This window comes from Lactuca virosa, chromosome 4 (assembly GCF_052849685.1).
Source record: "Lactuca virosa cultivar CGN04683 chromosome 4, Lactuca_virosa_CGN04683_v6, whole genome shotgun sequence".
Lineage (NCBI taxonomy): Eukaryota > Viridiplantae > Streptophyta > Magnoliopsida > Asterales > Asteraceae > Lactuca > Lactuca virosa.
This window is the reverse complement of record NC_136429.1, coordinates 426,574,026-426,646,114: the sequence shown is the minus strand read 5'-3', so window position 1 is coordinate 426,646,114 and position 72,089 is coordinate 426,574,026. Positions and strand designations below refer to the sequence as shown.

At 38.0% G+C, this 72,089-nt stretch overlaps 1 protein-coding gene and 1 pseudogene across 1 annotated transcript; both read right to left on the bottom strand.

Moving 5' to 3' along the window:
- Positions 1-20,463: 20,463 nt before the first annotated feature.
- Positions 20,464-25,791, bottom strand: LOC145106598 (DNA replication licensing factor MCM5-like; annotated as a pseudogene).
- Positions 25,792-34,260: 8,469 nt separating this feature from the next.
- LOC145169139 (protein DETOXIFICATION 12-like) lies at positions 34,261-71,502 on the bottom strand. The gene is made up of 7 exons (XM_079087707.1): positions 71,147-71,502; positions 35,431-35,840; positions 35,264-35,350; positions 35,108-35,164; positions 34,791-35,029; positions 34,511-34,715; positions 34,261-34,417 (listed from the first exon to the last, which is right to left on the bottom strand). The coding sequence occupies exons 1-7, from the start codon at positions 71,378-71,380 to the stop codon at positions 34,261-34,263; spliced, it is 1,389 nt and encodes a 462-aa protein (XP_078943833.1). The 5' UTR covers positions 71,381-71,502.
- Between the last annotated feature and the right edge of the window lie 587 nt (positions 71,503-72,089).

The following is a 72,089-nucleotide window of genomic DNA, read 5'->3' as shown; positions in this document are numbered from 1 at the left end:
GTAAAGCTCATCGGACCGCAGTAAAGAATATTCGTAAGTACCTTCGGAGGACCAAGGAATGATTTCTAGTCCTCGGTGGGAGTGATGACATAAGGGTACGAGGGTATAGTGAAGATAGTTTTCAGACCGACAGGGACAACTACCATTCGCATTCGGGCTGGGTCTTTACCCTAAACGGAGGAGCAGTGACTTGGAAAAATTCCAAGCAGGAGACTGTAGCTGATTCAACGTGCGAATCAGAGTACATTGCAGCGAGCGAAGCGTCAAAGGAGGCAATATGGTTGAATAACTTCATTGGAGACCTTGGGGTTATGCCAGCCATACAAGAGCCTATGGAAATTTTCTATGATAACGAAGGTGCGGTTGCCTTGACCAAGGAACCGAGGGATCATGGCAGATCCAGCCATATCGACAGGAAATACCATTTCATTAGACATCGGGTAGAAGAAGGACTCCTCGTACTAAAGAGGGTATCGTCAAAGGAAAACCCAGCAAATCCCCTTACGAAGGGACTGAGTAGGGTGAAGCACTTGCAGCATGCTAGGAGCATTGGGCTGAAGGACGATATTAGTTTTGATTAAATAGTTTGGAAACGTGTAATAGATAAATTGTAACTAACATTTGATGATTAAATAAAAGAGTATTATTTATGAGTAAAGTTACTGTCTTATGTTAATTATTTGTCTATTGTTTCATTTTGCATGTTTTGACTTCCTGAATAATAAGATTATTCGAACAGTCCACAGTCGTTCATATGTTGGAAGTAGGTATGAAAGAAGACTGTCATGAATTGGTGTGTAGATTTTCTAAAGTGTGTTAGACATAGAAAAGGTTTGCTACAACATTCATGAGTGCTTATAAATTAAGATTTGAGCATTGGAATAAATCTGCACCTGCTGGTATCACTTCATGGAATTTATCTCGAGTGATCGTAAGACGATAATATCATATGGTCTTAAAACCTAGATATATGGTTTATTGTTTGCAAATTGGTTGTGCATTGATAATGCGTAAACGCATCAGTAACTTGATGTTATAAAACGCATTGTTGTGTATAATTTGATTAGTGAATGATAAATGCATATAAGTCGAAGATAATCTGTTCCTTTTATCCTAAGAGGGTAAAAGCGATATCAGGGTCCCTCGATGATTTGATTTGACTTATGTGCCAGGCCCGGTCAGGATAAAGTTGATGTGTTCAACTTAGTTCTATGTCGAACAAATCAGAGATCGAGAAACAAACTGCTGGACAAAAAGTATGACTATGTTCCATGTAATTGTCCGCATGATATCTAGAACGGAGGATTATACGGTCCCTTATCTAAAGGACAGGTTACTGCTATGATCAGAATTCAACAGCGTCTTTGAGAGCTACGATTGCTAATCGGGTAGTACTCATATTTATAGTTACTAGACTTATCCAAGGTGGAGATTGTTGATTAGTGTCTAAGTCCGTAACTATATTTGGTAAGTACTTGACCTGGTTGTGCATCGTCCTTTTCGGTTGCCTTCACCAAAGCAACTAGATAGGATGATTTATGAAGAAAGAGAGAGAGAGAGTGAGAGAGAGAGAGAGAGAGATAGAGAGAGAGAGAGGTTATTATGGTTTATTAATATATTATATGAATAATATATTAAAGGAGAAATCATATAGTTAAATTAATATTAGACAATAATTAATTAAGAATTAATTTTGTGGCTAAAAGACATTAATTAAATAAAGGGGACTTAAACTGTCAAATGTGTGATAGTTGAATTTTGGGCTGAGAATCCTTAAGGACTAGGCATGGATGAAATTAGGGATGTGTCCATCCTAATTTCGGCCATAAGGGCCCTATTCCAGAAGCTTCCTTGGATTTCTTAAGGCCTAAGCTGTCCATTAGTGTTTGACTGAAACCCTAGCAGCACAAGTATAAATAGAACCCCTAGGGCATCAGTTTTCGGCACTTGAAACCCTAGAAGAGTTCATAACCGAAAATTATGCTTCTCCCCTGTCTCCAATATCATCCTCTTGCTTGTGTGGTGTTTGTAATCCATTAGAGGAGTGACATTTGTGACTCTAAGCTCCAAGACAAGAAGATTCAAGCCATTGTTGAAGAGGTAATCATCTAGATCTGTTTTTGTATGATATTTTAGAAATATGTATCCTAGATCTAGGGTTCATAAGTCTTGGATGAATTGCATATTCAATAGAGAAACCTAGATCCAAGCTTTAGGGTTTGCATGAGCACACATGATGTTATTTTGTGTAAAACCCATCAGATCCCTGTAGCAGCTGTGGGCACTCGGCCTTCCGATGGCCGGTCTGGTTGTAGTGGAAACAGACTGCAAACCCCTTGGGGAAATCCCTCGCGATATGCCCCTCTTTGCCACACTTGTATCAAACACCCGCTCGACACACCCGCTCATGACTCTTGCCGCACTTCCCACAAGTGCGGCCCTTCTGGTCTCCAGCTCTCGAATCAGCGGGCTTTGCCCGCTTGGCTGCCGGCTGAGACTGTGCCGGTCGCCGATCCCTCCCCTGAGACTCCGCCTCTTCCCTGTCCTAAGTCTCCAATTCAATCTCCCTCTTTCGGGCATTTGCTTGAAGCTCAGCAAATTACCGATAAGTCGAGTTCGCCATGAACTCTCGAATATCCCTCCTCAGAATGGTCAAATACCGGGTCATATGTGTCTGCTCGGTAGACACGTGCTCAGAGCAGAACATCGCCCTCTCATGGAACATCCTCGTAATCACTGTCACCGACTCTGTCCTCTACTTGAGGGACAGAAACTCCTGGGCCAACCGTTCCCTCTCCACCGGGGGAACACACTCATCTCGGAACATCGCAGTAAACCTCTCCCATGATACTGCAGTGAGCTCTGCAGGAGTGTAACTGGCTGTCACAAACTTTCACCAGTCCTTCGCCCCCAAGCAAAGCTTGTCCAGCGCGAACCGTACCCTCAAATGTTCTGGACAGGAACAAGTGTAGAAACACTCCTCGATATCAGAGATCCATCTTATTGCGGCAATCGGATCCTAAGTCCCATCAAACTCTGGTGGCTTCGTGTTGCTAAACTCGTGGTAAAGCAACTAGTCACCCCCCTGTGGTCTGGCAGCATCGACAGCTGTGGTGGCTGTAGCAGCAGCCCCCTCGGTCACAGCAGCATACCGCTCATCAAACGTCTCAATCAAGGTGGTCTTAATAGACCCAAACATCTCCGGGATGGCCTCTCGGATAGTTGCGGCCACCTCCTCGTGAATCATCATGCGAATCTCATCATCGATAACTCTACTGCTCTTAGGGTTGTGGCGCGTACCCACCATGATGTCTCTGAAACACAACACAAAAATAATCAGAGACTCGCTCGAGTATACTCACACTCGATCACTCACCCCTACTTGTTCCCTGGCATCCTAAGGATTCTTACTTGGACTGCTCACCGATCTGGTGCTTCCAGTAGTACGGGCCCAATACTACCTTCCACACTGCATATGTATTCACCCCAAGTCCTCCTCCTAGGATCCCATATCGCAAGTACTATATATCTCACCGAACACAGACTACTCTCTTAGTAGCCCTCTCATAAGCTCCTCTCTGCTACATACTCGCACTCAAAGAAAATCATGGTAGAAGAAACTCTTAGGCTAAGGCATCACAAATCAGGCCACTCTAGTCCTAAAATATAAAATACCTAGCCTACTCTCTAGCATGCATAACATATCTCATAATATATCATAAATATCTCATAACACAGAAAGTAAGGGTATTTTGGGAAAATCACCGTTCGGGCGCTGTCTGATTGTATACACTGCTCTTTATCGTTTTTCTCTTAGAAACCCTTACTCGTTTTAGAAAATCGTTTCTCTTGAAAAAAAATTTGAAATCCTCAGTTTGAGTCCAGACATACCCGAAGGTGCATCCAAATCCCTCAAACCAAGGCTTTGATACCAACTTGTAACGATGTAAATTTTCAAACCAAATTTTTTTTTCATTTTTCCAAACACAATAAAACACATGTCACATTTTCTCCAAAAACCTCAAGTATCAAATATCAGTACATATTTCAAAAATCTTTAACACGAATCCAGGATCCAAATAAATATAACTCCAGCTCAGATGTGTGTGTACAATCAAGCCGGTGCCTTCCCGCGATCCTCGGAAGTACCTGAAACACAAAACACATAACACGGTGAGCACGAAGCTTAGTGAGTTCCCCAAAATACCACATACAACACATTAGCCACTCGAGGCTATAACTCTGTAAGACCCTCCGATATATGTGTCTCAGTGGGGCCCTCCAGTCCCATAGCTCGTTGGACCCTCTGGCCCGGTCTCAGTGAGGACCCTCCGGTCTCACAGCTCGTTGGGCCCTCCTGTCCGGTCTGGGTAACACAGAAAATAGCATATATATCACACAGATAAATGCATTGTTAGGTCTAAAATATTGGTTTATACTTTACTTCTCTAGGAAAATATATTTTTCAGTCTAGGACCGTAAACAGCTTGGTGTTTACGGTTGTATGTATGTTTACGGTTGTGTTTACGGACATAAACAGGTTTACGGTCGTAAACCCATTTATGGCTGTGAACCCACTTACAGCCCATGTTCCCCAAGTATATATATATATATATATATATATATATATATATATATATAGGTGTTAGGTGGGTCAGGAGTGGTTGATAAACAGAAGAGGAGTTTACGGTCAAGAGAGAGAGAAAGGAGCATAAGTGTGTGTTAGTGTGTGGGTCTTGTGTAAGGAACTTCATTCTAATCAAATCATACAAGATTCATATTATTATTCTTCTTATTCTCTTCTATTTTTGATCTGGCATCATCCGTTTGATTGGGATTCCGCACCATCAAACGGATCTGATTGATACACAAGCAGATTTGGGACTTATAAGTGGTATCAGAGTTTGGATTGTATCAATCAATTTTTTGCAGATCTGGAGCATATTTGATCTTTTTTTTGAAAGATTTTTGCGTTTTTGGATAGATCTTCGAAAATTAAGGGGGTTTGTTCTTTGCATTTTTGATAAAAACAAGTTTTTTTGATCGAGTTTTGGAGCAAAAAAGGGTGAAAAACGTCGTTTTTTGAAGGGTTTACGGCCATAAACCCATTTACGGCCGAAATCGCGTTTACGGCTAGGGTTTCTCGGCAGCGGCGGCGTTTACGGCTAGGATTTCTCGGAGTTTACAGCCCAAAGTTCACGGCCCATGAGAGTTTGCGGCCATCGGACAATTCACGGCCCAGCACGTGTTCGGCCCACTTATTGGTCTTATTACAAAAAGTGGGAGGGATTTTTTGGCCTACCAAGATTCGAACCCAGGTCTTCTATCTCCTCATCCCAACATCTTACCAATTGGTCTAGACTGTATCTTGTTAATTGTCTTCCCCATTTAGCTCATATAGGTAGTGTTTGTTTTTTGTCTGCAGATCTGCGTGGCCTCTTCTGTCTGCGCCGCGCAGACCACGCGCAGACATTAGCCTTTGCAGACTGTTTGTTTTTTTTGAAGATTGCAGACCTAAAAATGTTTGCGCGCCCTCTTCTTCGCGCAGATGTGGATCAGAGTCTTCTAACATCTTCAGACATCTTCTAGCCTAAAAAAACATATATATCTTTATTTTTTTAAGTTTTTTTAATTTATATTTTTTCCAACTTTATTAATGATAAACAATTTGAAAAAAAAATTTACAAAACTTTTAAAAAAACGTTCGACGATACAAACATGATATTTTTGACAAATTTATAAATAAAGATTTATTACAATAATAGTCGTTGAAGTTGTTTATATAAATATGAAAAAAAAAATCATAATATATTCTTATATTTTTTGCCAAATTTTGTAAAACATTATTTAATACAGTATCATCAATTTCTCGAGAAAATATTTATGGTACATTTTTAATAGATTTAATTGAAAAAATCGAAGTTTATTTCCATTCATTTATGTATCAAATTCTTTGATCACTAATTATAATGTTTAGTTATAACTTTACAACCAAAGTTGTTGGTTTTTATCAAATATATACGTTAATTCATACCATTTTTATTTTTATTTTTTATACAATAATACATAAAAGTTGATCTAGATTCGTTAATTATTTATAACAAAGTCATAAAAATATTAAAAAATCACTTTGAAGTTTAAAAAAATCAGTTTATTTAGATTTCAGTTTATTTTAGTAGCCCGCAGATGTTAAAAAAACAAACAGTCTTCTTTTTTCAGACTGTAGACGTTTGGTCCGCCTCTTCTACTGCAGAGGTCTACAGATGTGGTTCGCAGACTGCAGACATTTTGTTTCAGAAAAAACAAACAGCACCATAGTCTTCGCAGTAGCAGCAAATAAATCAAAAGGTTTTTGGAGGTGCCAGGAATCGAACCAAAGTCACTTGATTCATCAACTAGGCGCCTTACCATCTCATCTAACAAGGAACTTGTTACATGCTTTCGTGATTTATCTCAAATATCATATCTTCGATCTTATTTTCGCATTTTTTACACTTTTAACACAAAAATATATTTCCTTTTATTTTTAAATTTCTTTTTCTTCCAAAAATTTTAGCTTTTAAATTTTGAATTTCTAAATTTACCTTTTCACCTTAAACTTTGACTTTCTCATTTTCAAATTTAGTTTTTGGGTTTGAGTTTTAAGTTTGATTTTCTAAATTTGACTTTTAAGGTTGACTTTTGAGTCAAAGGGCATATTTTTAAAACAATGAGTTCCTCAAACATTCGGTCAATGAAGTTTCATGCTCTCAAACTTGCATTAAAACTGTTAAAAAGTTACATGAACACATCGATTTATTAAAAAGAGAAAATGAGGAACTTAAATATGTGGGGTACCAACTTAGGAAAGGCCTGAAACCATTAAAAGAACAATTAGAGGCCAAGACTAATGACTTTAAGAAATTACAGTCAGAGTACAGTGATAAATGCGTTCATTATAGATATCTTAAGAAAGATATTGATGATGTGACTGTCGAACTTGATGCATTAAAAGCAAAATATAAAGATGTTGAATTCAACTTTAAGAATTTTGATGTGTCAAGTGAGGTAGTTACATCGATGATTGAAAAACAATTAACATTCAAGGATAATCAAACTAAGGGGTTAGGGTATCACAGTGTACCACCTCCCGTCAATGACAACTATAACCCACCTCTTGAGACAAATGAGGAAGAAATTCCTACTCAGTTTGGCCAAATCCCTGCTCTGGCTTCAGTTAAGACTGAACAATCAGGGCCAACTGAGGGTGTTGAGGTGAAGGATACTGATGCATCTACTTCATGTGCAGGTAAAGTAGCAGAAGATGAGAACAAGGAGAACACTATTGAAAAAACCAATGTCTCCTTGAACTCAGAATTTGTTGCTTCTAACTTAGTTACTTCTGATCAACCTGCTATTGGTAAATACAGGCCACCAAAACAAGCAAATCATAGTGCCTGCTACAAATGTGCTGGTGAGAACAACCAGAAACGTGGCAAGGGCACGCCACCAGGGGCAGGAAGAAACAACTCGTACGTGGAGAAGCAAACTTGCTTTCACTGTGGAACACCTGGACACATTGCCAGAAATTGTCCTAATTGCGCGTACGTTCCTTACTACGCACAAGGCTGGCAGAACGCGCCAAGAGGGAGATTTTCCAAAAGAAACTCTTCGAGGCCACGTTCAAACAATGGTGACTGGAATGCCACGAAGGGCAAGAGTTCAACTCCCAAGGCCAAGAAATAAACTCCCAAGGGCAAGAAGGGAATGTCGGCCCAGAAGTCAAGTTCAAGAGATGCTCCAGTGAAATCAAGATCAGTCAGATCAAAGTCATCTCAAAGATCGGCTTCCAGTTCAAAAGCAAGTACTGAGGCACCCATCGGATCGAACAAGAAATGGGTTAAACCCGAATATAGATGGGTACCAAAGATGAAGACTCCCAAATCACCTAATGACTCTAATATTTCTTCATCTTCTGTTTGTGATAAAAAGGATATGTCATGGGAGAGAGTACCATGCAAGGATGAAAAAGGTCAACCCAGTTTCAAAATAGACTGGGTTCCAAAGACCAACTGATCCCGCTCTGTGTCGGAGCAGCTATGGAGGCATATCATCAGACTTTTTTTTGTTGGTAGCGGCTGTTCCAGACACATGATAGGGGACATCTCTCAACTGCGCAACACTCATAAATTTAAGTGAGAGTATGTGTCCTTTGCGAGAAAGGAAGAAAGGTAGGGATCAGACATAGGGTTAGTTCTTAATGACATGAAGAATTTTCTATCTGTTCTGAGATTATGCGTGCTGTTCTCAGACCTTCTGGATGCAAATTGAATCGGTGACTTATGGTTTGAGTTTTCTTCTCTATACTCCTGAGTTTATCTTACAATGATTTGTTTTGAAGAAAACTTTTTATTTTCCTTATATGTCTTTCTTTAGTAGGTATTTTTGGGAAGTGATAACAAGAAAGTGATAACGGGCAGTCTAAAACATGTGTAAGGGACTGAATCTGAATTGTCTAGACTCTGTGTTTAATGTGCTGGTAGGCACGAAGGATTTGATAGTGTGGATTCAGATAGGATTGTTTGGACTGACCATTCTACGCTCGGGTAGATTGAGCAGTGAGATAAACATGCGAACCTACGGGATACACTAAATTAATACGCATCTAGAACTGTGGCTTAACTTTTCCTTGATGTACTCTGGTTCTGATAGGGCGACTGGGGGGTTCTGATAAAGTAGGTCTATAGAAATTATTTTCTTGCTTTCTATCTGTCAGTCATATGTTGCTTCCTTTGCGTGATTGGAACATATCCGACCAGGATTGCAACATATGCAACTCTAATTTTACGCACCTCCTTATCTATGAAATTCTTTCTATCTGTTAGCCATATGTTGTCCCCTCTGCGTGATCGAAAGATCCGACCTGGGACACAGTATATGCAACATTCTACCTTTCAATCCCTCTATCTCTGTTAGTCATATGTTGTCCCCTCTGTGTGATTGAAAGAGATCCGACCTGGGACACAACATATGCATCTATCTCTAAATCTGTCTTCCTCCTCAATAATTGTTTACTCACCTAAACTAAGGAGTTCTTTGGAAGTTCTTGATAACCAGGGTATATCGGGTAGTGGGGAACACGTTCTAGTGCAACTAAAATTGAACCAATTAGAGGTTTTCTGTAGATCTCGCTGTTTAATTTAATTGGACAACAATACCCGTGGTCATCGTCAGCTAAATGTTATATTTAGAAAAATTTCTCGATATCATTCGTGTTTAAGTGGACCACAATACCAGCAATTGACCAGATCTATTCATGAAGGTGAAGGTACTGATAAACAAAGTTAAGACTGTCTCACAACTTAGATCCCAAATATTTGTGTTTTTATTAAATTTGTTCATAGTTTTCCTCTATGCACAAATTTAGGGGGAGAATTAAAAAAAATTCAAAATCAAACAAAAATTAGAAAAATTAAAAATCCAAAAATAGTGTTATTTCTGTTTTATTTCTTGTTCAGAAAAATCTAAAATCCAAAAATATTTTTGTTTATGTTTTATTGTTTTTCAGAAAATATGAAAAATTCAAAAATATTGTGTGCTAACTTTGTTTTTAATTTTGTGTTTATATCAAACTTTGTTTTGTCTCGAAAAGTGAATTCAGATGTAGATGAGACTCATGGAGACTGAATTGAAAATTTCTGAGCAGAAGCTTCGTCCGTAATCATCGAAGAATTATCATTCGAAGGAGCAAGAAATGAAGATTATTCTTTCAACATTCAATTTTTCAACCACCCCAGAAGCCAGGTGAAGCTGCACTTGAAGATTATGTGACAGATTGCATTGAAGCCTCCTCTATCAGTCTGTTGCTATCTATGAACCTGCTGAAGTGATCCAGAAGATTCATTCTCTCTTATATTCTCTCTAAAGATTCTCAAGCTGAATGCGCTATCTTTCAAGAATCAGTACAAGAAGCCTCCTCACTCAATGTGCGTTTAATGTCAAATTCTGAAGAAAAGCCCAACTGCTCGAGATGAAGTCATTTATTGAAGATTCATCAAGTTCATCTTGAAGTTGTGAAGAATTCGAAGATTAAAGCTGAAGCCAAACTCCAAATGAAGATTGACAAGAAAAGTCAGCTACTTTTTAGGGGGAACTTGTTGGGTTAATTAGAAAAGAAAGCTATAAACCAAGGGGGAGATTGTTGGGTCTAAAATATTGGTTTATACTTTACTTTTCTAGGAAAATATATTTTTCAGTCTAGGAACGTAAACAAATTAGTGTTTACAGTTGTATGTATGTTTACGGTTGTGTTTACGGCCGTAAACCCATTTACGGTCGTGAACCCATTTACGGCCCATGTTCCCCAAGTATATATATATATATATATATATATATATATATATATATATATATATATATATATATATATATATATGTGTTAGGTGGGTGAGGAGTGGTTAATGAACAGAAGAGGAGTTTACGGCCAAGAGAGAGAGAAAGGAGCATAAGTGTGTATTAGTGTGTGAATCTTGTGTAAGGAACTTCATTCTAATCAAATCATACAAGATTCATATTATTATTATTATTATTATCTTCTATTTTTGATATGGCATCATCCGTTTGATTGGGATTCCGCACCATCAAACGGATCTGATTGATAAACAAGCAGATTTGGGACTTACATGCATAACTCAAGTAAGCACATACGACCCTCTGGTCACACATAAATACCACTCTAGGTAAAGTATAGTGAGAATACTCACCTCGTAAACTAGCAAGTAACAGTCACGTACTCGGAAATCCCGAACTAGCCTCTGCCTAACACATTAGATAAGCGTTTCTAATCAATACCCCACTCTTATTCAAATACTCCAAAAAGTTTCTCGTACCCTCTCTCTAACTCTTGGAATGGATAAAAGACCATTTCACCCCTCCACGGTCTCCATTACTTTTGTTGGTCAAACCCTAAAGTCAACAGAAGTCAACTCGAGTCAACAGACCCAGTTTGACCTGACTCGCCGAGTACACTCATGTGACTCGTCGAGTCCAGTCGCTATCCAGAGGTTCTTGCGATGGTCCAGCCCATCGAGTTAACCCCTAACTCGACAAGTAACAGCATTGGCAGCTCATCGGGACAAACCCTAACCGACTCGTTGAGCACGCTCCTGCATTCGGCGAGTCCATTCAGACTCTTTCCTAAATCAGACGATTTTAAGGCAGAATACCTCTCTAAACTCTAGATCTACACTCCCAGGGCTCATTTATCACTCAAATGTTCTTTATGTTTGTTTCTTGTAAAAGTGTGTATTTTCCCAAGTGTGACTATCATTAACAAAATATAGTTTATACATTACCGTTTATGTGAGAAGATCACAATGTGAATGCAATGGGAAAATAATAAAGTACTGTAGTGTTGTATTATAGTGACGACTGCTGTACTAACTACCTTAAGCCAATTGTTAATTAAGGTATAATGTGATATGATTGTAACCATACTTGATCAACTAGTAAAACACGACGCTCGAAGAAGTCGAAATGGTATGACATTCGTCACCCGTAGACCTGTATGTCCCGCTGTAGCTAGCAGCAAGGTGTAGGACGGTCAGTCCCGTACAGATCTATACACAAATTCACGCTCTCCCTCCAGGAGACTCTGGTTACAAAACGAGCCATAGAAGTGATGCCATGCCCCGAAGTGGTGACTCACATTTATGTTATAGTATTCTTGTATATGTATTGTATGTACTAGTGTAGTGTATGTTCTCTCTGTCTAGTATGTAGTATGTTCTCTTTGTTTCTCATCATAGTATGTTCTCTTGTATAGTGTATAGTATGTATTATTTCTCGTTATAGTATTCTCTATCTGTTTCTCTTATAGTAAGTATTGTTTCTCGTTATAGTATTCTCTATCTGTTTCTCTTTATAGTATGTATTGACTCATGTATGAACTGAATCTTTGTATGTTTCATTGAACTAGAACTAGTGAATAGTGACTTCCTAAACTATACCTATTATAGTTTACTAGTAGAGTTTTTTGTATAACTGAGTGTGTTGAACTGAGGAAAAAGCTTTTATGCCTATACATATATACATAATATATAACTAAGGATCAAACGACACTCGGACACACAACAGGGTACTCTAAGTTCACAACCAAACAAGGAACATGAAATAAAGTGAGTTATCAGTCCTAAGTCCTTCCAACCTTACTTATATAACTATATATGCATTAGACATGGTTTTGACAATATATAAGTTTAATAAAGAGTTTAACATGTAAAAGAGTTTGATAAACATTTTGAAGTAGTTTGTTTGATAAAACAGTTAAAAGTATAGTAAATCCATTTGTTTGATAGTTATTAATCACATGTGATTGATATAATAACTATAATGTTTCAACTTGTATTCCCCCCCCCCCCCCCCATAAAAGCATTTAAAATCATTTAAAAGGTAGATTAAGGGGTATGAACTCACCTGTAGTGAGTGATGCGAATGAAAGATCGGTATAGGATGCTAAGTGTCAAGTGAAGACTTGAGCACACACGGATCCTATTTAACATATAATGACACATATAAGCATCTAATTAGTGTTTAAAACATCTAATCTTGAAATGGAACAACCTTAGGGACTAGGAAACACTTGTTATGAAGTGTTAAACCACATGGGGTTGCATATAAGGGGTAAGGGGTGTAGGGCCTCACATAGGAGTTTACGGCCCAAATGGCATTACCCACATGAGTTTACGGCCCATGGGTTTACGGCCCAATGAGTTTACGGCCGTAAACTCATGGTAATTTGTACCATTTTGTGTTTTAAGGTCTTACAATTATGAAGGAAGTGATCTAGTCTCATGTCTAAGCCTTAGGAAGGAGTTATGGCACCATTGCACCACTAATTAGGGTTTACGACCAAAGGAGATTTCCTTGGCTGTAAACACCTCATGTTCTTGGGAAATTGCTTGATTTCAAGGAGTAATTTAGTGGTTCTAACAAGATAGTAAGTATATAAGAGGATACTCACAATGTAGAAGCTAGAGGGAGTAGTTTTTGGACAAAAGAACAAGAGTGTTCTTGATGTTCTTGAGTGATCTTGAAGATCTAGACTCAAAAGATGAAATTCATGGATGAATTCAAAGGGTTATCAAGGATAAGTGGTGTATTAACACATAGATGGAAGGATTTACTTACATTTTTGAAGATTGGAAGCAAAATCTTATGATCCTTGAGAGAGAATCTGATTTCTAGCCTTGGAAATGTGAAAAGTGATTGAAAATGACTAAGTGTCATATATATACCCTAGAGTTTACGGCCATAAACTCTAGTTATGGCCGTAAACTCCAAGAATTAGAGTTTTATGGCTTGAATGATACGTTACAACTTCAATTGGCACTTCCTTTCACTCATTCCTTTGGTGTACTTAGGCTCAGAATGCTCAAACAGACTCTAAACAGTGCTAAAAGTTAGCAGAAACAAGTCTGACTTTGATTGAAGTGAATGGTTTGTACAAGATAGAAATTTCGGGTTGTCACATCATCCCCCCGTTAGAGAGAATTTTGTCTCGAAATTAGAGATTAAGCACATAAGTAGTTACAAATAATTAAGCGAAAAGATGAGGATATTTCAATTTCATTTGATCCTCGCGCTCCCAAGTGAATTCAGGTCCTCGCTTGGCGTTCCAGCGAACCTTCACTATCGGGATATGGCTTTGCTTCGTTCGCTTGACCTCTCGGTCCATGATCTCTACAGGTTCTTCCACGAAGTTGAGGCTTTCGTTGATCTCGATCTCGTCGAGTGGGATTACAAGAGTCTCGTCGGACAGACACTTTTTCAAGTTTGAGACGTGGAAAGTAGAATGTACGTTACTAAGTTCGCGGGGTAGGTTGCGTTTGTAAGCTACATGGCCGATTCTAGCGAGAATCTCGAAAGGCCCTACGTATCTTGGATTTAGCTTCCCACGCTTTCCGAAGCATATCAAGCCCTTCCAGGGTGAGACTTTCAATAAAACACGGTCGCCAACCTGGAATTCCAAAGGTTTCCTTCTCTTGTCTGCGTAGCTTTTCTGTCGGTCTCTAGAGGCTTTCAATCGTTCACGGATTTGAACGATCTTCTCTGTCGTTTCCCGAATGATCTCCGGACCTGTGAGAGTGCTGTCAGGAACTCGTCCTTTAGCTAACTGGGTGTCACCCACCTCAGCCCAACACAGAGGGGATCTGCACTTTCGTCCATAGAGGGCTTCAAATGGAGAAGCCTTTATGCTCGTGTGATAACTATTATTATAGGAGAACTCGATAAGGGGTAGATGACTATCCCATGTCTTTCCAAAGTCTATCACACAGGCTCGCAACATATCTTTCAGTGTTTGGATAGTTCTCTCACTTTGTCCGTCAGTCTGTGGATGGTAGGTTGTACTCATGTCCAGCCTGGTTCCTAGGGAACTTTGTAGCGACTGCCAGAACCTCAAAGTGAATCTACTATCTCTATCAGAGATAATGGATATGGGAACACCGTGCAGTCGTACTATCTCTCTAATGTATGTTCTAGTGAGCTTCTCCATCTTGTCAGTTTCTTTGATAGGCAGGAAGTGTGCGGACTTGGTTAACCTATCTACAATCACCCAAATGTTATCGAGACCACCCGTAGTCTTGGGCAACTTGGTTATGAAGTCCATCGTGATCCGCTCCCACTTCCATTCCGGTATCTCCCGTTGTTGAAGTAAACCTGATGGTTTCTGGTATTCCACCTTAACCTTTGCGCAAGTAAGGCATTTACTCAAGAAGGTAGCAATCTCTGCTTTCATGTTAGGCCACCAGTATAACTTTTTAAGATCCAGATACAACTTATCTGAACCTGGGTGGACGGAATATCGAGTGTTGTGTGCTTCGGTCATGACCAAGTCTCTGAAGCCACCGTGCTTCGGTGTCCAAATCCGGTCCATGAGATATAAGGCTCGGCCACCCTTGATTTCCAAGTTCTTATCCATCCCTCTCAGGGATTCACTCGCTACATTTTCAGGTTTCAAAGCTTCTAGCTGAGCCTCCTTAACTTGTGTGGACAAGTGTGAATGGATGGACATAGTCAATGATTTGACTCTACGACCAGAGTATTCTTTCTGACTTAGGGCGTCAGCTACTACGTTGGCCTTGCCGGGATGATAATGAATTTCGTATTCGTAATCACTGAGTAGCTCGACCCACCGTCGTTGTCTCATGTTGAGCTCCTTCTGGTCGAATATGTGTTGAAGGCTTTTGTGGTCTGTAAAGATAGTGCTTTTCGTACCATACAGGTAGTGTCTCCAGATCTTCAGAGCAAACACAATTGCTCCTAACTCAAGATCATGTGTGGTGTAGTTGACCTCGTGCGTCTTCAGCTGTCTTGAGGCGTAGGCGATGACCTTACCTTGCTGCATCAGAACACAACCGAGCCCTTGATTGGATGCATCGCAGTACACCACAAAGTCTTCTATTCCTTTTGGGAGGGATAGTATCGGTGCGGTGCATAAGGGTCGTTTCAGCGTTTGGAACGCTTTCTCTTGCTTCTCTTCCTAGTCAAAGGCCACGCCCTTCTGGGTCAAAGTCGTAAGAGGTTTCGCAATTCGTGAGAAGTTCTGTATGAATCTGTGATAGTAGCCAGCGAGGCCTAGAAATTGGCGAATTTCTGTAGGCGTCTTCGGTGCTGACCAGTTCTTAATGGCTTTAATTTTGGAAGGGTCCACGTGGATTCCTTCTTCGCTAACCACGAGTCCTAAGAATTCGACTCTTCGGATCCAAAATTCGCATTTAGAGAACTTTGCGTAGAGCTTCTCTGATCGTAATGTTTCCAAGATCTGACGTAGATGCTTACTATGCTCTTCCTTACTACGAGAGTAGATAAGTATGTCATCGATGAAGACAATGACGAACTGATCCAAGTAAGGACGGCATACCCTATTCATTAAGTCCATGAATATTGCGGGCGCATTAGTCAATCCGAATGGCATCACAACAAACTCGTAGTGTCCGTAACGAGTTCGGAAGGCTGTCTTCGGAACATCCTCCTCAAGCACTCGTAACTGGTGATACCTGGATCTCAGATCTATCTTTGAAAAGTAATTCGCCCCTTGCAGTTGGTCGAACAAATCGTCTATGTGAGCCAGAGGGTAACGAGTCTTAACGGTTAGCTTGTTTAGTTCTCTGTAGTCGATGCACATATGAAACGATCCGTCCTTCTTCTTGACGAACAAGACCGGAGCTCCCTAGGGTGAGAAGCTTAGTCTTATAAAGCCCTTGCTGAGCAGTTCGTTAAGTTGACTGGATAGTTCCTGCATCTCAGCTGGTGCTAGACGATAGGGCGATTTGGCTACTGGGGTAGCCCCTGGAACTAAGTCGATTCTGAGCTCGACTTGACGTTGCAGAGGTAATCCTGGGAGTTCTTCTGGAAAGAGGTCGGGAAATCGCGTACTACTGGAATGTTCTTTCGGTCTTTCGCTTCTTGGCTCATATCGACAACGTGAGCAAGGAATGCGCGATATTCCTTACGCGAGTACTTATGAGCTTGAATGTTTGAGATGATACGAAGGCTCGTGTCGGGTTTGTCGCCATAGACTACTAGAGTTTCGCCAGATGGCAGATTAAGACGAAAAGCCTTTTCATAACACATGATGTCAGCACGTTGCAGACTCAACCAATCCATGTAGATAATGACGTCGAAACTTTTAATTGAGACCGGCATGAGGTCGATTGAAAATGAATGGCTATCTAGAGTTAGAGTACATCCTATATATATACGGCTAGTGCTCTCAGTCTTTCCGTTAGCCATTTCTACAGTGAACGGTTCTTTAAGTGTTCGTGATTTTTGCTTAAGTAAATGACCAAATTTTTGGTTCACGAAACTCCTCTCCGCTCCACTATCAAACAGAATGCATGCATAAGAGTTATCGAGGAGAAACGTACCAGTAACCACTGTGGGGTCGGCAACTGCTTCCTCGTGGCCTATAGCCAAAACTCTTCCTACTCCACCGGCATTCCCTGCCTTCGGGGAGTTCCTTTTGTAGTGGCCCACCTCGCCACAACCGTAGCAAGCCTGGCCCACACCAGCGCCGAGGACTTGGTTGATTGGCTTTGCCGGAGATTTGCAGAAACGGGCAGTGTGCCCCTTCCTGTTGCAGTTAGAACACTGTATTTCCTGGCCGTCTCCAGTATGGTGGAAGCTGCATTTGTTGCACTTCGGCAAACTCCCCGCGTACTGCTTTACCGGAGCAACAGCGGCAGGTACTATCGCAGCATGAACCGCCACGACCTGCTGCTTTTCGGCAGCCTTCTGTGCAACGTTCTTCTTCTTCTTGTCATCCCAGAACTTCCGCTTGTTATCAGCAGCTTTGGAGGGTTCCGAGATGGCTAGGGTTGTTGTTGTTAATGGGGTACGGACCCCATGGTCAATGAGCCGTTGTGCCAATCGCTTGGCACTATCGAAGGTAGCGGGGTATGAAGCGAGTACATTCCCCTGAAATGGAGGCACCAGCCCCCATATATACCTCTCCACCTTCTTTGCTTCAGAAGGGACCATTCCCGGACATAACGCTACCAGATCGCTAAACCTGGCAGTGTAGGATACTATGTCGGAGCCATTCATGGTTAGGCTCCAGAGTTCCTGTTCAAGTTTCTGAACTTCGCCCCTCGGGCAGTATTCTTCGATCATGACCTCCTTAAGAGCTTCCCAACCGATAGCATTTGCCACTATAAGAGATAGTGACTTGACATGGCTATTCCACCACGTCAAAGCTCGGTCTGCGAAGGTGCAGGCGGCAAACTTAACCTTGCTCCCTTCCGGACAGGAGCATATCTCAAAGATCGACTCCGTCTTCTCGAACCATTGCGAGAGGGCAATGATTCCGCCAGTTCCATTGAAGGCCCTGGGTTTGCAGCTGGTGAAGTCCTTGTACGAGCACTCCCTAGCACGTACTGGAGCTTCGACAATAGTGGGAGGCACATAAGTCCCACTCCCACTAGTATCGGTAGTGGTGAATTGTGATAGAACTGTCGTAACAGCCGCATTCACATCAGCTTGGATAGCTGCTGGGTTGTATGGAGGAGGAGGTGTCGGAGTTTGATTCGGAGTTATTGGAGTAGTACGTCTCGTTGATCGACGCGGAGGCATCTTGTAGCTATAAGATCACAAAGATAAGGATATTCGTAAGAATTCAATAGAGAGATTGATGAGAGTGACTCGTAGACTAACTCTCCATAGCCCCACAACACAATTGAATAGTATGATTGAATGTAGATCTAGTACTAGAAAGATGAAAGCACTTGGATAATAATTTCCATGAGATTAGATATATGTCAATAATACTGGTATTACAGATGTAACAAGGTTGGGAAAAATGACCTAGAAGTAGGTCTTACATTAGACCAAGTTAGAAAATTTTGATAGGGCTACGACCTAACAAGACTTAACAGATTCAAAGTCTTCACATAGATAGGAAATTAAACTAGAGTTTTTACATAGACTAAGTTATATCCAAAAGAGAAAGTTGAGTAGGCTCTATCTACGACGAGAACAGCTAGAATGAGTCCTTGATTCTGCCAGACGACGCTCCATATCCCTCATGCGTCTTTCATATGCTGCCTGCCGAGCTCGAAGTTCCCTGACTTCAACTTGGGTTGCAGCAAGATCTCTCTGCAGAGCCTCATTGGCTCTCCAGTCCCATCCAGAGCCTCTTCGAGGTGGCGAATGCGGACCGTGTTAACGCCCGAATTGGCGTCAATTTCCATCACTCGGTCGATGGCTTCTCGACCTTGCTCATCATTCCGAGCATAATGGGCAGGACTCGGTCAGCTGAGCCTCCCTCGCTCAAATTATAGAAGCTTTGATCTCCGTTGTAAGGTAAGGTTTGACCCTGTTCGTGGCTCCATCTGTTCAAGTTTGTTGCCCACAGAGGTGTGGGACCTTGAAATGTTGGACGAGGGTTAGCATTAGGGATTTGAGCCACTGGGGGTAGGTTATTGACTTCGGGTTCGGAGTCAGAACTCTTCGAAAAGCCTTCTGCGAGGTGATCATCCAAAGGGATTGGATGATCATCTTCTGGCTCTGCTTCAAGCCATCCAGCATTGCCTTGGCTTGGGAAGTACGGGTCGCCAGGAGGATGGAATCCAGCCATGATATCCACGCGAGAAAGGGGTATAAGAATCTTATAAAAATAGACGTACTAATTTAGATAATTATAAGATGATCCTTACTAGTTACTTCAATACTTGCATAGTGCATACCAGTCATATGACACCAAAATAGGATAGACCTTCGAATAAGTAACCCTAACTCCAAATCCACAACCAAACAAGGAACAGGAAGTAAAGCAAAGATCACAGATTCTAAGTCTACGACACCTTAGTCACATATAACCTTAGCGTATCCACTTAGCAACTATTGACCTACTAGTAAAGACCTTTTTAGTTCTCAAATAAGTTATTATAGTAACACAAAATACTCCTATAGTATTTTAGGTTTATGTTATGTTCTAATGTCCTTATTGTAGTAGTGTTGGTAAGTTTTTAGACTTGTTGCAACCTCACAACCATTCTTAGGCACATGCTAGTCACTCCTCGGAAAAATATAGTTGATCAGGCTATATCACTCCCAGATTTGACTATATGTCTCTAAGCCTAATTGTGTTGTTCAACAACCGTAATACTTTTGTTCTGTCCTAGTGACATTGATTTTAGTATGAATGCAGGTATGTATACTTGGTTAAATATTTTATTATTTAAAAGTATAAACTCTTGGTCAGAGTATTTTAATCCCGTTGTGTTTATAGTTTGTATATCTTTTATGGGTTGATATACTCGATTCACTATAAACAATGCTCTGATACCAATCTGTCACACCCCAAAACCGGAACGGCGGAAACGTTCTGGGGCGGAGGACGTCATGTAAGTATCACAACAAAGCATAATAGTAAACAAGAAACAACATCATCCATTGCATTAATAATATAATTTAATACAAGTGTGTTATGTATAGTTTATAAGACACCAAAAATATGAATCAAACTAAGAGATGAGTCTTGAGACACTACTAGAAAAACAGCCTTTTACGACGCGCAATGCGTGTCGTAAAACGCTCAGACGACGCGCAAATGCGTGTCAAGAAAGGCCCTGTCATAACGAAAGACGACACACATTTTTGCGTGTCATAAAGTTAAATGTTTTAAAAATTATATATTTTGATAGATTTACTAATTTTCAAATTAAATAACACATTAAAAATCTCATAATACAAAATAAATTACCATAAATAACAAAGATTATTCATTTCACTAATATGTCAAATACAAATAATTATTCCAATAGTGAGTAAATGTTATAAAAAAATGAACTCAAGAAAGCAGAATTTATATACAATTGCATTATCTAGCTTACTGTGTGCCAACAACTCTCTGTGTGTTTGCTTTTTCTTGAGTCTCGTTTCCTCCAAAGCTTCTAGCCATGCCAAAGTATGATATCTTAGGGTTCATGTCCAAGTCAAGTAAAACATTGCTAGCTTAAATTCATCAAGTCCTTGGCGTGAAGTGTTTGATAGAAGCTTAACTGCAATCTCCAATCCTTCTAGCAAACCCTAAAACATTATTGGCCATGTAGCAGGATCAACCTGCAAAAATTGGATAAGTTAAGAATATGCAACAAGATTGGTGAAAAGACATAAATGCCCCTACCTTGTATTCAACAGTAGCAACAACAAGAAGATTTCCTTCCTTGTTGAATCTCACCCGTGGAAAAATCTGTAATAATCATTTAAAAATGATATATTTGATATAATAAAATATTGTGGAAATGTGTGTTATGATATATTTTATCAAAGACTAGTGATTTTAGTGAAATTTTTGACACTACATTTTTATTATTATGACTTTCATTGCAGATCAACACAACCGTAGTTGACTAATTCCAAAAGAAGTATCAATTTTGATTTTTGACCCAATTCGTTTTTGACATACCAATTTCGCACATTTAGATTGCCTTAAGAAAATCGGTATCGATGTTTAAGCAACCTATTCATTATGAAAATTGTGTGTCAAGATTACAAGAAAAATAGGAAAAAAAACCAAATTATTTTTCGAGAGTGAATTCTTGACTTTCTATACCAGTATGCCTAGCACTTCCTTGAACTCTCACCAACACTTCATCACCAACCTTTAGTGACGTCACTGGAATTGCTGTTGCTTCATTTCCTCCACCTGTCACCAAATCAATATATATATATATATATATATATATATATATATATATATATATATATATATATATATACCTAACCTTAAAAATTACGAACCTTTTATAGGAGCTACAAGTCCGACAGTCTCTGAAATCTGTAGAAAAATGGTATAAGAAGTTTCCTTGTCTGAATCAACCTGTAATTATAAATTTTGAAGAAAGATTCAACCACTTTTGATTCTTTTTTCTGATGATTTTTTGGGATATGACAAAATACAGAAAAGTTTTATCCTTTTATGGATTTAACCACTTAACTACCTATTGTATAGTGATTATCAAAATACAAAAAAGTTTTTACCCTTTTATGGATTTGACCACTTTACTACATATTCTATATTCTATAGTGATTAACCATTATCCTTTTTTGACCATTTAAAAAGATAGAACAAAAAAAAGACAAATATAACCAATTTCCTTAATTTGCCAAAAAATTCATATATTCCCTAAAATAGCCATCGGGATTGTTCATTTTTTTTAAAAAATTCATGATTTTTTATCAAGAAAATATTTTTGAAAGACCAATTTCGTCGAAAAAGGAGCTTCTTATTGTGAAAACGAACTATTAAGTTGATAAAAAAAAAGTGATTTTCTGTATTTTTCCCTTTTTAAAATTATTTATGACAGGACAATCATATTTTCACCATTTTATCAGTTTAGCCACTTAACTGTATTTTGTAGTGATTAATCTATTATATTTATTTGACCATTTTTTCAAGTTACCTAGTTTTGAAAAAGGTTAAAATTCAAAAAAGGACAACGTACAATAACCCAGAAAATTGTTTTTTCTTAAAGGTACAAAATAAATAAAGATTTAATCACTAATGAGATCAGTTAAGTGACAAACAAACCTTTGCATCAACAATGATTAATGGTCGTGTCTCTATCTTTACACGTCCAACTACAGCTGTTGTTTGTATGCCACTTTGATCAACAACAAGAATCTCTTTCCCTGCCTTCAGCTCTGAAAGGTAGCAAGTTTTGCCACCTGGAATCGCCACATAAGCATGTACTGGCCCCTGAAAATGTTGACACGCCATCATTATATATTAAAAAAATGTATCCGGTTAATACTCAAAAAAGAAATAAGCTTCATTGTCTTGGCTGAACATAATATTTTAATATAAAATAATCATTGTCAAAAAAATCTGTAATATATTAAAAAAATGAAGCTCCTTCTGGAAAAATCTGTAATAATCATTTAAAATGTTATCATAATATTTTAATATAAAATAAAAGAAGAGTTTTTTAATATAAAATCAATGTCTTGACTGAACATCTTTATATCTTTGACAATGAAGATGAGGTCAAATCTTGAAAGAATTGTAGTCTGTAAGTCAATGTTATCTTGTGCAGTTTTTTTTGAGATCATCATAACGGCCTGATGGAGGGTTTGCTGCAGCTAATATACAAGTCCTGGAATTCAGAACTGTTGTTATTCCTGCTTTGGCTATGGATATTGTTTGTTGTTCCATGGCTTCATGTATGGCAACCCTAATTATAAAATTTGAAAATAAGTCAAAGTTTTGAGGGTAATTTGGTAAAAAAAGAAGAACAACATTGTTTAATTTTTAATCCAACCTGTCTTCTGGTCTCATTTTGTCGAATTCATCAATGCAGATCATCAGCTAAGACCATAGCCCCTCCTTCCAGATAAAACTTGCGCTAAATGATTTTTATAATTTTAAATTAGAAATTGGAATTGGAGAAATATGGAAGGGTGTTGTAGAATATTTGTATAAAAAAAGTAAAAAGATAAGAAAGTTACAATGTTGTTATCACGAATGACAGAAGCAGTAAGCCTTTCCCGGAAGTGTATACAGGTATAGGAGCAGTCTTCTCAACAAACTTGAGAAACTACAAAAGAGAGTAATTTCATGGGTTAAAAACAACAAATAGTTAGTAAAGTATCTTCATTGATTTACTTAGATTATTAAAATTACAACTCTGTAATGAAAAGAATTTAAGGTTACCTGTGATTTTGCAGTGGATGGGTCTCCCAAGAGCAAAACATTAATATCACCCCTCAATCTTACACCATCAGGTAAAGTCTGTAGAAATAGAGGAAATGAGCTCCTAAATGATTAAGTAAAGACAACAATATTCAAGGGTAAAGTTGGCATTATACCTTCTTTGATCCTCCAAACATGAGACAAGCCACAACTTTTTTTACATCTTCATGGCCAAGTATGGAAGGGGCAATCTTGGAACATATGTTTTCATATACATTGCCTTCTGCTGCAAATCTATTGAATTCTTCAACCTGAAAATACAATGAAGGTAACCCACCAATTAATAAACAAAACAAAACCAAAGCAATACAATCTCTATTTCCACTAAAAGACAAACATAATTTGCATCAAATGATAGTAACTTTACCTCTTCTTGTGTGAAATTGGCAGGACCACGAGTAGCTTCGTTTGTTTCTTCTATTCCAACAACTCTTATATATGGTTGTCTAATAGCAACTGCTCCTTTGTGACTAGATCAAAATAGAAAAAAGATTGCAGATTTAGCTATATTCAAAATGTATGAAAGTTAAATGTTATTGGTGAATAGATAGAGTGAAAGTATTACGATGTAGATGTCTTTGAAGCTTGAAATATGCTGTAAATTCCCATTATAGTCAATTTGTACCAGGTACAACTATTTGTACAAGTTGTCTGTCTACAGATCAAAGCATGTTCCTTGGTAGCTCACCGGTTGGGACATCCTAAGATTTAAAAACAGGCCAAAAGGTTAGAAACTTCAGTAGTGAATCATTGTAAGAAATCATTCAACATCAAGCCTTTTTACCTCAGGGTTTTCTTCAAGTTTCAAGGTTTGTTGACCAACATACTTGCTTCTATCTGGGACTACAATCCATGGGTCAACAGGGCATGGTGTTTAACCCATCTATAAAAATTAAGAGCAAACGCATTTAATATAAAAGGAGTTTCAAGGTTTGCTGAGCTTCTGACATTGAAGCCATTGTTTCAAGGACAAGAAGTTAAAGCCACACCAAACCCTTTTCAGGTAACAAATATAACCGTATTGATTAATATTTCATTAAATTATATTTTTTATTTCTATCCTAATTAATATATGTTCTTGACTTCTTTATTGTTCAGCTTGATCAACTTGACAAAATTTTCAAGGTTTTAGGTAAGGCCCACTAAAGCCTTTCAAAGTTCTTAATCCATATTTGGATAAACATGTTGACATTTCTTTCTGTTACAACATTCTACTTGTTATTTTTTCTTATATTCTACTTTCATTTTTTTCTTGTTAGAACATTCTACTTTGAAAAATTACTCTGTATTTGTTCAAATGAATCTTTAGTTTAATTTCAATTACAATATCAGGTCATCCAACAATAGAAAAGTGGCCAACACTTGCCCACCTTCCACATTGGCAAACAGATCAGCAACACATCCAAGGGCACAAATAGTAGATTTCATTTTTATAATTTCTTATTATTATTATTATTATTATTATTATTATTATAATTTGTAATCATCATCTTAATTCTTACACCTATCATCTTAATTCTCCTTACAGTGATAGTCCTGGTCTTTACAGTGTTGTTCACCTCTCTTGACATGATGGATAATCTTGTTGTGTTGTTGTTTCAGGTTTTTCTCATTTCGATTTGCTCAATATACAATCTGCAATTCAGAAATAAGGCAATAACATTAGCATGTAATTTGCACACGAATTAACATTTACAATTTACAAGACTTACATCGAGGAGTTATATTCTCTCCTACATTAAAAATGTAGTGGCCTTCTTTATCATCTGATCTCCATGGAGGGGAGCCATTGTGAGGGATTCCTTTGTAGTAAATTAAAGAGTAACAAAAACTGCGGACTGGTGCATTTATGAAATCCTGTCTGCAATATAAAGTTGGGAGTACCTGAGTGACAATTGTAACCTCATATTATTCAAAAGTTTTTATGTACATATCAAGGTGTTCTTCATCTATGGATGATTCTATTCCACAAAGATGAACATGTTTCTCTGTATCTCCAGTATCATTTCTATCAGAATCATCACTCTCTTCATATTTAGAGTCTTTTATAATTATAGTATATTTAGTACCAGAGGATTCCATGGAGCGTGAACTTGAACTACTCTACCCCTTTTGATTGTGTGGGGGAGGAATGAAGGATCAGCAATATCAATATCAACATGTCCCAAACATTCAACAAAGACATCAGACAGCCCAATCAACGTATTCAGGGCTTGTAGAATTTGAGATTGTAAATTAGGAGTTCCATGTTAAACATGAACAGATCGTTACTCATGAGTATGGGATGCACGACCAAGGGACGGCGAGGGAGATGAATCCATTCAAAAAAATATGTTTAGAAACCAGTGGTTTGGGAAAAATACCTTGCATTGAGGAAGATGATAATCACATGTTAATCGGAGTTGAGGGCTTTGAGAACCGGAATCGGACCATATTTGAGCTGGTTGATCGTATTTCTTCTGACATTTGTGTGCATAATACTCGAAATTCAGAAACCCTAGATGTATAAACCACGCTTCGTGAACCCCATAGGAACAGATAAGGAACTCATAATCCATGTGTGTTTGCGAAGGAAAAGGAGGGGAGAACGAACTAGGGTTAGAATCGAAGGAAATATCTTTAGAATTAAAGACAAAATTTAGTAACTAACCTACCTGAGCAGCTTTGTACGAGTATATGGTAGCATATTGTAAGTCGTTTGCTTTGATTTTTCTTAGATCAACTTTTTCTCCAAACCCTATTAGTTGTTGGTACCGATTTTAAGGTTTCACATGGAACAAGAAAGAGGTGGTGATGGAGAAGATGGTAGGGCGGCGATGGATGGTAGGAATGGTGGTGATGGTCGATTGGATGAGGTGAGCGTTTATGTGGAATGAGGTGAGGTGAGGTGAGCGTTCCTGTGGAAGGACAACAGGCGGGGTTTTTAATTTTTTGGATTTCATTTCCCACTGGCTATTAAAAAACGAAAACGCGCGCTCGTAGACTAAAATTATAAAGCGACAGGGTAACACGAAACGCTTTTTAGGATAGGTGCCCTCCGTGTTTTTAATATTTTTTTTGTTGGACACTAATTTTAGGGCGCACAAAAATGCGTGTCCTCTATCCTTCGAATTTTGCAAAACTGACATTATTTTTTAGGGCACGCACAAATATGCGTCCTCTATCAGCGCGTGTCATTGTTTGCGCGTCATTAAAGGGCTGTTTTCTAGTAGTGACAGCTTCATCTTCTTTGAACCTGGCATCGGTACCTGTCTACTGATGACCTGAGAATACAAGTTATTTTGAAAGAGTTTATCAGCTTTAAAGTTGGTTAGTTCATAAGCATTTTAGTGTCATTGTTTGTATGAAAATGTTTGTAAGAGTTTGATGTATAAGTTTGTAAATGTTTGTAGTAAATGTTTGTTGTAAGTGTTTGTATCTCCTAGAAAATCCTATATTTTCTACTAAAAGTAGCCTTCTACCAAGGCATCAAATGTTCTTTATGTTTGTTTCTTGTAAAAGTGTGTATTTTCCCAAGTGTGACTATCATTAACAAAATATAGTTTATACATTACCGTTTATGTGAGAAGATCACAATGTGAATGCAATGGGAAAATAATAAAGTACTGTAGTGTTGTATTATAGTGACTACTGTTGTACTAACTACCTTAAGCCAATTGTTAATTAAGGTATAATGTGATATGATTGTAACCATACTTGATCGACTAGTAAAACACGATGCTCGAAGACATCGAAATGGTATGACATTCGTCACCCGTAGACCTGCAGGTCCCATTGTAGCTAGCAGCAAGGTGTAGGACGGTCAATCCCGTATAGATCTATACACAAATTCACGCTCTCCCTCCAGGAGACTCTGGTTACAAAACGAGCCATAGAAGTGATGCCATGCCCCGAAGTGGTGACTCACATTTATGTTATAGTATTCTTGTATATGTATTGTATGTACTAGTGTAGTGTATGTTCTCTCTGTCTAGTATGTAGTATGTTCTCTTTGTTTCTCATCATAGTATGTTCTCTTGTATAGTGTATAGTATGTATTATTTCTCGTTATAGTATTCTCTATCTGTTTCTCTTATAGTAAGTATTGTTTCTCGTTATAGTATTCTGTATATGTTTCTCTTTATAGTATGTATTTACTCATGTATGAACTGACTCTTTATATGTTTCATTGAACTAGAACTAGTGAATAGTGACTTCCTAAACTATATCTATTATAGTTTACTAGTAGAGTTGTTTGTATAACTGAGTGTGTTGAACTGAGGAAAAAGCTTTTATGCCTATACATATATACATAATATATAACTAAGGATCAAACGACACTCGGACAAACAACAGGGTACTCTAAGTCCACAACAAAACAAGGAACAGGAAATAAAGTCAGTTATCAGTCCTAAGTCCTTCCAACCTTACTTATATAACTATATATGCATTAGACATGGTTTTGACAATATATAAGTTTAATAAAGAGTTTAACATGTAAAAGAGTTTGATAAATATTTTGAAGTAGTTTGTTTGATAAAACAGTTAAAAGTATAGTAAATCCATTTGTTTGATAGTTATTAATCACATGTGATTGATATAATAACTATAATGTTTCAACTTGTATTTCCCCCCCCCCCATAAAAACATTTAAAATCATTTAAAAGGTAGATTAAGGGGTATGAACTCACCTGTCGTGAGTGATGCGAATGAAAGATCGGTATAGGATGCTAAGCGTCAAGTGAAGACTTGAGCACACACGGATCCTATTTAACATATAATGACACATATAAGCATCTAATTAGTGTTTAAAACATCTAATCTTGAAATGGAACAACCTTAAGGACTAGGAAACACTTGTTCTGAAGTGTTAAACCACATAGGGTTGCATATAAGGGGTGTAGGGCCTCACATAGGAGTTTACGGCCCAAATGGCATTACCCACATGAGTTTACGGCCCATGGGTTTACGACCCAATGAGTTTACGGCCGTAAACTCATGGTAATTTGTACCATTTTGTGTTTTAAGGTCTTACAATTATGAAGGAAGTGATCTAGTCTCATGTCTAAGCCTTAGGAAGGAGTTATGGCACCATTGCACCATTAATTAGGGTTTACGGCCAAAGGAGATTGCCTTGGCCGTAAACACCTCATTTTCTTGGGAAATTTCTTGATTTCAAGGAGTAATTCAGTGGTTCTAACAAGATAGTAAGTATATAAGAGGATACTCACAATGTAGAAGCTAGAGGGAGTAGTTTTCGGCCCAAAGAACAAGCGTGTTCTTGATGTTCTTGAAGATCTAGACTCAAAAGATGAAATTCATGGATGAATTCAAAGGGTTATCAAGGATAAGTGGTGTATTAACACATAGATGGAAGGATTTGCTTACATTTTTGAAGATTGGAAGCAAAATCTTATGATCCTTGAGAGAGAATCCGATTTCTAGCCTTGGAAATGTGAAAAGTGATTGAAAATGACTAAGTGTCATATATATACCCTAGAGTTTACGGCCGTAAACTCTAGTTATGGCCGTAAACTCCAAGAATTGGAGTTTTATGGCTTGAATGATAGGTTACAACTTCAATTGGCACTTCCTTTCACTCATTCCTTTGGTGCACTTAAGCTCAGAATGCTCAAACAGACTCTAAACAGTGCTAAAAGTTAGCAGAAACAAGTCTGACTTTGATTGAAGTGAATGGTTTGTACAAGATAGAAATTCCGGGTTGTCACATAATCACATCAAGAACCTATTTATATAGGTAATACTGTTTACCAGTTTTAATCTATATTAAACTTCTAGTTCTATCGAGATTCATTAACTTATGTCAATGTCATGTTTAATCCCTTCCATGCTCATGTTTTCTCATGACATGGATGTTGTGGATCATGAGCTTGGATGGTAAATCAACCATGCAAAAACCATGTGACATTTAACCTAAGATAGGCTTGACTTATCGTGAGTATCACATCACTTTAAATAAAGTATAACTGACGAATTGGAAAGATGTACTTCCCCATGTAGAAAGACTAAGTAAAGTTTGTGTTTTTTCATAGGTAGCATGTGATTTGAATTTTATAAAAATGGGTTTTTGTTTTCTTTTTTAGTTAAATTTGGAAAACAATTCATTTAAACTATTCAATCAATTTTATATACTTTTATAAAATCCAACTGTTGATGCCCGGTTGAACTTTTTTAGGTTCTAATCTCCATGGTCCTTAGCTAGTACTCGATGGCCTTCATTTTGTTACATTTTCTATTTTAATAAAAATTTCCTAACAACTAAAAGGAAATTCGTATTACAATATAAATAACCAAAGTGACAAATAATTCACAAAAAACGACCAAAATACCAAACAAAACAACACAACATATGTCTAGTTGAGGCAAGGTGTTACCTGATCCATGAAAAATAAATTACACTTATTTTGAACTTAGTTTACAAATTTTAGATCATTATGCTAGGCTAATAATCATAAAACTGCAAATAAATTTATATACAATAGTTTTTATGATTTTACATGTTTGAAATTGTCCAAACAACTATATAGAAATTTCGATACACTTCTGAATTCAAAACACAACATACTTCTAGGCAACTAACTTTTGTAAAACATTTGGTTTACATGAAGCTCAAAACTGTGAGCTTACTTGTAGCTTGGAGAGCCTTTCTTTTAAGTGTTATTAAATCTTTTAAACCCTAGTAGTTGATTATATGCAAACTGTGGCCATGTACACAAAAAACAAGAGTTATTTTGATTACTACAATGCAACCCTAAAACTCGTGAGTTTTCCTGCCAAAAAACGAAGGTTTGCAGCAAAAAAAACTAAAATGTGTTGCAATTTTTTTGGAAGCCCTAGATTTTTAGTCCATGCAAGTCGAAGCCATGCACGCTCAAAGCGTGAGTTTCAAAAAAAATGTTATTTTTCTGCCATTAAAAAAACCAAGAGCATAAAAAAATATTAAAATCATGGCTTGTTCTTTCAAGTAAAAAATCATGAAAATTAATTTTCACACAACCATTTATATTATTGTACAAAAGGGCATGAAATAGTGTATGATGGAATATATGTACAGATTAAAACAAAACGCAAAGGCAACGGAAGCGTATAAAGAACATATTCCATACAAAGGATCAAAGATCCATGTACCATTTGCTACAAGAACATACAAGGGAAAAGATGTAGTATAAATCATACCCTTGAAGAGTTTGGTTTATTTATTCTTGCTTGTGTAGTTGTGTTCTATGGATGAGCTAGAACCCAAACGGAGATTCCTATGATGAAGTTGTACCCAAGAAGAAGTACCTTGCAACTCTTGAAAATCCCAACAGTACGTGTGATCAAACCGTGAACACAAATCCTAGACAATTAGGGTTTTGGATTTTGGGGCTCAAAACCAAGAGGAGCGAAGGAGAGAGAAGAAAAGTTGAGAGAGAGGAGAGAGTCAATAGGAGGGACGAATTTTCCTTCTCTTATGACTAGGATAGAATAAATACTAGTTTATCTAGTCATTATCTTGACTAAATAGACAAATTATCTTCAAGTATTTGAAATTTAAATACTTTCACTTTAACCACTTAAGATCTACAAGTTTCTCATTAACTTATTGTTGACTAATTAATAACTTAACAAACTAGATCCTCATTATCTCTATTGCCATTTTATGCTTAGAACTTTTTTTGCGTGTAACCCAAAAAGACTCTACTATTAATAATAATCACAAACTAGGCATGACCATGGGCATGCTTCCAACCAAGGTTGTCAAGATTGCAATGTTACCTAAGATGGTTTTACATTTTACAAGATCGTGATTGTAATATTGGGTCGGGATAAGAAGATCCTACTAAAATGAACCCATATTTAAATTTGCTCAAAAAGGTCCTCGGTTTGCAATATACATTATAAATCGATGTTAATTAAGACGTTGATAGTTAAATAAATTTAATTTTTTAAGAATTAACCATAATTTTTGTTGTTGAAAACCATAAAAATTAGGAAAAAAAAACATCTCAAGTAGAAAAAGAAAAAAGATAATTATGTTTATGTACAACTAAAGGCATAAGATTACAAAGAAAATATCACGGGTATGTTCTACCTAATATGAGATGAATTGATGTAGCGGTGATGCTCTATTAGACTTCTTGCAACTTGCAATGCTTAATTTGAAGTTGAAAACACAATTTAGACTTTAATATATACTAAAACTAAAGAGGTGGGATCGGATTGTGTAAGATCTTAAGATCCTAGTCGGGATCTTAAGATCCTAATATAGATCTTGCTTTGAGATAGATCTTAGTGTGACCAGAATCGTTTTTTGCTTGTAGGATCTTTAAATCATAAGATCTTAAGATCAAAAACAGAATCTTAATAACCATGCTTCTAATAGTAAATGCACTCGAAGTTGTGGACAATGTGCTCCAGGCTTGTTATATATGATCTACCATGAAGGATGATCCCCTATTACTCATGAATGTGTAGTGTTGATCATGAAGACTCAAGGATGTGTTGTTATGATGTTGAACGCACTCCATGCATGGTGAATATGTTTCCTAGGTGCATGGAAGATGGCCATGCACATCTGTAACGCCCGCAAGATGGGGCTAGATGATTAAAGAATAATAGGATAATTATTCATCGTGGAAATAAGTCGATGTTTTTGACAGAAGGTTATTTAGAAAAAAATAGTCTAAATGAAAGTCATAGTAGTCGTTAAACCGAGAGCATACATATAGAGATCTTCCAAATCTAACTTCATGAGAGGAAGTTATGATTTTTTAAAGTCTCAGCGCAGCAGTGCACAACATACAAACTAAAATAAAAATCGGTCAATTGTTAAGAAAAGCAATCTAAGCGAAAGTTGAAGATCTCTTCAATACCTATTCGTCGATATAAAGACAGTCGAGAATATACATAGTATAAGAGAGTTATGATTTTTATACAGACTTTAATAGTTTAAGCCCATCAAAAACATAGCTTTAAAAATAAAGTAAGCATTAGCCGACTGAGTCTAAATGAACGTCGTAGATCTCATCGATAGCTACACGTGGATATAAAGAACATCAAAAACGGAGTTCATATGAAGAAGATATGAATTTTTTTAGGTTTCCCGAGTGCACCTCGTGCAATAGAGGCGCAACACACATCTTCTGGAAGTTATGTGGCATCACCAGCCAAAATTCGCCATGTGTCACGTTCTAAGAGGAAGGAGTGTCGACAACGGTTGGGCGCGACACAAGCTTGGTTGGGCACAGTGCGTACTTGTCATATAAATACTTCAGCCCTCTCATTTGATTTCCACACCAACCCAAACATCCTCTCTCGAGTTTCTCTCAATCTAGAGCCCAGTTTCCCTTAGTTTTAAGTATTTGGCGAAGCCCTAAGGTCCTTGAGAGCCTGACATCTAGTAGCTAGCAGGCCGGAGTTCTACCTATATAATTTTCGGACTTTTGTCTAGGAAATCTTTGTAAGTTAAATTACACTCAACTTTATTTTAGTGTAATTTATATTTATATTCATAGTCTTTGCTAAGAATCTATAAATAATATTTATTAGTGATTCCAAGTCATTATATTAATTGATCTACTTATGGGGATGATTTCTAGGCTAGATTTAGTGAGGTGTCTAAAGTGGTATGTCCAAACAGTATACTCTATATACCAAACGGATCGTACCTCCGATATGATCTTACCTGGTTGTTGTTACTTGATAGATCCTGATGTAGACATTAGGATTAGTGAGGAATGTAGACTATCATTAGTCGCCAGGGATATAAGACTAAGACTTTGTGGTATTCGAACGTAGGTCACGTCAGAGGAAAAACTAAAGTACCAAGGCAAAGTTATGCCCAAATTCAGAGGCATCTACATTGATCAAGTCAGTGCATAGTTACTTTAATCGTACACATAGATATGAATTATTTAGATAATTAAATGCTATGTGCACCTATTATCTGCAATATATGTTGGATGAATATGATATGATTTTAGTCGATTTTATTATATAAGTATTTTCATATACAATATACATATATATATATATATATATATATATATATATATATATATATATATATATATATCAAATAGTGATGGGTGATGAGAGATGGGAGATGAAAGATGGGATATGAGAGATGAAAAAAATTATTAGGTGATGCCCTGACCCCCTTACCGGTGATGTTTGTGATGATTGCGATGTAGTCATCTACCAGAGTATAGATGAGGACTATAGACTAGTCTAAACAGTTCAGTGGAACACCAGCATGAATGCAACGTGTTAGGTGATTAATTATGAGTTCAAGCGATGTACGAATTGTGTGTTCATGTGATGTACTCTACTGACATATATTGCGGAGGAATCCATGAAGCATTACTGTCAGTGCGATGATAGACAATGAACATTAGGAGAAGCCCTTAGCGATGAAAATATCAAATGCGATGATTAGACGACGAACCTTAGGAAAAGTCCTTAGCGATGAAATCCGATGTAGGTGATGATCCTTAAGAGATGTTCTGAGAAATGAATATAGAAGAAAACTAAGATAGATAATTGGGTTAATTGTTTGTTTGATAATTAGACATATTAACTATATTGTTGTGGGTTGAAATCTCTATGTACTCACCAGGTTTCCCAACCTGATCCATTCAACTTCTTTGTATCACAGGTATCGTTACCAAGGTACATGCACGATGAGAGATTCTAGGAGATTTATAGTGTTAGTCTAAGATATTGTAAAGTCTGTTTATGCTTATGTTTGTATCAGTTACGACATCCTAAATTTTTATAAATCAATGAAATACAAGACAAGCAATGCAAATACGTGGTTTGTAATGGTAGATTATAAGGCTTTTATGACTAGTGCTACCATGTTAAACGAGATAGAGAGCATGTGCAAATCTCTTTAGCTTTTATTAGCGCTACTATGACTTTTAATTGGAACATGACTTAATCATTTAAACTATATATGTTATTTTCTTTTAACATAATACAAAATAAAGAACAATGTTATGCATAACAATTAAGTTCTAACTTTTCACAAATTTATCCTCATTTTATGTTTCCCTTTTCATTTCTTCAAGAATATTTTTAAACATCATAAACAAAAATAGAATTTGATAGGTCAAGTGTATGTTGAGTACCCATTTTCTTGAAGTATCATTCCTCATCATTACTCGCCTCATCCAAAATCCGTTCTCTCGCCTTTGTCGCCTGATATATACACACAAAGATCATTCAAATTTATCAGTTCATACCTTAGTAAACTTCTAAAATCAAAAGAACTTTATGGGTTGAATCAATAACCTGTTTTCCCAACTCGTAAAAGATGTCACAAGAGTGAGAAGAACACATTGCACCATTGATCCAACAATTAATCTAGTCCACAATCCTTCCCCTTTTAGATTCAACACAAAACCAAAAACTAGAGCCATTGGGATTCCAACAAGATAATACGATCCAAGATTAATGTAAGCCCCAATATGTTGCCAACCACTCCCTCTAGCAACTCCTGTTTAAAAGAAGAAACTTTCATTATCATTTTGAAGACCAAATCTCGATAGCTTTTGTTAGGGTTTAAGCTTACCCGAAAGAATTGCTTGTATTGTGTCTGTAAATATGGTGAAACAAAGAAGAAAGGTGATGTCTTTCACATAGTCGACTAGTTCTTTCTCTGTACCAAATGTGTAACCCAGAATAGAACGTGAGCATAGGAGAGTGGTTATGGCGATGATTGCTTCCACTGCTCCAAGACCTGATGCAGCCATGAGAGCGGTTTTTACAGCCTCTGGGTTCCCAACTCCTAGCTCGTTGGATACTCGTGTGCTGAAAAAGATTAGAATTTTAGTCTGGGAATTGGATGCATGTTCACTTTGGCAAACGTCGAAGAGGTTAAGTGCAAACCTTACAGCATCTCCGAATGAGTAAGGTATGAAGTAGTGTATGGTGCTAATCGTTAGGCTGTTACAAAAAAGATGATACGACAGATGTTAAATTTGTATGAAATGTTTAAAAAGCATAAGTTTTATAAGTTTGTGCAGAAGATTAAAAGAAGATTACCAAATTGAAAGCACTGAAGTCTCTAATTGAGGATTTGGCAACAACCTAGATAACAAAATCACAATCTCATATGACCACCATTCAAGACTACAAAAAAAGTATCCATGAATTACATCTTGTAAATGGTGTAAATGTTACAGATTTTTGAAGGTTCTTCGAGGTTTTACCAAATCATGACAGCAGATGGAATGGCAAAGCGAAAGAACTCCTTGATACTTGAAAAAACATCTTCTGAGCACGTTACACGAGTCTTTTCGCATGATTTGGAATAACACAAGTACAGCCCGAGAAGAATCGCATTCAAAGTATATGAAGTTCCAATGGCTAACGCGGCTCCAGCTGTCCCAAGTCCGAGCTTAAACACTAGAACCCAACATACAGGTACGTGAAGAACAAGTACTACAACTGAGGTCCATAGCATCGGAAAGATGAGACTTTGTGACTGAAGGTAGCGAGTGATCGATTGGAGTATGGCATCGGGGAAAAGCGAAGGGATTAGCCAGACTGAGAATTTACGTGCTTCGATTGAAATTGAAGGGTCTTGGCCCAAAAGGATTAGGATTTTGTCGATGTAAATCTACAAAATGGAAATGGGGAAACAGATGAAAATGAGTGAAATTATGGCACCATATGTGTAGGTACCAACCCTCTCGTATTGCTTTGCTCCGTACGCTTGTCCGCATAAAGTTTCAAGGGCACTTGACATTCCAAACTATAAAATTTTGAGGTTTTAAAATTGATATAATATTACATAAAAAATATTTTTCTACCTATTTATAATCGGTATCAATTATTTTAGAATCATTTTTTAAATTATCTTGTTAGCTCTTAAGCTTTATGTTTTTGGTCCATTATGTTTGGTGTTCATGAGTATGGATTACTCAAACCCATAAGGGTTGTCATTCCTTGCGTTTTTTGGTGTTTAGAACCATAAAAATATGATATTGGTTCCTTTCCTTTCTTCATGCATGAGATCTGAGCTGATGGTTTATGCAATAACTTAGGGTTTAGTTATTGGACCCTTTCTAGCCTTGGAAAGTCAAAAAGTTGGAAACTTTATGACTTAGGACATTATTTTGAACTAGATATGGGTTTTAGACGAAGTGCCTTAATGGATTAAGCACTTATTAGAAATTAAAGTTAGGTGTACCTGATGGTACACTGCGCGTACGTGGTCAAGAACCCCCAATCTGGTCAAGAAGCGTACTACGTTGGGTGTAGTAGCTGAGTAGACCAAGCGTACTCTGCCCGAGCTGACTCGGTTGAATTTTTGACATTTGAATTTGACCAGGATTTTAACCAAGTTGACCTAGGGTATTTTGGGTATTTTTAGTTGTGAATTGAGTCTATGTCATTGTTTTCCATATAGGTAACCCGTAGAGTTGACAGTTGGAGCAACATTCTTTTCGGCTATCTTTTCAGACTGTGAGGTGAGTTTTCCTCACTATACTTGTGGGTCAAAGGCACCAATGTCGGCCCAATAGATTGTGTATTTTGTTTTGGAATATTGCTATGCTATATTGATATGTTAAGATCTAACATGATTATTTGGTTGTTGTTATGTGTTTTATCTATTATATATGTCGACATAATGTGGTGGGGTTGAGATTGTACGGCTTTGTGCTGTCAGTCAACAAACGCGGGCAATAAAACCGAGAATTTATAGGCCAGGGGTAATCCAACTGGGAGGTTGTGGACCCAGTATGTATTATGCAATCTAACCAAAAGGTTGTGGGTCAGGGCAATCCAACCAAAAGGTTGTGGGCCAAGGGTAATCTAACCAGGAGGTTGTTGAGCCACTATATGTTATGTTGTGTGGTATTTGAGGGAAACTCACTAAGCTTTGGCTTACAATTTACGTTTTATGTTTCAGGTACTTTAGATGACCGGGGAAAAGCAAAGGCGTGATCGTGCACATCCTTCTTATTTTATGACATTTGATTTTGGGACACTCTGATATGTGATTATTATCTTTGGAAACAATGTTTTGTAAACAATTATGGTTGTTATTAGATTTTTAAATTGAAATTTTTTTCCTTGATTTTTGGGATGCTACAAATTGGTATCATAGTCTTGTTATGAGAGAATTGGATGAGAATTCGTGTGAACCCAGACTCAAACTAAGGATCTGCAAAAGTTTTCAAATTATTTTCATAATGGTTTTCAAAGTAACCAAGGAATTATTAGATGTTTATGATCAGCCAGAGCAAGAAAGTGTACCCCAAGTTATCCACAATGTTATTTTTTACTAATGATTATGATAGAACTGCATGCTAGTAGTATGCTAGGGATCTTCAAGAATTACATGATAGGATTGTCTGAAGTATGATGTCTGATATCCTAGGAGGAGTTCTTGTATGTTAGATGAAATTGACATCATTACTGTAGTTTCTTAGTGTGTGCATCATGGTTGTGCATAACTAAGATTTTATAGCCTGAAAATGTTTGATTTAGCCTTATTTCATATTCCTTGTCTGGTTGTGGGCTTAGGTAGAATCGAATATCCAATTGTCTATGGAATCCAGCGTTATGTATGATTAGCATGCACGAGTGGCTGTAGGTTTTATGGAAGTTTCATGAGTGAGAATGTAGGTGTAGCAGGCCAGTTGAGGAATGATTAACGACTCTCGAGAGAGTGATTATAGGATGTATGTGTATCCTAGTTGTGGGTTGTTTTTGGGCAGTTTGTGATGATCCATTAAGACAAATACGAGTAGGTGTGGAATGTAGTATGGGCTCGTACTATTGGAAGCACAAGACCCATACGCGTAGCAAGGAAGTCACAAAATCTGAGGGTTTAGTTTATCTGTGATGGTCTAATTTGTGGCATTTCTGATATATATTTTGTTTCGTTTTCAGTATGGTGCTCACAAGAGGATCTGGAGCGGGTGGCCAGGATAGGTGGGGGTTGATTGACGATCAGATACCAGAGATGATTGTCGTTGAGATGGCTACAATTTTTCAGGTATCTATTCCGGAGTTGTTTGTGTTGATCAAGACAAATATGATTGAGCTATTTGATAATCGCTATGTTGCCCTCACTGAGGCTGATGCTGCTGCAACTACCAAGGTCGTTGCTGTTGCGGGGATTCAAGGGAGAGATCATTCCATTATCGGTACTTCAACAACACGAAGCCACTGGAGTTTGATGGGGTCAAGGAGCCTATTATGGCGATGAGATGGTTTCCTGATGTGGAGGGTTTCTACTTCACATGTTCATGTCTGGATGACCAGAAGGTCAAGTGCGCACGGAACCTTATACGACTAGGGGCGAAGGATTGGTGGAGATTGGTGACTGGTTCTTATACTCCTAAGCATAGGGTTGTTTGTGACTTGGGAGCAGTTCTCATAGATGTTTCGTATGAGATATGTTCCCCTGGTAGAGAAGAAGAGATTGTCTCAGGAGTACTTAAATCTGAGACAGACAACTGAGACGGTGACGGAGATCACCAAGATGTTCACGGAGAGGGCTCTTTTTGTTCGACTAGGTGTCTAATCCAATAACTAAAATGGTATATACTCGAATTATTAACAAAGTCTGTGTAGGTTGCACTTAAACCTGTTGATTGAATAGGATAATTTTTAGAGAGAGAGACTGATTTATTGATTTATTATATGATTATTAAATAGAAATAAATGAATTTATCAATATGTTATGAGAATAATATATCAATTAAAAATAGTGTTATTTAATTAAGAATTAATGGGAATTAATTTTGGGATTAATTGGATTCATTAAAAGTGCAAAGACCTAAGCTGTAATTGTTCAATAGTTGGACACAAGAGGATTCTAGAATAGTCCTAAGATAGCCGAAAATTAGAGGCTTCCTTAGGGTTCTAGAATATCCCTTGGAGATAATTAGGAAACCAGATAATTACCTGATTTAAGATATTATTATTTTAATCAAGTAAGGGTTATTTAGGGTTTTCATATCAGCTATAATAGGGACCATTAGCCTCTAAATTTTGACGATCACTCCTATTGCCAAGAGCCAACCGAAATTTCCCATCTCCTCTTCACTCTTCAAGTTTCGTAGTTGCTAGGGTTTGGGTGTAAACCATTAGAGGCACGAGATTTCTAGTGCTAGCTTCCAAGAGTTTTTCAAGAAGGATTGTTTTATTGGTTACTACAATAATAAAAAGGTATGTAATCCCTAACTTTTATGAATTTCGAAATTAGCTAGGGTTATAGGGTTTGTTTTGTTCAATAGAATGTTACTTCAATAGTGTTATCACTAGATCTAATAGGTTGCATGTACCCTTAATTGTATAAGGATTTATCTGCATTATTGCATGTAAAACCCATAATGTTATGACTAGATCTAATAGTGCATTGCTTGAACTTGAACAACACCTGACTAGACGATTTGGCAGAACCATCACTCTACAGCGGCATCACATCATGGTCATCTTCTGCCACGAAGCGTGGATCTTTATATTTACGTTTTTCTTCATGCTACCACGACGTGGCAGCTGATTGTCACGACGTGGTGAACCCTATGATTAGTGAAATTGTTTTTTGCTTAATTCAAAATTGATTAGGATAATTACTTTAGATAATGTTTGTAATGTCATGTTCCGAATCGTTATCCATTTGGGTGTGGGTGATGTAATGTAGATAATTCGGGCATTCGGATTTGGTTTTGGAGCCAAGGGGTATTTTGGTAAAATGGCAGCAGACTGTTACGGAGATTGGATTTTGTGTTCAGAAAATTTTTATGGCAAGTACGATTTGATTAAAGTGTAGAGCTTCTCGTTACCTTTTCATGGATATAATGATGGTTGGAATCGGAGTTGTATCAAAGAAGTTATGGCATTCGGAATAAGTTAGGGTTTGAGGGGAAACCATAGTACGCGGGGAATACCAAGGGAGTACGCAAGGCATATTGATGCGAAGGGTATTACGTTGTATGTAATGGGTGTACGCTTAGCGTACTGCGAGGATTGGATCGGGGTGCAAGACCTCGTATGCTGGGCGTACGAGGGTGAGTAAGAAACCCTAATTTTTCGTGATGGACCTTATATAAGCTTTATGTTAGCCTCTTTTGTTCATTTCTAAGCCAGCCTCCATACCCTTAAAACCCTAAATCGACCCTTTTAGCCTCTTGGTGGTGTTCTTGAGCTATTAGAAGGCTTTGGTGCACATTTTGCCCTTAGGAAGGCAAGAAGAGAAGCTTGAAGTTGTTTTTCTTGGTGGAAAGGATTTAGATCCAAAATCATCATCTTGTGGTGAAGCTTTTTGAGGTATCAGGTTTGCATCTTGGCTTGTATATGTCAAGATCTTTTCATGGTTAGTTTGTTATGATTTTGGTCTGCTTTTTGGGTCTATGGATGAGTTAGGTCATTTAAGGTCTTGTTCTTTCAAATCTGAGTTTGTTTTGGTATCCTTGAGCATAAAGGTGCAAGCTTTATGTGAATTTCGGTGTCATGCATGAATTAAGTCAACTATTAAGTCCCTGTTAAGTTTAAGAGCTTCATTTAGCCATGTATGAACATAAAGTTGGCAACTTGACGTGATAATCCAGCTCAAGTGAGTCAGATCTATGTTTTGGAGCTGTCTTAATGGATTAAGTGGAAAATCAAGTTTTAGGCTGAATAGCGTTAGTATGCTGGACGTACAAGCAGGTACGCTTAGCGTACAAGTCTCCAAACGAGTACGCTGCAGGTAAGTGAGCTTTGGGTAAGGCCCATGTAAGGGTTTGGGCCTAATTTGGAAAATTAGGCCATAAGTGAGCTTCGGATGATTATTGGTTTGTGGGCCCTTATGATTGGGAGTTTTGGCCAGAGTCTTGGACCAAACTAGGTGAGGGGTAAAATGGTCTTTTTACCCAATATATGGATTGTTGGATTTCGATTGGAACCGAATTGTTAATTGAGTGTTATTTGCTTGATAGCACGGGGATTCTAACGGATCTGCAGTGAGAGATTTATTCGTGGGTTCAGCTGTCGAGGTGAGTCTCCTCACTATAGTACGGGTCAAAGGCACCAATGCCGGCCCATTTGGTTTTTTTATTATAGGAAGACTAGGGTGGCCCTTAGCATTTGTATGAACGACCAAGAGGTGGCTCTTAGGAGATCTATATGTAAGACCAAAGTTTGCACTATGGCAGTTAAGTAGATAAGTAGTTGTAGATTGTATGCTAGTTGTCTTAGTGATGCCTGCATGGAAGACCAGGAGGTGGCTCCTGGCACTTGTCTGTAAGATCTAGGGTTTTGGTCCCCGTCTTGGCAAGGAAAGACCATGATACGGCTCGTGGCATAATGACAAGACTTTGGTTGGCACATAGCACCTCCTATTGCATATTTGATATGTATGAATCGTATGTTATGTTTGGTATGGGGTATTTTGGGGAACTCACAAAGATTTGTGCTTACAGTTTGTGTTCTATGGCTTCATGTACTTTTGGTTCGAAAGGGAAGGGCCCGACTTGATCGTAGGGCATACACACGTGTTTTCGGCAACTCTTGATTTTGGGAATGTACTCTGATAATTGTTTTTATTTGAAATACTTTTAAATGTTTCAATAAAGGATAAATCAGTGTTTTGATTATATAAAAAATCAAATTTTTATCTTGTGATTTTCGGGACGTTACAATATTATTTTAATTATTTAAAACCAGAACATTTATCTTGGTAATCTGATATCCTATATCATGAATTTGTGAATTATTCTTATGATTTGATTAATTTAATTATTTGTTAATTAAAAGATAAAGACTAAAATCATAATTGATTTATTTTAAATTACATTAATTTTTATATTAATTTCAAAAATTTAAAATGAAAGCTAGTATTTTAGAAAAGTCTTTAATATACACCTTATATGTATAATTAAAAGTTTAATATATAATATGTATAAGACAAGTCAGTCAAATTGCTAGTATGCCTCATTCACGAAGCCAAACTATAAGCGGAGTTTGGGGAAGCGGCCTATAAAATGATTGTCATTGGATATCTACTCTTACGTATCGCTCTCTTGCATGGTGGAGGGTCGTTAGCCGAACAGGTTTAATAGGATATAATCTCATCAATAAGTATAATATATAAAGTAACTAAAATTTTTGAAAAATCCAAATCTTAGTTACTTTAGGAAAAATGTGAAAAGCATGCTAATCCATAAAATTGAACATTATACTTTATAAGTAGTTAGTGCAGTGTGTATGGTTAACCGGCATACTAATAGTGACTATAAAGAGTAATAATGGGCATCCCGAAAATTATCATTGTTAATGGAGCGTGTGTGGTTAACCGGCACATTAATTAGAGATGATAAATGACATCGAGAGTGTCAAGCATATTTGTATGGTTATTCACATCTTGTTTGTGACCCTCGGCATCTCAGTCGCAAATAGAAGAGTATAATATGAGATTAAAAATGTCACTGATAAGAATCAATGAATCTCAAAAGATCTAGGAATTTCATAGTTTGAAATTGGTAAATTGCCTTTACCTACAGATAAAATCTATTTTATACATATATTCAAGACGTTTTCTTATTATTTTATACTATGTTTTTATGCTATTTATAGCTAAAAGGTACTTATAATGCTTAAATTTATATTTTACCAGTATAATTGTTGCTAGAGAAGAAACGAAGCGAAAAAGACTGGAATTGGAGATGAATTGCAAAAAATGAAGAAGTGACTGAAGAGGCCCATTAGGCCCAGCGTAATGGGGGAACGCCCAACATTCGTGATTGGGTGGAAAAGTCAGAAAACACGCTGATTTACAACGTATGCCCGTCGTAATTCATGAACGCTCAACGTTAATAAGTCGGTTCCAAACCTATATATTGCGATCTAGGGTGGACCAGAAGGGAGATTACGAATTTTATACTTCCTTGGTCAATAAAAAAACACATCTTTTTCCGTTTTGAGAGTCTAGAAGGTGGTCGGAAGGCCGTTAAGCTGACAGGAGCGAAGATCTGATGGATTATGGAGCGGATTCATGCCAAAGATCATGTGGTTTGTTGTTCTGACCATGATGAGCATTCCATTGTGATTCCATTATGTATTTACTTTCTAATTTAGGTGTTAAAACCTTTTACTTTGTGTTTATGATTTGATGAATCTTTGAGTTTATGGTTTGATTGCTATTTGGATTGTTTATTCTTATATAATTTATTTTGTCAAGTTTGATTGCAAGGTCCATATTTGTTAAAGATTGTTACTTTGTTCCCTATTGCTGAATTAATAGATTCTAGATGACCATTCTAATTGTATTAATTTTAATCATAGTTGTTCATGACCATTGGTAATTATGACTAGTGTTGGACAAAAACCTAGGGTTAGAAAATAAAGTGATGAACTTTAATGTGTGTACATGAGTATATGACCATTCTATGCATGATTTAACTTCTATGACCATTAAGGTTAATAAATATCAAATCGTGCTTAATATGAATTAAATACAAATTTGCATGATTGTTTGTTCACTTGATCAATGAATTAATAATTGTGTTAAAATCAAAAGATTAGTAGCCTGACCATGATGCTAGTCATATTAGGAATCGGTGAATAATGAATAAAATTCATTGTATTAGTAGTTAGCCATTATTTTGAGATGTAATTTGTCTAAACCAAAGTACATAAAGAGATTTGTCTTCCAGTCACTTTATCGATATTTGATGTTAAGTTGTTATTTCAGTTTTAATAAATAAAACCCCTTCGTTATTGTTTTTTTTGTGTGTGTTTTATGTAACCTATAATCAAGAATTCCAAATTAATTCACCATCATTCCCCTTGTGTTCGACACCCTTGCTTATCAAAACTATATTATGCTCGATCAGGTTCACTGCCTGTAAGGTGTGATTAGATGCGATAGACTAGGATTTATAAATAAAAAACTAGTGCATTAAAATATACACATCAAGTTTTTGGTGCCGTTGTCAGGGAACGGTTTTCAATTAATTTATTTTATTTGATTATTCGTTATTTGTTTTTTCATTTTTAGTTTTATTTTCTTTGATAACATGACACTTGTCGGGAAGGTTTTTGTTGTTATTTTGCTGGAATTCATGATCATATGCATTGTTTGGTTTTACTTTTTGCATGGGTTTCGAGATTACAAGCGATTACGGAATTCTTGACTTGTTTAATCTACTAATTTGGTGATTTGTCCAACTCAATCCATGAGGCGTAGTATAGCAAGGTGTGTCGAGGTGGTTAAGTGGAAGACCGAACTCTTGCTACTCTTGAGTAGTTAGGTCAACTCTTGTTCTACTTATTAGTTAATGGTGCAAAGAAAAAAAAGGAAATAGTCTTACAGGTCTTAAAAGGTTTTTTCACTAACCACTTATTGCGTGCAAGGGATTTAATCAACAACCGAGCTTCATTTCAACGAAGACGAGTGATTGTGATATCCTTTTTAATTATTTTGGTTTGCTAATTTTTAGTTATTTAGTGAGTTTATTTTGATTTTGATTTTGATTTTGATTTATTTTGTTTTCCCTGTTGATGATCTTGATGTTTTAGATATCTGTAGAATTTTTGCCCTTTGGATGCCTTCAATAAGTTCAGCCGCTAGGTCCGACTGCTATTTTATGACAAGAGAAAAAGTCGTGTGAGAGTTTGAAGTTGACAACCGAGAGCCACAACTTTCAATAAGTGTGGGGTGCACGGCAATTTCGTGAGGGATTATTTTTCTAAGAATAACATTTCTAACCTCATCGAGTCCTATGGAATGGAAGAGTTGTTCCCATGTCATGGAGTATTATTCCAACGTGACTAGGTCCCGGCTGTCACGACATGGTTGACACTTTCCTATGTCGTGGGGGAGTTTTTCATCGCGAGAGGAGACTGCCATTTAAGATACCACGACATGGTCAACACTTACCACGTCGTGGCCAAATTTTTATTCGCAATTCTTATTTTTCCTCATTCGACGACACAACGTGGTTGACACTTCCCACGTCATGTTCACTATACATTGCATTATTTTGCAATCCTTTGCACCACATTTCAGAATTCGATGTTCTTGGTCTTATTTTCTGACACATTCAGAAGCAACATTCCAGTTTCTAGTCTTCCAGCCAAATTTTGGAGCAACTTTTCGAAGCCCCCATTCGTTTCGATCTAGTCACTACTACCCCAGGGGAATCTGTTCTTTTTTCTCCCTCTTTATTTTTATGTTCTTTAATTGTTAAAGTATGCAATAGGGATATTGCATCAAGTATGTGTGGGGTAGGGGTCGAATATAAGAATACAAGCTTACTAATTAAAAAATTGAAAATTAGCTAGAATTTATAAATTTCAGAAAGACTTGTAAAAATAGTAGAATTTTGACAATCTAGTACATTTTGTAACATCCCGTATATTAAATAAATAAATAGATAAGGGTTAATATGAATAATAATCCTAAAGTAAATAACATTTAGCAGAGTGTTGGTATTAGGGAGCTAATTGATATAATTTTGGATCTTGGGGGTTAAATGTGTAAGCTATGGATTTAATTTGAAAAGATTTTAAGGCTTAAGGGGCTGATTGGTAATTTCGGGACCTATGATGAAAGGATTTCTTAAGATAGGGGCTGTTAGGTAAGTTTTTGACTCAAATTGAAAGAACTTTGGAGTGATGGGGGCTATATGGTAAATTTCGGATGTTATTTGAAAAGAATAAAGCGATGAGGGATTAAAAGCGTCAATATGGCAATCTTGTGAGAATGGGCGGTGGATCAAACCTGTAACCTTATTATTCCCTAAACCCTAACCCTATCTTCCAGCCGCCATACGTGACGCTCAGCCGCCGCCTTCCCCCTTCGTACACTGTTCCGATCAGGCAGAGCCACCTACCGCCTCGACGTTGAGCACTGCCACAACATGCGTTGCTGTCAGAAGCGTAGTGACAAGCCGGAAGCTCGGAGCCAACCGCGTACACTGCCGTCGCAGGTGACCACGAAGATTGGTGTGTTCGTGGTCATTGCTAAATCTATTTCCGCCAGTAATGACTCCATTCGCTTTTCTCGTCATTTCTCGAGTCCTGTCGCCGTTGTAGCTCCGGACGTTTCCCCTGTCATTGAGCCTTTGGCTGCCATCAGCCACAGTAAGGTTGGTGGCAGTGTGTGTGTCACTGTGTGTATTTGGTATTTACTCAGCTTATAGCGGCGAATGAATGCATCCAGTCGAGTGTGGGTGTGTATGAGCTGCCTGAAATCGCAAGCAACCACCATGGCAGCCAACCATGGTGGCTGCCGCCGCCTACCATCGTCTTCTGCCGCCACCAGCCGCTGTGGAGGGTGGCTGTGTGTGTGCATTATGTGTAAAATGATATATGTGATTTTTGAGTCAAGATTTCAAGCCACCACCATTGGAAATGGTGGCCGCCGCCGTGAGCCGCCACTGACCACCACTACCTGAGGTGGTAGTGGATGGTGCTTGGCATAGTGAACCCTAATCGGCCCAAAATTCTTGATATGGGCTAGTTGGATGGTTATTGGGCTAAAAACCCTAATTAGGGCTTAGAAAACCCTAATTTTGGGGTTTGTGGGTTTGGACCTATTAGGACCCGCGTTTGGACCATGGACTGAAGTTGTGACTCATGCCTATTCCGTTGTATGATGGCTTAGTTAAATAATGGACTTAATGGGTTAAGTCCTTAATGGGTTAAGTAAGAAACACTTAACCCTAATCGTCATTTTGTGTGAAAACCCTATTTATATTGGGCTTTTCTATTGGGCCTTGGCGATTGGGCTATTGATGGGCCATCCAAGAGAAATCATGTGGACTAGAATATTTAGATGGGATTTAGGGTAAGGCCTATATGAGGGTTTGGGCCCAATTTGGAAAATTGGGCCATAGTTGGGCCATTAGTGGACTTTTGTGGACCTATTTGGTATTGGGCCTTGGTGGGCCCAATGGGCTTGAGTTATTTATGGACCGGATTGGTGGAGCATATTTAGACCTAATATGTGAAGGTTGGTCTTAAATCCTAATGGGATTAATTATGGGTTTGGCTTAGAGTTAGAGGCTGGAGTACAGCAGCAACATTATAGGATCTGTTCGCCATCCGAGGTGAGTCTTCTCACTATACTTACCTGTGTTGTAATTTGTGTGTGACCGGAGGGTCTTATTCTTGTTGATGACCGGAGGGTCATATTTACACTATTGACCGAAGGGTCTTAGTATGTTATTGAGCGGAGGGTCATTGTACATTGTAGACCGGAGGGTCTTATTGTGAGTATAGCCATTAGGGGCTAATGGGATATGGGTGGTATTTTGGGGAACTCACTAAGCTTCGTGCTTACCGTGTTATGTGTTATGTGTTTCAGGTATTTCTCAAGGATCACGGGAAGGCGTCGGCTTGATTGTACACATGAGATGAAGAATTATGTTTTGGAGGATCCTGGATTACTAAACAATTATGGAATTGTCTTTTGTAATTTGATAATTGGGGGTATTTGTGAAATGTATTATGAGAATTTTGTGATTTAAAAATGAAAAACTTATTTGAAAATTTACGGCGTTACAAGTTGGTATCAGAGCCTTGGTTTGAGGGACTCAGATGTGCTCTCGGGTATCTCTGAACTCAAACTGAGGATTTGAGAAAATTTTCTAGAAGGAAATGATTTTTCTAAAACGAGTAAGAGTCTTAAAGAGAAAACGAGATGGAGTAGTGTGTACAATCAGCCAGAGCCCGAACGGTGATTTCCCAAAATACCATTATTTGTTTATTTTACGAGATATTTATGAGATATTAGAGTTGCATGCTAGAGGATAGGCTAGGTATTTCAGAAATTAGGGCTAGAGTTGCCTGATTCATGATGCCTTAGCCTAGGGGATGCCATTGATTTATATTATCTGCTGTTTGCCGTGTATGTACTGAGTAGAAGCACTTACCATGAATCATTTAGAGAGACTCGTGAGTCAAGGAGTAATCTAGGAGAGATACCTAGAGGAGCATTTGAGGAATTTGTTGAGAGAGTAGTTAGAGATCCACAAGAGGAAGGATTGCCTGAGTTCGGTGATGCCTTTTGAGTTATGAGAAGAGCGAGTGGAGTGGTACGCTAGAGTGGTTTCATGTGTTGGTATTTGACGCCCGAATGATGCTTGCTTTGTGCTTTGTGTAACTCTCGAATGATGGGAGTCAGCTACTAAGTGATTATGACGATATTCAGGAGGTAGATGGTTGGCATCACGAGGAGTTCTTCAGCAGCTGATGGCAGAGAAGTGTGAGAACCTAGAGAGTAATCCTAGATCGATGAGTATGCTGTTTAGAGGTGAGTATTCGCTAGAGAGCGAGCATGTGTAATGGGAAGGGTGATCGAGAAGGTTGAGCAGTTACTTAGAAAATCTGGGACGCTCCGTGTGGAAGGTATGGGTAGATGTGGCAGGTAGTATGGGCCCGTACTACTGAAAGCAGAGGACCTATACTCGAAACAGGGAGAATTCTGGAGGTTCTAAGTAGCAGGATGAGGAGAAAAAACATGGTTCGGGTACCATGATTCATAGCAGAGTGCGCTTTCGCCTTTATCAGTTATCCGGTTGTGATTATTCAAATTGGGAGTGAGTATGGGAGATTGCGGGGCCAGAGGGCCATGTCGGTTGAATTTAATGGAGTATGCTCTGGGTGGGCAAACCTGAGTTTAGATCTCGAGGGTTTTGACTGGTGAGGTGCCAGTTGGAGTCGCAAGACTCAAATAAGGGGTAGAGTTTATGCATCATGGAGGATTGCAGTTTGAGTTGAGTGGTCGGGCGATGGCCTGTGATGTCAAGTTATATATTGAGAATTATATTGTTCCTGTTGCCCATTTTGGAGAGGATGGGTGCGTGAGCTTCTGACATCAGAGGTTATAAGAAGACCTTGTGGGGCACCAAGTAGATGTGATACTGGCACCGAGAGTATTTTTTTGTATAAGAGCATGGGGTTACATTCTTATGCCGGGAAGGAGTTATCAGTAGGGACTGTGATAGCGAGGGCTCGAGTATGCCTTGTTTGAGTTTGGTACGTCGTATATCAGCAACTGTTGCAGGAAAAACGAGAGGAGTATATCGAGTTGTCGGCTTTCGTGGCTATGCAGCAGATCGACTGTGAGAGGGAGGACTCCCGTGCTATGACGAATCTTGCAGTGGGGTGATGATTGAGGATTCTGAGAATAAAGTGTGTGATAGTCCAATATCTCCAGGAAAGTAGATAGTGTTATTCTAGGACCGTCGGATTAAGTGCATGTGCAACCGGACGAGGTTCTGGGTGACTGGAGGCAATCACATGGGGAGGATTTCGAGGTTTTTATATGGGGTTCGGGGTGCTTGGAGTTATTTGGTCATTTTACGGAAAGTCATCGAGTGTTGTGTGGTAAGTTCCCTGGGTTCGGAATGATACATCTGGAAAGCCAGTCTATAGTGAGGTTGATTGGGTATGACATGGGACGAGGCAAGGTGCAGAGTGAGACGATGCATATTGTACGTGTTCAGGAAAGAACGAGTCTATCCACAGCGAGTAGCCGTGGGCCAGGGATCTTATTGTGGTCAGGGACTCTTCGGGGTTACAATGGTTGAGTTCGGGGCAGGTGGTTCGTTGAGGTCCAGTTTCAATCGACGAGATTTGCCAGTTTGATGTATAAATTGTTATCTATACTTCGGAAGGAGCAGCAATTGATTTGTCAATTAGTTTCAAAGTCGGTATGAGTAGTTTCGTATAGGTTTTGATCAATAAGAGGATGGAGTTGCAGATGTTTGTTAGTGTGCTCTAAGTCATTGACGATTCCTCCGTGTTTTAATTTGTGAGTGGAGTATTTTGAGGGTACGAGTTGTGCGAGAGGAAGATCAATGGTTGTAGCAGGACATTGTGAGTTTCTGTGATGATGTATCGTTGTATCCAAGTATGATGCCATGAGTGGAAGATCAGTGGTTGAGGCAAGTGAGCGTGAGATTCTGTGATGGTGTATCGGGGTATCCGTGTATGATGCCCTAAGTTGTTGGATTATTTTGAGACTCGAGTTTATGAGATGGAAAGTGGAGTGCCGAGTAACTATTGTTCCAGTGGGAACCCATCAGCTAATTGTCATCGGACGGGGATTGTCCAAGTATGTAATTGTATTGAGAGAAAGTGCGTTGTTTCGATAATTGTCTTCAAGAGTAGTGATGCTCAGTCTAGGTAGGTGAGTTCACCTATCCATGACGGACCGCGGAGCATGAGCTTAGTGAACGCAATATGGTGATGGCTTAATGATGAGATAGTAGGGTGGTAAGAGAGTGGAAGGATCCAGGTGGGAGTAATCACTTTGTAATATCAGGGAAAACCATGGGGAGAGCCCATGGCGAGTGAGTGAGTGATGTAAGCCTACGGGGAGCCGTAGCATTCACGAGTGAGTGAGTAAGTGATGTAAGCCTGCGGGGAGCCGTAGCATTCATGATTCAGTGTGAGAGTGTCGTAAGACTACGGGAAGCCGTAGTACTCCCTTGTCAGAGCATGACGCAGAGGAGTTCCTTGGTTTGGGTAGCCCTAACAATTGAGTCTTTGGGAAACTGGTGGCCGGCCAGGGGCGAGACTGTGGTCTCCATGATGGTCGGGATCCGTTATATCTCGAATTGAATAGAGGTTGTGGCACATTGGAGGGAATTGGAGAAGTAATGTACGCGTAGATTCGTGAATCACGGGTTGTGAGTTGAGTATCAGATTGGATTTGAGTGGTTCCAATTCTGCTGTTGAATCGGACACTCGAGTTTGAGTTTGACCCTATCTGGGTCAAGGATAAATGAGTCAAGATTTCGGATTCCTGGAGGATTTCTTTTGGGTAGTTGAGGTTTCCATCTGATGTTTTAGACCTGAGAAAGTCGGTCCGTTTGGCTTGAGAAGGACTGCAACACGCATGAAGTTGGTGAGTGTTAGACGACAAAGGTCGGAGGTGATGTGTGACTGCGGATCGGTTGTAATATTGTTTGGAATAAAGCAAACTTAATGGTTGCATGTACATGTGGTTGATTGAGAAAGCTCTATTGGATTGAACGACTGGGGTTATGCTCGGGCTTGGGGCTATGTCGTTCAAGATGTCAGGCATGTAAGGGATGGTTAAGAAAGATTTTGAGGACGAAATCTAATTTAAGTGGGGGAGAGTTGTAACATCCCGCATATTAAATAATTAAATAGATAAGGGTTAATATGAATAATAATCCTAAAATAAATAATATTTAGCAGTGTGTTGGTATTAGGGAGCTAATTGATATAATTTTGGATTTTGGGGTTTAAATGTGTATGCTATGGATTTAATTTGAAAAGATTTGAAGGCTTAAGGGGCTGATTGGTAATTTCGGGACCTATGATGAAAGGATTTCTGAAGATAGGGGTTGTTAGGTAAGTTTTGGACTCAAATTGAAAGAACTTTGGAGTGATGGGGGCTATATGGTAAATTTCGGATGTTATTTGAAAAGAATAAAGGGATGAGGGATTAAAAGCGTCAGTATGGCAATCTTGTGAGAATGGGCGGTGGATCAAACCCGTAACCTTATTACTCCCCAAACCCTAACCCTATCTTCCAGCCGCCATACGTGAAGCTCAGCCGCCGCCTTCCCCCTTCGTCCACTGTTCCGATCAGGCAGAGCCACCTGCCGCCTCGACGTTGAGCACTGCCACAGCATGTGTTGCTGTCGGAAGCGTAGTGAGAAGCCAGAAGCTCGGAGCCAACCGCGTACACTGCCGTCACAGGTGACCACGAAGAATGGTGTGTTCGTGGTCGTTGCTGAATCTATTTCCGCCGGTAATGACTCCCTTCGCTTCTCTCGTCATTTCTCGAGGCCTGTCTTCGTCGTAGCTCCGAACGTTTCCCCTGTCGTTGAGCCTTTGGCTGCCATCAGCCATCGTAAGGTTTGTGGCAGTGTTTGTGTCACTGCGTGTATTTGGTATTTACTCAGCTTATAGTGGCGAAGGAATGCATCCAGTCGAGTGTGGGTGTGTATGAGCTGCCTGAAATCCCAAGCAACCACCATGGACTCTCGAGTTTGAGTTTGACCCTATCTGGGTAAAGGATAAATGAGTGAAGATTTTGGATTCTTGGAGGATTTCTTTTGGGTAGTTGAGGTTTCCATCTGATGTTTTAGACCTGAGAAAGTTGGTCCGTTTGGCTTGAGAAGGACCGCAACACACATGAAGTTGGTGAGTGTTAGACGACAAAGGTGGGAGGTGATGTGTGACTGGTAATCGGTTGTAATTTTGTTTGGAATAAAGCGAACTTAATGGTTGCATGTACATGTGGTTGGTTGAGAAAGCTTTGTTGGATTGAACGACTGGGGTTATGCTCGGGCTTGGGGCTATGTCGTTCAAGATGTCAGGCATGTAAGGGATGGTGAAGAAATATTTCGAGGACGAAATCTAATTTAAGTGGGGGAGAGTTGTAACATCCCGTATATTAAATAAATAAATAGATAAGGGTTAATATGAATAATAATCCTAAAGTAAATAATATTTAGCAGAGTGTTGGTATTAGGGAGCTAATTGATATAATTTTGGATCTTGGGGGTTAAATGTGTAAGCTATGGATTTAATTTGAAAAGAATTGAAGGCTTAAGGGGCTGATTGGTAATTTCAGGATCTATGATGAAAGGATTTCTGAAGATAGGGGCTGTTAGGTAATTTTTGGACTCAAATTGAAAGAACTTTGGAGTGATGGGGGCTATATGGTAAATTTCAGATGTTATTTGAAAAGAATAAAGGGAGGAGGGATTAAAAGCGTCAATATGTCAATCTTGTGAGAATGTGCGGTGGATCAAACCCGTAACCTTATTACTCCCCAAACCCTAACCATATCTTCCAGCCGCCATACGTGATGCTCAGCCGCCGCCTTCCCCCTTCGTCCACTGTTTCGATCAGGCAGAGCCACCTGCCGCCTTGACGTCGAGCACTGCCACAGCATGCATTATTGTCGGAAGCGTAGTGAGAAGCTGGAAGCTCGGAGCCAACCGCGTACACTGTCGTCGCAGGTGACCATGAAGATTGGTGTGTTCGTGGTCGTTGCTAAATCTATTTCCGCCGGTAATGACTCCCTTCGCTTCTCTCGTCATTTCTCGAGTCTTGTCGTCGTTGTAGCTTCGGACGTTTCCCCTGTCGTTGAGCCTTTGGCTGCCATCAGCCATCGTAAGGTTGGTGGCAGTGTGTGTGTCACTTTGTGTATTTGGTATTTACTCAGCTTATAGTGGCGAAGGAATGCATCCAGTCGAGGGTGGGTGTGTATGAGCTGCCTCAAATCGCAAGCAACCACCATGGCAGCCAACCATGGTGGCTGCCGCCCCCTGTCACCATCTTCTGCCGCCACCAGCCGCTGTGGAGGGTGGCTGTGTGTGTGCATTATGTGTAAAATGATATATGTGATTTTTGAGTCAAGATTTCAAGCCACCACCATTGGAAATGGTGGCCGCCGCTGTGAGCCGCCACTGACCACCACCACCTGAGGTGGTAGTGGGTGGTGCTTGGCATAGTGAACCCTAATCGGCCCAAAATTCTTGATTTGGGCTAGTTGGATGGTTATTGGGCTAAAACCCCTAATTAGGGCTTAGAAAACCCTAATTTTGGGGTTTATGGGTTTGGACCTATTGGGACCCGCGTTTGGACTGTGGACTGAAGTTGTGACTCATGCCTATTCCGTTGTATGATGGCTTAGTTAAATAATGGACTTAATGGGTTATGTCCTTAATGGGTTAAGTAAGAAACACTTAACCCTAATCGTCATTTTATGTGAAAACCCTATTTTTGTTGGGCCTTTCTATTGGGCCTTGGCGATTGGGCTATTGATGGGCCATCCAAGAGCAATCATGTGGGCTAGAATATTTAGATGGGCTTTAGGGTAATGCCCATATGAGGGTTTGGGCCCAATTTGGAAAATTGGGCCATAGTTGGGCCATTAGTGGACTTTTGTGGACCTATTTGGTATTAGGCCTTGGTGGGCCCAATGGGCTTGAGTTATTTATGGACCGGATTGGTGGACCATATTTAGACCTAATATGTGAAGGTTGGTCTTAAATCGTAATGGGATTAATTATGGGTTTGGCTCAGAGTTAGAGGCCGGAGTACAGCAGCAACATTATAGGATATGTTCGCCGTCCGAGGTGAGTCTTCTCACTATACTTACCTGTGTTGTAATTTGTGTGTGGCCGGAGGGTCTTATTCTTGTTGATGACCGGAGGGTCGTATTTACACTATTGACCGGAGGGTCTTAGTATATGATTGACCGGAGGGTCACTGTACATTGTAGACCGGAGGGTCTTAGTACATTATGGACCGGAGGGTCTTGTTTGTTTATAATGTGATATGTATTATCGTGCATATTGTCTTTGTGACTTATGCTGTTATAGTAATTTGTGTAAATATTGATCTTATGTGCATATGTTGTGTGTTGAGATATCCTGCTTATTGTTGTTGTGATATGTATACTGTGATTATTTGAGTTATCGAATTGAGGGACCGGAGGGTCCATCTGAGTTGTGGGACCAGAGGGTCCCACTGACACACATTGACCGGAGGGTCTTATTGTGAGTATAGCCATGAGGGGATAATGGGATGTGGGTGGTATTTTGGGGAACTCACTAAGCTCCGTGCTTACCGTGTTATGTGTTATGTGTTTCAGGTATTTCTCAAGGATCACGGGAAGGCGCCGGCTTGATTGTACACATGAAATGAAGAATTATGTTTTGGAGGATCGTGGATTACTAATCAAACAATTATGGAATTGTGTTTTGTAATTTGATACTTGGGGGTTTTTGTGAAATGTATTATGAGAATTTTTTGATTTAAAAATGAAAAACTTATATGAAAATTTACGGCGTTACACATTTAAAAAAAAAAATTGTATTGTTATATTGAGATCTAGATTGTCAGTGTTGTGTGCAACGATCTGATGCGAGCCTCGATGTTTATTCAAGCCAATATATGTTATAGTATATTTGTGGCTTCCCTGTCCTACTAAAATCGACAGACAAAAACACGACATTGCCCAGTTTAAGGGATGGAAAAGTTTTGGATTTGGGAAAACCTAGACCTAATATAAAGCTTACTAGTGACTGTTTTATCTCCTGGGTCCTTTATGTCAAAATAAAGTGAGTCAATTTATCAAGTTTATCTGTTTACTTTTCTATAATGTTGAGTCTAGTTATTATATAAATAAAGTAACTGTTCAGGAGTGGAGCCAATATGTGACCTTTGGAACTTGGCCAGTATTCCCCACGGGATTTTTTTGTATATATGTCTACCTGCAGTACATTAACGCGGATCGGAAGAGAAAGAATGTCGCGACACAGGTTTCATCGAAAGTCACGGGCTCCATTAGTGACTTAAGGGATTCTGAGTACTCCAATGAATCTTTAGTCATGAACTATTGTATTAGTAAAAGTTGCAACTAAGTTTAAGTTTAAGTTATTTGTTTGCTTATATGTTATTATGGGAAGTTGAAATATTGAGAAAAAAAATAAAAAAAATAGAAAAATGAAAAAAAAAGTGAAAAAAGAGAAAAAGTTCCAAAAGGAAAATGTTGCAACAAATAAAAGTGTAGTTATATTTTTAGGATAATTATATCATATATTATTTTTCATTTTTGTTGAGTCGCTTGGCATTTGACAATAACTTTTGAGATGAAAGGGGGTAAATAAAAGGGCATATGTGGTAAGAATGCCAAAGATGAACGTTGTTCAACTTGGCTGGGAAGTGTTTATGAGGATCGTTAGTACTTAGGATTGGGGAAGTTCTTAGAAAATTTAGACACAAATATATGCATTAGGGTCTTAATCTAATGGATGGGCTCAAAATGGATTGTTCTGTGCGATATTGGTCACTAGGATTTTGATGTCATAATATAATAAAATTAGTTTTGCTTGAGGGCAAGCAAAGACTTGTGTGGGGTAATTTGATAATGTTTATTTAATGCATATATTCATGACGTTTTCATATTATTTTATACTATGTTTTTATGCTATTTAGAACTAAAAGGTACTTATAATGCTTAAATTTATATTTTACAGGTATAATTGTTGCTAGAGCAGAAACGAAGCGAAAAAAGACTAGAATTGGAGTTGAATTGAAAAAAGCAATGAAGTGGTTGAAGAGGCCCATTATGCCCAACGTAATGGGGGAACGCCCAACATTCACGGCTGGGACGCAAAGTCAGAAAACACGATGATTTACAACATACGCCCAGCGTAGTTCATGAATGCCCAACGTTAGAAGTCGGTTCCAAAACCTATATATTGTGATCTAGGGTGGACCAGGATGGAAATTACGAATTTTATACTTCCTTGGTCGATAAGAAACACATCTTCAACCATTTTGAGGGTCTAGAAGGCGTCCGGGAGGCCGTTAAGCTGACAGGAGTGAAGACATGAAGGATTAGGAAGCAGATCCATGTCAGGAATCATGCGGTTTGTTGTTCTGACCATGATTAGCATTGCACTGTGATTCCATTATGTGTTTACTTTTTGATTTAGGTGTTAAAACCTTTTACTTTGTGCTTATGATTTGATGAATCTTTGAGTTTATGGTTTAATTGCTATTTGGATTGTTTATTCTTATTTAATTTATTTTGTCAAGTTTGATTGCAAGATCCATATGTGTTAAGATTGTTAATTTGTTCCCTATTGTTAAATTAAAATAGTCTAGATGACCATTATGATTGTGTTAATTTGAATCCTAGTTGTCCATGACTATTGGTAATCATGACTAGTGTTGGACAAAACCCAGGGTTAGGAAATAAAGTGATGAACTTTAATGTTTGTGCATGAGTAGACGACCATTATGTGCATGATTTCACTTCTTTGACCATTAGGATTAATAAAGATCAAATCTTGCTTAATACGAATTAAATACTGATTTGCATGATTGTTTGTTCACTTGATAATTGAATTAATAGTTGCATTAAAATCAAAGGATTAGTAGTTAGCCATTATTTTGGGATGTAATTTGTCTAAACCAAAGTACCTAACGAGATTTGTCTTCCTAACAGTTTATCGATATTTTATGTTAAGTTGTTATTTTGAGTTTTGATTTAATAAAACCCCTTTTTACTGTTTTTGTGTATTTTTTGTAACCTATAATCAAGAATTCCAAATTAATTCACCACCGTTCCCCTTGTGTTCGACATCCTTGTTTATTAAAACTATATTATTCTCGATTAGGTTCACTGCCTATACGGTGTGGTTAGATGTGATAGACTAGGATTTATAAGTAAAAAACTAGTGCATTAAAATATACACATCACCTACTTTCATAAATTCATGATAAGATTACGACATCCCTCTTCTTAGTTATGAATTGTTATTTTGGATCCTAGAATTAAATATTAATTATAGGTTAAAAAATTAAGGATTATTGTCATCTAACTAAAAGTACTTCCTTTTCTATATAGATGTCTACTTCTGGTGATGCTTTTGTTCCTCAAAACTCTTCCCACAACTTTCCGCTTCTCTCGATTATGTCCAAGGTGACATTGGATGGCACCAACTACAATGATTGGAGGTGGAACATCAAGATGGCTCTTCGGTACGAGGGCAAAGAGTATGTCCTTGAGAAACAACTCGTTGAGATCGATGATGCCACTGCTACTCCTGAAGAAATAGTCTCCTACAAGAAACATTATGATGACGCAACTAAGGTTTCTTGCATCATGGTTCCCACCATGATTCCTAAGTTGCGAAAGTTCTATGAGGACTATTGGCCATACGAGACGAAACTGGATTTTGTGGAAAAGTTTCATAAGAGAAATCATCAAGAAACATATGAGGTCATCAAATCATTAATGGCTTGCAAATTGAAGGAGGGAGAGTCTGTCCGGAACCACGTGCAAAGAATGTGAAGATACGTAGAGTGCCTTGAAAGGCTAAATGTGAATTTCGATGAGGATTTGGCCATAGACATGGTACTTAACTTTTTGCCACCTTTTTATGATCAGTTCATTTTGGCTTATCGTTTGAACAACACAGAAACCACATTGGCTCAACTCCACAACTTATTGTGAACAATTGAGTAAGGAATGACGAAGAATTAAACTCCTACTTATACAAATTTTTATGTCCTTTCCATAGGGGAAAACAAAGGAAAGAAAGGAAAGGTGCTTCAAGTAGAACTGGAAGGGCAAGGACCATGTTGGGACATCTAGCAATGGCCCAAAAGCAAAGCCCAATTATGATATTCCTTCTGTTAGTGATCCCTAAGAGGTCATTTGCTTCTATTGTAATGATAAGGGCCATTGGAAAAGAAACTGCCCCAAGTACTTGCAGGACATCATGGATGGCAAAGTAAAGCCATCGTTGGCAAGTATTTACACTATTCAAACTAATAATTCGCAACCTACTCATTATTGGGTCCTGGATACAGGATGTGGTTCTCACATTTGTTCTGATTTACAGGGACTAAGAGAAAGTGAAGAGGTGGAGCATGGAAGGATGAATCTGATCATGGCTAATAGGCGATCTTCTCCTATTACCAAGATTGGAAATTATAGTCTTATGTTTAGTAATGATGTTAGATTTGATTTAGTTAATTGTTGCTATTCGTTAGAAATGACGTGAAACGTTATTTCCTTTCCTGCACTTTTTAGACAAGGTTTTTGATATCCATTTAATGATATGAATGGATCGATTTTGGTTTATAAGAATGGCATTTTTATGTTTGAAGCTTTACCTTGCGATGATGTGTAGGAAACTGTGATTTTTGTTGATAGCTTAGGTAATAGTGTATTTCATATTAATTCATCTAATGGTTTAGACAAGGCATGCTTGTGGCATTGTCATCTTGGGCACATTAACAAGAAACGCATTGCCCAAATCCAAAAGGATGGAGTGTTGGAATCATTTGACGTAAGGCCAGATGATGAATGTGAATCTTGCCTTTTGGGGAAGATAACAAAATCGCCTTTCACTGGATCTTGTGAAATAGGTGACGATTTGTTGGATCTCATACACACAGATGTGTGTGGACCCTTCAGATCCACCACAAGGGATGCTAATCGATTTTATGTGACATTTACAGATGACTATAGTAAATATGGTTATATCTACTTAATCAAGCATAAAAATCAGAAACCTTTGAAAATTTCGAAGAGTTCAAACATGGAGTCGAGAATCAATTAGGGAGGAAGATAAAGATGCTCCGATCTGACATGGGCAGAGAGTATCTTAGTATCGAGTTCCACGACTATCTCAAGGAATGTGAAATATTTTCACAATTGACTCCTTCTAGAGCACCACAGCTTAATGGTGTGGATGAGAGGTGTAATCGGACCTTGTTATATATGGTTCGTCCGATGATGAGTTGAGCTTATCTTCCTATTTCTTTCTAGGGTTTAGCACATATCAAGGTCTGGGGTGGTGAAGCTTTTGTTAGACAAGAGATTCATGACAAACTATAACCTACAAGTGAGAGATGTATTTTCATTGGTTACCCATAAAAGTCTTTTGGATATTTGTTCTACACACCTAGTGAGAACTTGGTTATTGTAGCACGAAGAGGAGTCTTTCGCGAGAGAGTGCTAATATGAAAATAGAATAGTGGGAGTACAATTGACCTTGAAGGGATTCAAGATCCAATCAATGAAGGAACCTTAGAAGATACTAGTACTCAACCAGAGGATGAGACTCCTGTTGAACCTGACAAATCATTACTTCTTCGCCGATCTAGTAGAGTTAGCATGCCACATGAGTTCTATGGTTTCCATATAACTATAGATGGTGACACGTTTTCTAGTGATCGTACACTGGCAAATTTGCATGAGCCAGTTAACTACAAGGAAGCAATTGCAGACCCTGAAGCTGCCAATTGGAAAGAAGCAATAGACAGTGAGATCAAGTCCATGTATGATAACCATGTTTGGAATTTGATTGATCAAGAACCTGGTCGAAATAAATTTGGTTGCAAATGGATCTTCAAGAAGAAGACTGACATTGATGGAAAGGTACACACTTTCAAGGCACGACTGGTTTGCGAAGGGCTTTACTCAAACCCTAGAGATTGACTATGATGAGACTTTCACACCAGTGGCCAAGATAAAGTCTATTAGGATAATCCTCACCATAGCTGGCTTTCATGATTATGAAATATGGCAGATGCATGTCAAAAACGCTTTCCTTAATGGGAAGTTGGTTGAAGATGTTTACATGGGTCAACTAGAGGGTTTTGTAGATGCAAAGGTTCCTAATAGAGTGTGTAAGCTTCAGAAATCCATTTATGGATTAAAATAAGTGTCTCGTAGGTGTAATGTTTGCTTTCATGATAATGTCAAATAATTTTGGTTTCTCTAGGAGTGAATATAAGTCATATATGTACGTCAAGGCTAGTGGGAGTATAGTAACCTTTCTAGTATTGTATGTTGATGACATACTCCTTATAGGAAACAACATTCCAACTTTGCAAGTAAATTCTTGGCTTGGAAAGTGTTTTGCTATGAAGGATCTAGGAGAGGAAGCCTATATTCTGGGGATAAGAATCTTAAGGGATAGAAAGAAAAGACTAATTGGTCTTAGTCAAAGTACATACTTGGATAAGGTATTATAACGTTTTAGTATAGAAAATTCCAAGAAAGGAGAGTTACCTATTCAGAGTAATGCCAAGTTGAGTAAGATTCAAAGCCCTAGTACAAATCAAGAGATAGTAGAAATGAGTCAAGTCCCATATGTTTTGGTTGTAGGATCGATCATGTACGTCATGACATGTACTTGCCCTAATGTATCATTTGCTTTAAGAATTGTCAGTTGCTTTCAGGGAAATCGTGGTAGAGCTTATTGGACACCAGTGAAGAATATTCTCAAGTATCTTCAAATGACAAAGGATCTGATTATAGTCTTTGGTGGTAGTGATACATTGAGAGTAAGTGGGTATAGTGACACCAACTTTCAAACAGATAAAGACAATCTTCGTTCTCAATCTGGCTGGGTGTTTCTATTAAATGGAGGATCAGTCACTTGGAATAGTTCCAAGCAGGACATGGTGGCTAATTCTACTTGTGAATCAGAGTATATATCAGTGCGTGAAGCATCAAAAGAAGCGGCTTGGCTAAAGAACTTTATCGGTGATCTTAGAGTAGTTCCGAACATTTAGGAACCAATTAAAATTTTATGCGATAATGAAGGATCAGTTGCTTTGACCAAAGAACCGAGAGATCATGGTAAATCAAGATATATCGAAAGAAAGTACCATTATATCAAACATAGAGTTGAAGAAGGTCATCTCATATTAAAGAGAGTGTGTTCAGAAGACAATCCTGCAGATCCTCTCACAAAGGCTCTGAGTAGGGTTAAACATAGTCAACATGGTATGAGTATTGGTTTAAGATATGATATTAGTTTTAGTATTTAGATGATTAGTTTGAAATTTGTAATATAATAAAGGTTATTGATTTTGGTGATTGAATAATAGAGATTATTTATGATTTTGTTTATTGCCTTTGTCAATTATTCTCTTGTGTTTCGTTTTGCATGTTTTACTTCCTGAATAATTTCATTATTCGAAGCTCCACAGTCGCCCATACTTTACGAAGTAAGTAGTGACGGAAGACTGTCATGAATTTGATTGTATATTGTCTAAGGAGTTTAGACATAGCAATTGTGTTGCTACAACGTTCATGAGTACTTAGAAAATGGAGATTTGGGTATTTGATAAACCCACGCTCAGAGAATTACTTCATGGATTCTATCACGAGTAATTTTGAGACGATAATATCTTATATTGTTAAATGGAGATATATGAATTGTAATTTACAAATCGGTTGTACATTGTTATTGCGAAAACGCATCAATAACTTGGTGTTATAAAACGTAGTGTCATGTATGATTTTGTGAGTAAAGGATACGAGCATATGAGTCAAAGTTTATTCGTTCCTTTTGCCCTAACAGGAAAAGCGACATCTTTGGGCCCCTCGGTGATTTGGTGTTGACTTATAGTGTTGGGCCTAGCCAGGACTAAATTGGTGTGTTTAATTAGAAGTCTTATGAGGTTATTACAAATCAGGGAATCGGGAAACAAAATTTTAGACAATAAGATTGATTCTAATCCATGTCTCGTGTCCATATGATATCTTGTAGAACGAAGAAATATTTGATCACTTATCTTAGGACTAATGACTAATCAGATCAGAGGTCGGGGTTGCTTTTGGAAACACCATTTTCTAATAATTTAGAAGTTATACTGGCAATTGTAGTTATAGACTTATCCAAGTCGGAGGCTGTTGGATTAGGTGTCTAAGCCAATAACTAAATTGGTATATAATTGAATTATTAACAAATTCCTTTTAGGTTGCCCTCAAACCTGGTAATTGAATAAGATAATTTTTAGACATAGAGATAATAATTTATTGATTTAGTAAATGATTAAGAAATAGAAATAAATGAATTTATTAATATGTTATGAGAATAATATATTAATTACAAATAGTATTATCTAATTAAGAATTAATCAGAAACTAATTGGAATTAATTTTGGGATTAATTGGATTAATTAAAAGTGCAAGGACCTAAGATGTAATTATTCAATAGTTAGACAAGAGAGGGATTCTTGAATAGTCCTAAAATGGCCAAAAATTAGAGGCTTCCTTAGGGTTCTAGAATATCTCTTGGAAATAATTAGGAAACTAGATAATTACCTGATTTAAGATATTATTATTTTAATCAAGTAAGGGTTATCTAGGGTTTTCCTATCAGCTATAAATAGGAACCATTAGCCTCTAAATTCCGGCCATCAATCCTATTGCTAAGAGCCAGCCGAAATTTCCCCTATCCTCTTCTCTCTTCAAGTTTTCTAGTTGCTAGCGTTTGGGTGTGAACCATCAGAGGCACGAGATTTTTGGTGCTAACTTCCAAGAGTTTTTCAAGAAGGATTGTTTGGTTGTTTACTACAACAATCAAAAAGGTATGTAATCCATAACTTGTTTATGAATTTCAAAACTAGTTAGGGTTGTAGGGTTTGTGTTGTTCAATAGAATGTTACTTCAATAGTTTTATGACTAGATCTAATCAGCTGCATGTACCCTAAAGTGTATAATGATTTATCCATGTTATTGCATGTAAAACCCATCACTTTTCTGCCCTAAGTTTGCTGCTACGGAGCAGGCCCAGATGACTCGGTACTTGAGCATGCTCAAGACGGATATTCGGCAGTTTGTGTCTACCCAGCGATACGGTACCCTCGATGAGCTTCAGGATGTTGCGAAAAGACGGGAGATTGAGATAGAGACCCAGACAATGGAGTAGCATCTCTAGATGTGTTTCTGAAGGAATTGCTCGGTGTGCCTCCTAAGAGGCAGGTGGAGTTCAGGATCGATTTGGTCCCCGAGGCAGCCCCGATTTCTAAGGCAGCGTACCGATTAGCACCACCAGATATGCATGAGTTTTCCTCTTAGCTTCATGAGCTTATGGGCAAGCAGTTTATCAGACCGAGCACTTCGCCATGGGGAGCATCGATTTTGTTTGTGACGGAGAAGGATGGGACTCACCGCATGTGTATTGACTATTGGGGGTTGAACAAGTTGACGGTGAAGAACCGTTACCCGCTTCCATGAATTGATGATCTCTTCGATCAGTTGAACGGTGCATCTTGGTTCTCCAAGATCGATTTGAGGTCAGGGTATCACCAGATGAGGGTCAGCGAGGAGGAAGTGGAGAAGACAATGTTTCAGACTCGTTATGGTCATTACGAGTTCGTGTTGATCCCATTTGGGATCACCAATGCGCCTACGACATTTATGAATTTGATGAATCGACTGTGCAGGTCGATGCTCGATCGATCAGTTATTGTTTTCATCGATGATATCTTGGTTTATTCCAAGACTAAGGAGCAGCATGAGGAGCACCTTCGAGAGTTGTTGGGAGTTTTGACGCGGGAACGGATGTATGCCAAGTTCTCGAAGTGTGAATTTTGGTTATGGGAGGTCCAGTTCTTACTTCACCTCGTTAACCAGAACCAGATTTTGGTTGAGCCAACCAGGATTAAGGTTGTTATGCAATGGGAGGTTCCGAAGCCTCTGTCGGAGATCAAGAGTTTTTTGGGATTAGTAGGGTATTATCGAAGATTCATTAAGGATTTCTCCAAGGTCGTTGTATCCCTCACTCGTATGATGAGGAAGGGCATGGATTTTCGCTAGGAGCCTGAGTAGTAGGGTACATTCGAGACACTAAGACAGAAGTTATGTGACGCCCCAATATTGACTCTCCTTAAGGGTGTTGAGGATTTTTTTCGTGTATTGTGATGTTTCCATCACTGGTCTGGGGGCAGTTCTTATGCAGTGAGGGAGGGTTATTACTTATGCTTCTAGTCAGCTGAAGTTGCATGAGGTTTGGTATCTGACGAATGATTTAGAGTTTGGAGTAGTGGTGTTTGCTCTTAAGATTTGGCGGCATTATCTGTATGGGATCTGATATGCCATCTACACGGATCACAAGCGTTTGAGATAGATCATGGATCAGCCGAATCTGAATATGAGACATCGTAGGTGGCTTGACGTGGTCAAGGATTATCACTGTGAGATTTTGTACCACCCGGGGAAAGCGAATGTGGTTGCGGATGCTTTGAGCCGCAAGTCGGTTAGTTTTTCTCTTGAGAGCTCACGTATGAGGATTTTGATTGATTCTCCACTTCTGGATTTGATTGGAGAGGCTCAGGCCGAGGGAGTCAAGAAGAAAATTAGAAACAGAAGAGAATCAGGGGTGAGATTGACATGTTTTCTACTGATAGTCGTGGATTGTTGACCCCTTGCGGACATGTTTGGGTGCTAGATTTCAGTGGGATTTAGCAGACTGTGTTGGAGGAGGCACATAAGTCCAGATTTTCGATACACCCTGGAGCCACCAAGATGTATCGGGATTTGAGACTTAGTTACTGTTGGCCATGTATGAAGAGAGAGATAGCCTGGTATGTTGAGAGGTGCTTGACATGTTGGATGCTAAAGGACGAGCACCAGAGGCCGCATGACAAGCTTTAGCCTTTGTAGGTTCCCATGTGGAAATAGGAACAGATCACCATGGATTTCATCACCATGTTACCTCCAACGGCAAAGGTGTTTGATGCGATTTGGGTGATAGTGGACTTTCTGACCAAGAGTGCTCACTTCTTAGCTATTCGGGAGAGCTCCTCGGCAGAGATTGGCCGATGTGTATGTACACGAGATCAACGCTCGGCATGGTGTTCTAGTTTCTATTGTATCAATTTGGGATGTTTGATTCACTTCACGATTTTGGCAGAGGTTCCACGAGGAACTAGGCACGAGGTTACATTTTAGCATTGCTTATCATCCGCAGACTGACGGCCAAATTGAGAGGACCATTCAAAAACTTAAGCATATGTTTAGAGCTTGTTTCATAGATTTTGGTGGGAGTTGGGACTTCTACCTTCCCCTAGCTGAGTTTTCTTACAACAACAGCTATCACTCCAGTATTGGTGCACCGCCGTTTGAGCTTCTCCATGGAAGGAAATGTCGTACCCTAGTATGTTGGGGAGAGGTCGGTCACAGGGTCATGAGGAAGACTGAGGTAGTTCTTCAGATGACAGAGCTGATTCAGCAGATCAAGCAGAGACTACAGACAACCGAAAGTCGGTAGAAGAGTTATGCCGACAGGCGTCGATCCGAGTTGGGATTTCAGGTTGGCGACATGGTTTTACCGAAGATGTCACCCTGGAAGTGTGTAATACGCTTCAGGAAGAGGGAAAGTTAGGTCCCCAATATATTGGGCCATTTCGAGTGATTCACAGGGTTGGCAGGGTAACATATCGATTGGATCGGCCTGAGGAGCTCAGAAAAATTCGCAACATCTTCCATTTTTCTTAGCTTCAGAAGTGTGTGGTTGATGATTCAACAGTTGTTCCTTTGGATGATATTCAGGTTCATGATAGCCTAAATTATGTTGAGAGACTAATGGTGATTCGGGATAGGAAGACGAAGGCCTTGCGTAACAAGGAGGTATCATTGGTCAAGGTTCCAGTGTTAGCATCGAAAGGGTTCCGAATGGACTTGGGAACCAGAGGCGAAGATGCGAGAGCACTACCCTGAGTTGTTCACAGCACCAGACTTCGAGGACGAAGCCTGATTCAAGTGGGGGAGAATTGTAACATCCATTATGCAGGTAACTTTCCATTTATGCCCTTATTATGAAAATGGTTTGCAAAAGTAGTCCCTTGTTCCTTAAAGAGAAAACGCATTAGGCAGCCTAGTACGCTAGACATACTCAATATATGTTGGGTGTATGTGGCTGATGCCTAAACCCTAATATATAGAGTTTGGATCTTATATAAGCATCATTAACTCCCCAAGACTCTTTCCCTAATCAGCCTCCAGCCCCATTTTCATACCTTGCAGACCCTAATCCACCTTTGTGAGCATTTTGAGCCTTAGAGTGTGTCGTTGGTGTTCTTGAAGCAGGAAGAAGGAAGTGGATTCACCTTAGATATTCAGCCTTTGGAGGTATAAAGTTCAGACCTTTATGTTTATTTCCTTTGGATCTTGTTAGCTCTTAAGCTTTATGCTTTTTGGTCCCTTTTGCTTGGTGTTCATGAGTATGGATTACTCTAACCCATAAGGGGTGTCCTTCCTTTCGTTTTAGGTGCTTAGAACCATAAAAATATGATATTGGTTCCTTTCCTTTCTCCATGCTTGAGATATGAGGTGATGGTGTTTGAAATAAGTTAGGGTTTAGTTATTGTACCCTTTCTAGCCTTGGAAAGTCATAAAGTTGGAAACTTTATGACTTAGGACATTATTTGGAACTAGATATGGGTTTTGGATGAAGTATCTTAATGGATTAAGCACTTATTAGAAAGGAAAGTTGGCAGACGCGTACGTTAAGCGTACCTGATGGTACGCTGCGCCTACATGGTCAAAACCCCACAATCTAGTCAAGAACAGTACTATCTTGGGCCTAGTAGCTGAGTACATTGAGCGTACTCAGCGTGAGTTGACTCGGTTGACTTTTTGACCTTTGAATTTGACTAAATTGACCTAGGGTATTTTGGGTATTTTGAGTTGTGAATTGAGTCTAGGTCATTATTTTCTATATAGGTGACCAGTAGAGTTGACAATTAGAGCAGTGTTCTTTTCTACTATCTTTTTAGACTGTGAGGTGAGTTTTCCTCACTATACTTGTGGGTCGAAGGAACCAATGTCGGCCAGTAGATTGTGTATTTCGGTTTGGAATGTTGCTATACTATAGTGATCTGTTAAGATCTACATGATTATATGGTTGTTGTTATGTGTATTATCTGTTATATATGCCGATATAGTGTGGTGGAGTTGAGATTGTACTGCTTTGTGTTGTCAATCAACAACCCAGACAATCCATTCGAGAGGTTGTGGGCTACGGGTAATCTAACCAGGAGGTTGTGGACCCAGTATATATTAGGCAATCCAACCAAAATGTTTTGGGCCAGGGCAATCCAACCGGAAAGTTATGGGCCAGGGGTAATCCAACCAAGAGTTTGTGGACCCAATATGTCATTTGTATATGTTCTGATGTGTGGTATTTGGGGGAAACTCACTATGCTTTGGCTTACGATTTATGTTTCAAGTACATCAGATGATCGGGAAAAAGCAAAGGCGTGATCATGCACGTCCTTCTGATTTTATGACATTTGATTTTGGGACACTCTGATATGTGATTATTATTTGGAAACAATGTTTTGTAAACAATTATGGTTGTGTTTGGATTTTTAAATGAAAATTTTTCCTTGATTTTTGAGATGTTACATGTGTTTTCTATTGAACCCTCCTGTATGTATTGGTTTTAGCCCCAACTTTTGTCTTATTCCTTATATGTCATTGCATTTTGGAAAATTGTTTATGTTTGATCCCTTGGTCGGTCACCAATAGGTCATAATGACGTATTCGTTTGGCTGACATGAAATATCTTCGCATCATTTACCCAAACATTTATGTATAAGTTTATGTTTAGCCCCAACAATTTTTTCCCATTTTCTATTATTTTTAGAAAAAATTTCATTTTATCCATTAACCAATCATGAATTGGTATTTTAAAATGTAATAACTTAAAATGAAAAAGCAAAAGAAGTTGAAGACAAGAATGAAAATTGTCGCTTCTCGTACAAGGGCATGACATGTTAGCTGATAAGTCAATGACTCTCTAATTTGTATTACATGTGTTTGATGTATTTAATGTATACATGTATTTTAAAATGAAGGGGGAAAAAGACTTAGTGTAAGTCTCGAATCTGATACATCTAATAAACAATGTGACATGCTACTCTTTGAGTCAATCAAAATTGTTAATAATTTTTAACTCATCTAAGAAACAATTGGCTATCTCTAATATCTCTAATGATATATTTGTTGAGAAACCAAATAAATGAGATGGCAGTAGAGTTTTAAGGGATAGATGCAAGAAATAACATTGAATGTTCTTTTTTCGTTATTATATCTTTGTATTTTCATTGTTTCTTATTAAAACACATACCTTCAAATTAATTTATATTAGGACATTATACTTTTATAAAATATACTTATTATAGTAATAAGTAACTTGTTGATTCGAATTACGATGGTTTGATACAATTTAATAGGTTTTTATGCGATAACAAAAAGATCATTTTGCTTACTGGCTAACACGTCCCACCCCTTAAAAGAAAAATCAAGAGTTCGACTCTTGCCTTTAACGTCTTTTCCATTTTAAGTTATTACATTTCAAGGTTATTGGTGACCAAGGGATAAAATTAAAAAAAGAGAAAAACAGTCTAGAAGTAATAACAAATGTATAATATAGATTGGAAATGGAGGTGGGGAGTGATGTGATTCTAAAGCAGTGGAATATGAATTACGGAGTACAGGGGGATTCTATCGCACACCTATGCTTCAAATTATAGTCTATTCCGTCGGTTACAATTTCATCATAACTACAAAATATCACATCCACTTTACACTTATAATCCTTTTAATTTACAAAAATTACAAAATTAATTATTTATATTTGATTTTTGTATTTTTTTTTGTTTTGTTTTGTTATTCAAACGGTTACAATATAAATATGCTATAAAACATATAGAAAAAACTAATTAAAACTAACAAAAATAATATAATTAAAAATTTTAGAAAAATATGATAAAAAATCAGTGTAAATAAAAGAAATATAAATATATACAATCGACACCTAATTCAACGAAATATTATTATTTTTATCCAACACACAATTCATCGACTTATAATTTGATCTCCTTAACCTGAATCATACCATAGGTATTGTTTTTCGTATAAATAGACTCCTCCAAATTTTATTTTGAACATACCCAATTTTAAAAAACGATATACTTTAAGTAATGAAATTAGTTAGCCCGAGTATTTGTCATCGTTTAATGAAATAAATTATGAGTTATGTTCATTTATTATTATTAAGATATTTATGTTTATGTAAATCATATATATGCATATTTATTATTAATTAGGCTAACGATACTCATACAAGTAATGCACCTCAAGACGGCGATAATAAAATAAATTACTTCATTAGTGACACATAAAATTTTGAAAATGACATGATAAAAGTTTTAGATTTATTAGTACAGTTATTAATCGGTAGAAGTAGTAGTTTCTAATAAAATATTATTTCCAGGTATTTAGTCCTTATGAACAACTAATAAACCGAGTTAAAAAGATGGAGCACCGACTTAGTTATGTTATTATAATAAAAAAATCAACTACTAACATAAATATTTATTTTTACTATGATCGTAGAGTTGTTTACAAAATTAAAATAATATCCATAAAAAATATTGATAGCAAGACAATAAAATAATAAAAATATATTTCATTCTAAAAGGTGAAAAATGTAGAATATATATTTTTATTAAATGTAATTATATTTTCATTAATAATAAAATAATTCAGTTATATCATGTTTCCAAAAGAATAATTACAAAAAGAAGGTTAAATAAACTTACGAACACACATATAAATCAGTTAAAAAGCTGAAATGAGTAGACTAGATAAATTATGTTAGTCACATTCAAGTTAAGAAATAAGATTAGTAATTCTAAAGAACAGAAAATAAAGGGTTATAAGTAAAATAATTCAAAATTAAAAGGGATTGAAATAGAAAACAAAATATAAAGTAAAGGACTAAAGATGTAATTTTATTCATCATGGGCTCGGTCATGTCATAATTTTTATTGCTACATTTCAATGATTTTGACACTATTAACAGTGGTTTATAAGAGTGGTTTTGACGTTTGCATGGTTATAGATCAACAAACATACCAACAAATGTATCAAGTATGGCTTATTGCTATAACCAAACCCGTTTTGGACTGATCAAAACTATTTCAGTGTGATTCTTTTTTCTACAATTTTCCAACACTTATTTAGTTGTTCGGTGAAAACGAACTAAAGTTTTACGTTCTTAAAAAAAATAGTTTTCGTTTTATGATTCAACACCATTAGTAGTTGAGAATTTGAGATATAACATTTTATATGGAATGAATATGATTCAAAATCTTACATGTTTAATATATTGTTAGTTCAAGATTTATTATCCAAGAGACGATCCTAAGCAAGGTCAAAACATTTATAGTATGTCGTCGATAATATACATGTTAATATTGTTTTTTTTCTAATTTTTTCTTTTATATATTTTGGTATAGTGAAGTCAAGTCTAATAAATGTTAGTAATAATTAATTAGTGATTAAATATCAATACCATCAATTATTTGTAGGATATTTATTAGTTTTCCTCATCTATTAAATGCAATTGGACCTCGAAAGATTCAACTTATCTTTTTTTAGTTTCCTTACTTTATTTTAACATTAAACTGAAGAGTTGTGTAAATTGCTGAAACTTAATCTTAATTCTTAGCAACTTAAATCTTATAAATTAAGATCGCATTTCATATATTTATCAAACGCGCCAACGAACAAGAGTGGGAAAGAAAAAAAAAATCATCGTTTTTAGTATAGTTTTTTAGATTCTTTTAAGGAAGTGAGACATTAGGACTTACAAGGAGGCTGAAGCCAGTGACGTTTGTGAGTGAAGTAGCAACGGCGGTGCCGGCGAGTTCAAGTTCACCAAGATGACCAACCATTGACATGGAGGCCACCCGCAGAAGGTTTTGCGACACCGTCACCACCACCATTGGCAAGGCGATGTAAGACGTTTTCTTCACCTCCTCGGCCAATATAACCTTCCATCTCCGACGCGGTTGCTTTGCAGTCGGCAACAGCCCTTCCTCCATGATCACTCTCTTTCCTTTTTGTGTCAGAAAGATATGAAGGGTCGAGATTTATGCTGTTTATATTTGTAATTAAGTCAACTGAGTTCAAGCCCAAATCACACGTAGTCAGACTAAGTAGAGTTCGAGGCCAGGTCAAATGGATTCTGGATTCATGCCAAATAAAATGCTTATAAATATTTGAGTAAATTAGAAGCGATGATTTTAGTCTATAATTTTTTTTTTATTAATTCCGGACAATTTTAATAGTATATTTTTTACGTCAATCCTTACCAAATATAAAAAGATTATTTTGTCCCTAGTAATTTTTTTATGTTATTTATTTATTATTTTTAATGTAATTAGAAAATAAAATAATAAACTCATCGGCCCACCCTCCCACCCTTTTACCCTCTAAAGAGATTTTCAATCATCTTCTCCCTTTTACCCTAAACAAACGAACCATCAAACCATCTTCTGTCATCCTTCTCCTCTCAGCCGGTAACACCAGCTTACTCGAAATCGACGACCTTTGCCCAACCATAGTCTCTGGCAATAACCACAACCCACCTCAAGTTCATTGCACGAGAGCCAACAAGAACAAACAACCTTGTGTAGGACCTGACGTCTGGCAACCATGTCGACCAACAATTTCTGAATTGCGATTTCTTCACCACATGTTTAATCTAAGATTTAAAATGTCAGACCATGGTAAACTGTAACAGCCCGTTTT

Bases quoted from the DNA above. Each gene is read 5' to 3' on its own strand.
- LOC145169139 (XM_079087707.1), bottom strand. From the start codon at position 71,380: ATGGAGGAAGGGCTGTTGCCGACTGCAAAGCAACCGCGTCGGAGATGG. The intron at 35,841-71,146 runs GTAAGTCCTAAT...TCCATTTTGTAG, and splicing joins TCACTGGCTTCAGCCTCCTT to ATTTACATCGACAAAATCCT. The intron at 35,165-35,263 runs GTAATCTTCTTT...TTTTTGTAACAG, and splicing joins ACTTCAGTGCTTTCAATTTG to CCTAACGATTAGCACCATAC.